This window comes from Mirounga leonina, unplaced genomic scaffold (assembly GCF_011800145.1).
Source record: "Mirounga leonina isolate KUSES-001 unplaced genomic scaffold, KU_Mleo_1.0 Mir_177, whole genome shotgun sequence".
In the NCBI taxonomy this organism is placed as follows: Eukaryota; Metazoa; Chordata; class Mammalia; order Carnivora; family Phocidae; genus Mirounga; species Mirounga leonina.
Window position 1 is genome coordinate 3,436,257 of NW_023270459.1, and position 72,089 is coordinate 3,508,345.

General features: G+C 39.5%; 1 protein-coding gene across 1 annotated transcript; it reads right to left on the reverse strand.

Moving 5' to 3' along the window:
- Positions 1 to 20,924: 20,924 nt before the first annotated feature.
- Positions 20,925 to 36,298, reverse strand: LOC118022835 (zinc finger protein 260). Its single transcript, XM_035023761.1, has 3 exons — positions 36,131 to 36,298; positions 33,250 to 33,462; positions 20,925 to 23,113 (listed from the first exon to the last, which is right to left on the reverse strand). The coding sequence occupies exon 3, from the start codon at positions 22,657 to 22,659 to the stop codon at positions 21,421 to 21,423; it is 1,239 nt and encodes a 412-aa protein (XP_034879652.1). The 5' UTR covers positions 22,660 to 23,113; positions 33,250 to 33,462; positions 36,131 to 36,298; the 3' UTR covers positions 20,925 to 21,420.
- Between the last annotated feature and the right edge of the window lie 35,791 nt (positions 36,299 to 72,089).

The following is a 72,089-nucleotide window of genomic DNA, read 5'->3' on the forward strand; positions in this document are numbered from 1 at the left end:
GTTGCAAGTTTGTACTACTAAACAATATATCTCCTGTTCTCCCAGCCCCTAGCCCTTGGTAACCACCATTTTACTCTCTTTTCTTATGAATTCAGTTTTTTTGTTTTGTTTCTGTTTGTGTGTATGTGTTTTTTAGATTTCACATGGGAGTGGTATCATATAGTATTTGTCTTTCTCTGTCAGATTTATCTCATTTAGTATAAAATCTTCAAGGTCTGTCCATGTTGTTGCAAATGGCAGGATTTCCTTCTTTCTCATGGCTGAATATTATTTGTATGTGTGTGTATATATACATGCATATGTGTATATATGTATGTATATTCACATCTTCTTTATCCATTCATTGTTGATGGTGCTTGGGTTGTTTCCATACCTTGACTTTTGTAAATAATGATGTAATAAACATGGGAGTGCATATATCTCACCAATATACTATTTTCATTACCTTTGGGTGTATAGCCCAAAGTGGGTTGTTGGGTCATATGATAGTTCCAGTTTTAATTTTTTGAGGAACCTCCATATTGTTCTCCACAGTAGCTGAACAAATTTACATTCCCATCTATACTGTACAAGGATTCCCTTTCTCCATGTCCTCACCAACTCTTGTTATCTCTTGTCTTCTTGATGATAGCCATTCTAACAGATGTGAAGTGATATGTCATTGTGGTTTTGATTGTATTTCCCTGATAGGTAATGATGTTGAGCATCTTTTCAATGTACCTGTTAGCCATTTGGATGCCCCCTTTTGAAAAATGTCTATATAGTTCCTCTGCCCATTTTGTAATTGGATCATTTGGGGGCTTTTTGTTTGTTTTGTGTGTGGTTTTTTGTTTGTTTTTGCTATTGAGTGGTATTAATTCCTTACATATTTTGGATCTTAAACCCTTATTGATATATGCTTTGCAAACATTTTCTCCCATTCTGTAGGTTGCTTTCTATTTTGCTGATTGTTTCTTTTGGTGTGCAGAAGCTTTTAAGTTCTTTGTGGTCCCACTCACTGATTTTTGCCTATTGCCTTTGCTCTTGGTGTCATATCCAAAAATATCATCGCTAAGACAAATATTGAGGAGTTTCTTTTCTATATTTTCTTCTAGGAGTCTTATGGTATGATGTCTTATGTTTAAGTGTTCCATCTGTGTCTAGTTAGTTTTTGCAAGTGATGTATGACAGGAGTCCCAGTTCATTTTCCTGCATATGGTTATCCAGTTTTCCCAACACCATTTGTTGAAGAGACTACCCATTTGGTGTCTTGGGTCTCCTTTTGAATATTAGTTCACTGTATATGCAGGTATTTAATTATGCATTCTATTTTGTCGGTCTGTTTCTCTTTTTTTTCCCCTTCTTTTCTTTTTCCTTTTTTCCTTTTTAATTTTATTTTAATTCCAGTATAGTTAACATACAGTGTTATATTAGTTTCACATGTACAATGGAGTGATTCCACAATTTCATGCATCATCCAGTGCTCTTCTTAATCCCCACCATCTATTTCCACCATCCCCTCACCCACCTCCTCTCTGGTAACCATCAATTTGTTCTCAATAGTTAAGTCTCTTTCTTGGTTTGTCTCTCTCTCTTTTTCTTTGCTCATTTGTTTTGTTTCTTAAATTCCACATATGACTGAAACCATATGGTATTTGTATTTCTCTGACTGACTTATTTCACTTAGCATTATACTGTCTAGCTCCCATCCATGTCATTGCATATGGCAAGATTTAATTCTTTTTTATGGCTGAATAATATTATGATGTATATATATATATATATATATATATATATATATATATATATATATACACAATATTAATTTTTCCAATCATGAACATGAGACATCTTTCTATTTGTATCTTGGCATATAATTGTTCATATTGACCATATGTATTTCTGTAGAATCAGTTGTAGCATCTCCTCTGTCATTATTGATTCAATTTACTTGAGCCCTGTCTCTTTTTAGTCTAGTTAAAAGTCTATTGATTTTATGTTTACAAAAACCAGCTCTTAGTTTAATTTTTCTTTCTATTGTTCTTTTTCTGGTTTGTATTTCATTTATTTCCATTCTGATCTTTATTATTTCCTTTTCCCACTAACTTTGGGCTTAATATATTCTTCTTTTTTCTGGTTCCTTGAGATGTGAACTTTGGTTGTTTGTTTAAGATTTTTCTAATTTCCTAATATGTTTATTATCATTATAAACTTCCCTCTCAGATCTGCTTTTGCAGCATCCCATCGGTTTTGGTTGTTGTATTTCCATTTTCATTTGTTTTTTGTTTTGTTTTTAATTTTATTATGTTATGTTAGTCACCATACAATACATCATTAGTTTTTGATGTGGTGATCCACGATCCATTGTTTTCATATAACACCCAGTGCTCCATGCAGTACGTGCCCTCCTTAATACCCATCACTGGGCTAACCAATCCCCCCTCCCCTCTCCCCTCTAAAACCCTGTTTGTTTCTCAGAGTCCATAGTCTCTCATGGTTCATCTCTCCCTCCAATTCCCACCCCCCTCATTTTTCCCTTCCTTCTCCTAGTGTCCTCCATGCTATTCCTTATGTTCCACAAATAAGTGAAACCATATGATAATTGACTTTCTCTGCTTGACTTATTTCACTTAGCATAATCTCCTCCAGTCCCATCCATGTTGATGTAAAAGTTGGGTATTCATCCTTTCTGATGACTGAGTAATATTCCATTGTGTATATGGACCACATCTTCTTTATCCATTCATCTGTTGAAGGGCATCTTGGCTCTTTCCACAGTTTGGCTATTGTGGACATTGCTGCTATGCACATTGGGGTGCATATGGCCCTTCTTTTCACTACATCTGTGTCTTTGGGGTAAATACCCAGTAGTGCAATTGCTGGGTCATAGGGTAGCTCTATTTTTAAAATTTTGAGGAACCTCCACACTGTTTTCCAAAGTGGCTGTACCAACTTGCATTCTCACCAACAGTGTAAGAGGGTTCCCCTTCATCCACAACCTCTACAACATTTGTTGTTTCTTTCCCTGTCCATTTTTGCCATTCTAACTGGTGTAAGGTGGTATCTCAATGTGGTTTTGATTTGGATTTCCCTGATGGCTAATGATGATGAACATGTTTTCATGTGTCTATTAGCCATTTGTACGTCTTCTTCAGAGAAATGTGTTTTCGTATCTTCTGCCCACTTTTTGACTTGATTATTTGTTTTTTGGGTGTTGAGTTTGAGAAATTCTTTATATAGGTCTTGGATACCAGCCCTTTATCTGTAGTGTCATTTGCAAATATCTTCTCCCATTCTGTGGGTTGCCTCTTTGTTTTGTTGACTGTTTCCTTTGCTGTGCAGAAGCTTTTTATCTTGATGAAGTCCCAAAAGTTCATTTTTGCTTTTGTTTCACTAGCTTTTGGAGATGTATCTTGAAAGAAGTTGCTGTGGGTGATGTCAAAGAGGTTACTGCCTATGTTCTCCTCTAGGATTTTGATGGATTCCTGTCTCACATTGAGGTCTTTCATCCACTTTGAATTTATCTTTGTGAATGGTGTTAGAGAATGGTTGAGTTTCATTCTTCTGCATGTGGCTGTCCAATTTTCCCAGCACCATTTATTGAAGAGAGAGTCTTTTTTCCATTGCATGTTTTTTCCTGCTTTGTCAAAGATTATTTGACCATAGAGTTGAGGGTCCATATCTGGGTTCTCTGTTCTGTTCCATTGGTCTATATGTCTGTTTTTGTGCCAGTACCATGCTGTCTTGGTGATCACAGCTTTGTAATATAGCTTGAAATCGGGCAATGTGATGCCCCCAGCTTTGTTTTTCTTTTTTTAACATTTCCTTGGCGATTTGGGGTCTTTTCTGATTCCATACAAATTTTAGGATTGTTTGTTCCAGCACTTTGAAAAATGTCATTGGCATTTTGATCGGGATGGCATTGAAGGTATAGATTGCTCTGGGTAGCATAGACATTTTAACAATGTTTATTCTTCCGATCCATGAGCATGTAATCTTTTTGTGTCTTCCTCAATTTCTTTCATGAGTGTTTTGTAGTTCCTAGAGTATAGATCCTTTACCTCTTTGGTTAGGTTTATTCCGAGGTATCTTATGGTTTTTGGTGCTCTTGTAAATGGAATCATTACTCTAATTTCTCTTTCTACAGTTGCGTTGTTAGTGTATAAGAAAGCAACTGATTTCTGTGCATTGATTTTGTATCCTGCCACATTACTGAATTGCTGTATGAGTTCTAGTAATTTGGGGGTGGAGTCTTTTGGGTTTTCCACATAAAGTATCATGTCGTCTGCAAAAAGAGAGAGTTTGACTTCTTCTTTGCCAATTTGAATACCTTTTATTTCTTTTTGTTGTCTGATTGCTGTTGCTAGGACTTCTAGTACTATGTTGAACAATAGTGGCGAGAGTGGGCATCCTTGACGTGTTCCTCATCTTAAGGGAAAGGCTCTCAGCTTTTCCCTATTGAGGATGATATCTGCTGTGGGTTTTTCCTAGATGGCTTTTATGAACTTGAGGAATGTTCCCTCTATCCCTATACTCTGAAGAGTTTTAATCAGGAAAGGATGTTGTATTTTGTCAAATGCTTTTTCTGCATCAATTGAGAGGACCATATGGTTCTTCTCCCTCCTCTTATTAATGTGTTCTATCACATTGATTGATTTGCGAATGTTGAACCACCCTTGCATCCCGGGGATAAATCCCACTTGGTTGTGGTGGATGATCCTTTTAATGTATTGTTGGATCCTATTAGCTAGGATTTTGTTGAGGATTTTGGAATCCATATTCATCAGGGATATCGGTCTGAAATTCTCCTTTTTGATGGGGTCTTTGCCTGGTTTGGGGATTAAGGGAATGCTGGCCTCATAGAATGAGTTTGGAAGTTTTCCTTCTGTTTCTATTTTTTGAAACAGCTTCAGTAGAATAGGTATTATTTCTTCTTTGAATGTGTGGTAGAATTCCCCAGGGAATCCATCAGGCCCTGGACTCTTGTTTTTTGGGAGGTTTTTGATCACTGCTTCAATCTCTTTACCGGTTATTGGCCTATTCGGGTTGTCAATTTCTTCCTGTTTCATTCTTGGCAGCTTATAGGTTTCCAGGAAGGCCTCCATTTCATCCAGATTGCTCAGTTTATTGGTATATAGTTGTTGATAATAATTTCTTTTTTTTTTTTAAGATTTTATTTATTTATTTGACAGAGAGAGACACAGCGAGAGAGGGAACACAAGCAGGGGGAGTGGGAGAGGGAGAAGCAGGCTTCCCGCTGAGCAGGGAGCCCGATGCGGGGCTCGATCCAAGGACCCTGGGATCATGACCTGAGCCAAAGGCAGACGCTTAACCATCTGAGCCACCCAGGTGCCCCAGTTGTTGATAATAATTTCTAATAATTGTTTCTATTTCCTTGGTGTTAGTCGTGATGTCTCCCCTTTCATAATTTTATTAATTTGGTTCCTTTCTCTTTTCTTTTGGATAAGTCTGGCCAGTGGTTTATCGATCTTGTTAATTCTTTCAAAGAACCAACTTCTAGTTTTGTTGATCTGATCTACTGTGTTTCTGGTTTCTAATTCATTGATCTCTGCTTTAATTTTAATTATCTGTCTTCTAGTGCGTGGCTTAGGCATCGTTTGTTGCTTTTTCTCTAGTTCTTTAAGGTGTAGAGTTAGTTGGTGAATTCGGGACTTTTCTATTTTTTTGAGTGAGGCTTGGGGTGGCTATGTATTTCCCCCTTAGGACCGCCTTTGCAGTATCCCATAGGTTTTGGACCGATGTGTTTTCGTTCTCATTGATTTCCATGAATTGTTTAAGTTCTTCTTTGATTTCCTGGTTGACCCAAACATTCTTGAGCAGAGTGGTCTTTAGCTTCCAAGTGTTTGAATTTCTGCCAGATTTTTTCTTGTGATTGAGTTCCAGTTTTAGAGCATTGTGGTCTGAGAATATGCAGGGAATAATCTCAATCTTTTGGTATCGGTTGAGACCTGATTTGTGACCCAGTATGTGGTCTATTCTGGAGAAAGTTCCAGGTGCGCTCGAGAAGAATGAGTATTCTGTTTTTTAGGGTGGAATGTTCTGTAACTATCTATGAGGTCCATCTGGTCCAATGTATCATTCAAAGCTCTTGTTTCCTTGTTGATTATCTGCTTAGATGATCTGTCCATTGCTGAGAGTGGAGTATTGAGGTCTCCTACAATTAACGTATTGTTATCAATATGACTCTTTATTTTGTTTAACAGTTGGCTTATGTAGATGGCTGCTCCCATGTTGGGGGCATACATATTTACAATTGTTAGATCTTCTTGTTGGATAGACCCTTTAAGAATGATATAGTGTCCTTCTGTGTCTCTAATTACAGACTTTAGTTTAGAATCTAATTTGTCTGATATAAGAATTGCTACCCCAGCTTTCTTTTGAGGTCCGCTGGCATGGAAGATGGATCTCCATCCCTTCACTTTCAGTCTGGATGTATCTTTAGGTTCAAAATGAGTCTCTTGTAGGCAGCATATGGATGGGTCCTGTCTTTTTATCCAATCTGCAACCCTGTGCCGTTTTATGGGAGCGTTTAGGCCATTCACGTTGAGAGTGATTATTGAAAGATACGAATTAGTTGTCATCATGTTGCCTGTGAAGATGTTGTTTTTATAGATTGTCCCTGTAAATTTCTGTTATATATCTCTCTTGGGGTCTTTCTCCTTTTATAGAACCCTCCTAAATATTTCTTCCAGGGCCGGCTTAGTGGTCACATATTCTTTCAAATTCTGCTGGTCGTGGAAGCTCTGCATCTCTCCATCCATTCTAAATGAAAGCCTTGCCAGATAAAGTATTCTTGGCTGCATGTTCTTCTCATTTAGTACCCTGAATATGTCTTGCCAGGCCTTTCTGGCTTGCCAGGTCTCTGTGGATAGATCTGACGTTATTCTGATGTTCCTCCCTCTGTACGTAAGGAATCTCTTCCCCCTAACTGCCCTTAAGATGGTTTCCTTGGTTCTAAGATTTGCAAGTTTTATTATTACATGCTGGGGTGTTGGCCTGTTTTCCTTGATCTTGGGAGGGGTCCTCTCTGCCTCTAGGATGCGAATGTTTGTTTCATTCCCCAGATTAGGGAAGTTCTCAGCTACGATTTGCTCAAATACATCTTCTAGTCCTCTCTCTCTCTCCACTCCCTCCGGGATTCCAATGATTCTGACATTGGAATGCTTCATGGTGTCACTTACTTCTCTGATTCTATTTTCATGGATTCTGAGTTGTTTTTCCCTGGCCTCCTCTTTTCCCTTTTTATCTATTATCTTGTCTTCCAGGTTGCTTATTCGTTCTTCTGCCTCAGTTACCCTAGCTGTTAGATTATCTATATTGGATTGGATCTCATTGATAGCATTTTTAAGTTCTGCCAATTCAGCTTTCATTTCTGCCCTTAGAGACTCTATGTTGCCATTAATTGATTTCTCCATTCTAGCCATTGTCTTCACAGTTGCTAGCCTGAATTCCATCTCTGACATCTTTTATATCTGCATCCATTTGTAAATCTGCAGCATAAATCATAATCTCTGAGTCTTTTCTATTTTGGGGGCTCCTCCTCCTAGTCATTCTGTTGATGGGTGTTTGAGGGAATGTATAGAGTCCAAATTATTGACCATAACCCAAGCAAGATGCACCTGTTTTCTTGGGACCTTAGGGTTGCTGGTCTCTTGTTTTCCCAGCCTGTCTTCTGCGGGAGGGGCCTGCCGGGCTGTTACTCAGGCAGCCCTGTTTGGGCAGCGTTGCCCTGCCCCCCTGTGGCGGAGGATGGGCTCAGCAGGAATCAGTCTTTGGGGCTTTTGTTCTCTGGCGGCTTTCTCTGGCGGCTTTCCCTGGGGGCTTTCCGTGTCTCTTCCACGAGTCAGAGCAGAAGAGACCATTTCCAACCCTCTGCCTCAGAGCAGAGAGACTGCAGTCTGTTCTTCAGTGAGCTCTCCAGGCCACACAGTCTCCGTTTCTGTCCATGCTGCTATAAACTGCAGCGTCCTGGGTTGTGCACATATCTCCCAGTCCTGCCTCCAGATTGGAGCATGTCTCTGCCCTTTGTGCTTCTAAAACCACCAGCCGCCCCCAGTTCGCAGGTGCGACCCCCGCCGCACCGGGTTGTCGCCCCAGGGGCTGCCCTAAAGTCCTTTCCCCGCCGCTACTGGTCTGCGAGTCTGTGCCCCATCCCCAGCGCGGGAGGCTGTTGCTCAGCCGCAGTGTAGGATCCCCATGGCCAGGCACCCTCCCGCTGCCGTTTATCCTCCGATATCTGCCTGTGGAATCACAGCTCCCCGCTTCGTACCTCGAAACCAACTGCCTGCGATATTCTGTTTGTAGAGATCCAGATCTTCTTATATCTCAGGCTGGTTTCGTGGGTGCTCAGAGTGGTCTGATAGATATCCAGCTCAATTCCGGGGACCAGTTGAAATAGGGTCCCCTACTCCTCCGCCATCTTTCCTCTGCTCCCATTTTCATTTGTTTTGAGATTTAAAGTATTTCTCTTTTGATTAGTTCTGTGGCCCATTGGTTGTTCAGAATTGTGTTTTTCGTTTCCATATATTTGTAGATTTCACAGCATTCTTCTTGCTGATTTCTTGTTTCATACCATTGTGGTCAGAAAAGATACTTGGTATGATTTCAGTAATCTTAAATTTGCTAACCTTGTTTTGTTGCCTATCATATGATCTATCCTGGAGAATGTTCTGTGTGCACTTGAGAAGAACATATGTTCTGCCATTGTTTGATGAATTGTTTACATATATGTGTTTTAGGTTCTTTTTGTCTAAAGTGTGGTTCAATTCCATTGTTTCCTTGTTGATTTTCTGTCTGAATGATCCATCCATTGTAGGAAGTGGGTTATTGGTCCCCTATTGTTGTTGCATTGCTATCTATTTCTTCCTTAAGGTCTGTTAATATTTGCTTTACACATTTAGCTGCTCCCATGTTGGATGCATAAATATTAAATGTTTTATCTTCTTATTGGATGGACCCTTTTATCATTATACATTGACCTTCGTTGTCTCTTACTACAGTCTTTCTCTTAACGTCTATCTTGTCTGATGTAAGTCTAGCTTCCCTCTTTCTTTTGGTTTCCATTTGCATGGAATATCTTTCACTCTGTGTCTCTTACAGGCAGCATATAGTTGGGTCTTGTTTTTTTTATTTATTTAGCTGTTCTATGCCTTTTGATTGGAGAATTTTGTCCGCTTATATTTAAAGTGATTGTTGAAAAAAATAAAGTGGTTGGGCGCCTGGGTGGCTCAGTCGTTAGGTGTCTGCCTTCGGCTCAGGTCATGATCCCAGGGTCCTGGGATCGAGTCCCACATCGGGCTCCCTGCTCTGCGGGAAGCCTGTTTCTCCCTCTCGCACTCCCCCTGCTTGTGTTCCTGCTCTCGCTATGTCTCTCTCTGTCAAATAAATAAAATCTTAAAAAAAAAAAAAGTGATTATTGATAGATTTGGACTTACTATTGCCATTTGTTAATTGTTTTCTTGCTGTTTTGTAATTTCTTTCTTCCTTCCTTTTTCTCTTGCTCTCATCTTTTCTGATTTGATGATTTTCTATAGTGGCTTGCATGAATTACTTTATCTTTTGTATCTCTACTGTAGGTTTTTGTTTTGTGGTTACCCCAAAGCTTATATAAGCCGTCTTGGAGTTATAATAGTATGTTCTAAACTGATAACAAATTATGATTGGATTTGCCTTCTAAAGCTCTACATTTTTATTCTGTCACCATGTTTCATGTTTTTGTTTTTGTTTTTAAAGATTTTATTTATTTGACAGAGACACAGCAAGAGAAGCAACACAAGCAGGGGGAGTGGGAGAGGGAGAAGCAGGCTTCCCGCATAGCAGGGAGTCCGATGTGGGGCTTGATCCCAGGGCCCTGGGATCATGACCTGAGCGGAAGGCAGATGCTTAACGACTGAGCCACCCAGGTGCCCCTTCATGTTTTTGATAACACAATTTTCATCTTTTATCCTGTATCTATTAAGTTCTTGTTATTATTCTTATTTGTACTAATTTTGTCTTTTAATCTTCATACTAGGTTTATAAGTGATTAACTCACCACCATTACAACACTATTCTGAGTTTACCTATATATTTACCTTTACCAGTGAGATTTATACTTTCATGTTTTCCTGTTATTAATTAGTGCTCTTTCTTTCATCTTATAGAAGTCCATTTAACATTCTATAACATGGTGTAATGATAATGATCTCCTTCATCATTTGCTTGTTTTCAAAACTCTACATTTCCTTCAACTCTGAAGGACAACTTTGCTGGGTAGAGTATTCTTGGTTGGTTGATTTTCTTTTTTCTTTCAGCACTTTCAGTATATTGTGCCACTCTCTTCTGGCCTGTTAAGTTTCTGCTGATAGTCTTAGGGGGAATTACTTTGTTCATAACAAGCTCTTTTTCTTTTATTGCTTTTAAGATTCTCTCCTTGCCTTTAACTTTTGACATTTTATGTATTCATTTATTTTTAAAGATTTTATTTATTTATTTGAGAGAGAGAGAGAGCATTAGAGGGTGGGGAGGGGCAGAGGGAGAGGGAGAAGCAGACTACCTGCTGAGCAGGGAGCCCGATGTGTGGCTCCATCCCAGGAGCCTGAGATCATGACCTGAGGCAAAGGCACAGGCTTAACTGACTGAGCCGCTCAGGCACCCTAACTTTTGACATTTTAATTATAAGGTATCATAGCGTGGGTCTCTTGATTTTTCTTTTTGGAAACTTCTGGGCTTGCTGGATCTGGATGTTAGTTTTTTTCACCCATGTTAGGGAAGTTTGCAGCTATTCTTTCTTTCTTTTTTTTTTTTTTTAAAGATTTTATTTATTTATTTAAGAGAGAGAATGAGATAGAGCATGAGAGGGGAGAGGGTCAGAGGGAGAAGCAGTCTCCCTGCCGAGCAGGGAGCCCGATGCGGGACTCGATCCCGGGACTCCAGGATCATGACCTGAGCCGAAGGCAGTCGCTTAACCAACTGAGCCACCCAGGCGCCCCTGCAGCTATTATTTCTTTGAACAAATTATTTGTCCCTTTCTCTCTCACTCATCTCCTCTGGACCCCTATAATGCAAATATTTTTCTACTTAATAATGCCCCTGAAATCTCTTATAAACCTTTTTCATTTTTTTTCTTTTTGCTCCTCTGAATAGATGAATTCTGTTGCCCTCTCTTTATGTTCACTGATCTATTCTTCTGTTTCATCAAGTGGGCTCTTGAATCCCTATTGAATTTTTCAGTTCTATATTTTATTCTTCTGCTCTGTCTTTTCTTTTCAATACTTTCTTATATTTCCTGTGTCCTTGTTGAAATTCTCACTTTGGGGCGCCTGGGTGGCTCAGTTGGTTAAGCGACTGCCTTCGGCTCAGGTCATGATCCTGGAGTCCCGGGATCGAGTCCCGCATCGGGCTCCCTGCTCAGCGGGGGATCTCCTTCTCCCTCTGACCCTCTTCCCTCTCGTGCTCTCTGTCTCTCATTCTCTCTCTTTCAAATAAATAAATAAAATCTTTAAAAAGAAAAAAAGAAAAAGAAATTCTCACTTTGTTCATGCATTCTTTCCTGACCTCAGTGGACATCTTTATAACAATTATTTTGAACTTTCTATCAGACAGATCACTTACGTCTTTTTCATTAAGGTCTATTTCTAGGATTTTTATCTTGCTCTTTTGTTTGGAGCATATTTTTCTGTTTCTTCATTTTCCTTCACTCTGTATTGGTTTCTGTGCATTTGATAAAACAGCTACCTTCCTCAGTCTTGAGGAGTGGCTTTGTTTAGGAGATGAGCCATGTCTTAGCTCTTGGTTGTTTCTTAAACCTTTGTGCTTGTCTAGGCTTGTTCTTAATGACTCCCAGTTGTTGAGAGTGTGCCAAGACCTATCAGTGTCCCAAAGGGAAGAATCTCAGTCAGCACCTAGATACAGGCTCATTGGAACCACACCCTCAGCAGCAGCTTTTAAAGTATACAGATATACCTCTTTCAGGGGAAGACTGGGAGATGAGTGTTTTTGTCCTTCCTCTGCACTGAGCCCTGGCAGGATAGCCAGTTAAGTTCCTTAATTTGCTACTGTCTTGTTGAACCAATGAACACAGCCCCACTGGCCACCAGAAGCAGAATATCAAGGGTTGTGTCCTCTGGACAACATCCACCATAGTTAGGGTGCCAGATGTATGCACAAGTTCCTTTCCTGGAGTCCCCATTAACCTGTGTTAGGGCAGAGGAACAGCATGAAGGTTGTGTCTGCTGGTATCCTCAGTCTCTGCAGAGAATTATATTTGGCCTCTAGATGTTTGTTAAATTAGAAGACTGCCCCTCAGCTCACAGCTCTTAGGCTTTTTCCATAGTGTGCTGAGCCTTTTGGGGATGGATGGCCAAGCCTGTTAGGTACAGTTTCTTAGTTTGCTATAGTCTTTGGGTCTCATGGATACAATCCCCATTTGCTTTCAGAGCTGGATATTTTGAGGGACTATCTCTCAGGTATAAGTCTTTTCTTTAAAAAGATTTATTTATTTATTTATTTATTTGGGAGCCAGAGAGTGAGCAGGGGGAGGGGCAGAGGAAGAGGGAGAGAGATTCCTCAAGCAGACTCCCTGCTGAGTGCAGAGCCCAACTTGGGACTCGATCCCAGGACCCTGAGACCATGCCTTGAGCCTAAATCAAGAACCAACCACTTAACTGACTGAGCCACCCAGGTGACCCTCAGGTATAAGTCTTTTTTTTTTAGGATTTTATTTATTTATTTGACAGAGAGAGACACAGCGAGAGAGGGAACACAAGCAGGGGGAGTGGGAGAGGGAGAAGCAGGCCTCCCGCGGAGCAGGGAGCCCAATGTGGGGCTTGATCCCAGGACCCCGGGATCATGACCTGAGCCGATGGCAGACACTTAACGACTGAGCCACCCAGGCACCCCATGTATAAGTCATAATAGTGGTGTTCCATACATGTGGTTCAAACCCTCCACTCATTAGGGAGAAGCTAGGATTTGAGTTCTCTCCTGATGGTTTGCCACTGTGCTGGGGTGGGGTATTTGTGAAGATTGTATGTCACCCACTCCCACCCTAGGAGTAGAGAATCTGAATCCACCTTCCAAGGGAGCTGAGTGAATGAGCAGAATGTGACAACTGGAATGGTGGTTTGAGTATAACAGGAAGTGTTCATATCAGTCTCAGTCTTCTCTCATAACAATTCCAACTCTTCCCATACTACTGATACCCAATAAAAACCACTCCCCCATGGTTTGAAACATCTTGGGTCCAATTAGTCATTGCCCCTGGTCTGGAAAGTGATTCATTTTTTTTTTTTTTAAGATTTATGTATTAGAGAGAGCATGCGTGTGTGTGCACACAAGTGGGGAGACGGGCAGATGGAGAGAATCTTTAAGCAGACTCCCTGCTAAGCACACAACCTCTGAGATCATGACCCGAGCTGAAACAAGAGCTGGACACTTAACCGACTGAGCCATCAAGATGCCCCTGGAAAGTGATTCTCATAGATCATGTTAGCAAGTCTGGATTTTTCTCCTCTCAAAAGTTATTTATGGAAATTACTAAAAGTTAAGAGCATAAAAGTATAGGGTAGTCTGAAATATTTATATATCGTGTTGTGTGCCATGCAGCCATTATGTGCTAGGGTTTCTGGAGAGACCAGATGTGCATCACCCCACCCTTTACCCATCAGTTGTTATCTAACTGAGTTTTAGGACAAATAGTTAAGATGTAGGGAGGCCAGATATTACTTTTATTATAGATAAAGGCAAATTGGAGTATGGTCACTGTAGAAGTCCAATGAGCTTTCTGTTTGGACTCCAGAAATACAGCCTGACCCAGTGAATCATGACAGTGGCAAGAATAGGCTCTCAATCTCCAAGTTCACATCTTGACCTAGAGCATCGGGGAATGCATGCTTTATGCAGATAGGCAGATTCCAAAGTGAAGAGGAAAGAAGGGCCAGGACACCTCATGCCTGGGTCTTCTTCCAAACTCTGTATTAATCTGGATCCAGTGTGAAGACAGGAAACCACACGTTAATTAAAACAGGGGAAGTTTAATATAAAGAATTAGTAAGTGGCAATAATAATGTAACTATTAAGATGGAAAGGGACTCTAAAGGGACTCCAGGGCTGAGGCAGAGTACCCAAGGAAGGACAATCTTGGAAGGGTAAGGGTTCACATTTCATCAAAGACTACTAGCTGGTAGAGAAGTTTGCTGGTTTGCTCAGGCCAGATATGATTCATATTCATTAGGCAGTTTGGTGAGCAGAGCCTAGAGATAGGCATATAGAGGGAGTTTGGGGCACCACTGTGGACACTACTGGAACCTGGAGCTGTAGAGACCTTTCTCTGCAGGAACCTAGCACACATCCATGAAGGGCTTGGGCCAGAACAGCTCCAGGTTAGCTATGTGGAAGAGGTCGGGTACTGGCTTGCATGAGGTCCCCAGTGTGCATGTGTAGGCCTATGAAGAGGGTATAGGGAGTATAGACCTAGCTGGGGTATAGACACATGTTTGAAAATCTCCTGTGATGCCTCTCACTTGGTCAAGAATGGAGAAAACATGGTGGCCAAATGCTAGAGAAAGCTGTGCTTCAGAGGCATTTTGTAATGGAGTAAACTGTGGGGCAAAGCTTTAGAGAAGAGAGCCTACTTTCAGAAACCTGGAGAGGAAGCCACACCAGAACTAAGGAGAACTCCCTCCCTCTGCAATGTCTCTCCAGTACCCTCTAATGACAAAGCTTACCATTATGCCAGCTGGTAAAAAAAAAAAAAAAAATTTAAAAAGTAAAGATCTGTTTTCACCCATCAGGCAACAAAAGGTTAATTTGGACCAGAGAGGCAACAAATTCTCTAATCAACTATTTTGCTTTACCTCTCCAGAAGAGAAATAAAAAGTAGGACAAGAAGCCAGGAGTATTTAGGGAAAAAAATCTCTCCTCTTGAAGAATAGATGAGTGGGGAAGATGCATTCTCCACTAACATTCCCAAGCTTTTTCTTCTGTTAATTCAGTGGATCTGGCTGGTTATAACCCTCTGAAATCAATAGTTTAATAGTTTATTAGTATAGTCTTGCCTGTATCTTCTTGAGATCAGTGCATCCATACTAACTCTTGCTACCTAGGACATCCTTTTTTTTGGTTTTGTCTTGTTTTTAAAGATTATTTGAGAGAGAGAGAGGGAGATAGAGCACGAGTGGGGGGTGGGGAGAGGGAGAAGTAGACTCCCCAGGATCATGACCTGAGCTAAAGGCAGACACTTAACCGACTGAGCCACCCAGGTACCCCCAGGACATACTTTTGAACTGCTAATGGGCATGCATAGTTTGTCTCCAGAAGTCTCTGAAATGGGTCATTAATAGCACATTAGTAAAATTAACCCCAAGGTCTTGTTTTACCCAAGTGCCAATTCAGTGACAAAGATTCTTTGACCAAACTTTAGACTCCTGAACCTTCTAGATCTATCTGTGCACTTATTTATAAAATCAAGATTTAGTAAGAATCCTCAGTCAAACTAGAACCCTCTACCCTTAATACATGATCACCCTTGATATCTGATCAAGTTGCTCATCCTCCACCTTCTCCCAGGTGCTGTGTGATCATGCTGGCCTGCCTTCAGCAGGAATCCTCTTTGGTTGGTTTAGCCAGAACACCCTTACCCCTGGTGTTTCCTCTTAGAATTTTTCCATCCACTGACCCTCACCCTGCTCCCTGACTATACATTTCCACTTCCCTAATCTTAACAATCAGACTTTGGATTTGTAGTCCACCTTGTAGGTTTTTTTTGTTTTTGTTTTTTTTTAAGATTTTATTTATTCATTCATGAGATCTGACAGAAGCAGAGGGAGAAGCAGGCTCCCCACGGAGCAGAGAGCCCGATGTGGGACTCGATCTCAGGACCCTAGGATCACGACCTGAGCCAAAGGCAGACACTTAACTGACTGAGCCACCCAGGCGTCCCCACCTTGTAGGTTTTATGAGCAGTTCCTGCTCCTTTTCCCACCTGCATTGAGTAATGTGAAACAGATGATGCTTGCATCATTTCTTCATGTATCCTCAAGACAGGTTAGAACAGATGTATACAATAATTTGCGAACATGGTCCATTCTGCTTCCTCCAGTTTGAGGGGGGAAACTGGGTTGCCACCTCCTCAAGACCATATCAATACCACACCTGGGAGAGTTGGGGCAAGAATAAAAATGACACAAAAGATTACTAACATTTGAAGATGGCGTTTGACTTGTTTGGGCATTTGCTTGTTTCTATAAATAGCTGTTTTCCAGAGATACTACAAAGTTGGTTCAGGAAGTTTTTGGTTTTTTTCCAGTTTCTGTAGGGAAATGATAGCTTGGGGATTCCTAGTTCAACATTTTCAAGATGTCACCCCAGGAACTGTATTTTTCACTTTTCCTGTTCCAACAATTTTTATTTTTAAATGAATATGGTGGGGGAAGTTTTATAAATTGCTAAAAATTACAGACCATATTAATAATGTAGTTGGGATTTTACTCTCCTAATGAAAAGTGCTTTTGTCTTACCACATATTAGGAGCACAGGAGAATTAAGCAGAAAAGGAATTGTCTTAGCTCAGGCATTATAACAAAATACCACAGACTGCGTGGTTTAAATAACAGACATTTATTTCTTACAGTTCTAGAGGCTGGGAAATTCCAACATCAAAGTGCTGGCAAATCCTGGTGAAGGTCCAATTCCTGGTGTAGACAACTGCTTTCTCACTGTGCTATACTCACATGACCTTTCCTCAGCGTATACACATGGAAAGAAATCCCTTCTTACAGTCTCTCTCTTCCACTTCTATATATGGGTACTGTTCCCATCATGAGTGTCCCACCCTCATGACCTAATCTAAACCTAATTACTTCCTTATAGCCCCATCTCCAAATACCATCACACTAGGGATCAGGGCTTCAAAGTATGAATTCTGAGTGGGCTACAAACGTTTAGTTCATAATAGGGATTCTCCTCATTCACTGAACAAACTTTTCAAAATATATATTAAGCAGGGATGGCATTCAAATTACTTTGTTTAGGACCCTCATGCTGAAAGACATGATTATAGTTTGAACAAATGCAAAGGCACACTATGATTTGGGTCAGAAAGACTTAAAATAAAAAATGTCATTTCTCCCAAAATAAATATATAAATTTAATGCAGTTCCAACTAGACTATCAAAGGGTTTTTGTATTTTGAGAACACAGTCTTCATTTATATAGGAAGAAAATTAACTTAGAATAACCAATAAAACTATGAAAAACAGCAAGGAGGAGCTGGTCTATTATGCAGTATCAAAATACAATACGGCTAATGTTAAATCAATTTATCAATTAATATGGTATTAGTATAGAAGTAGAAAAATAGATTAGTGAAACAAGAGAATACAGAAAATAGGTCTTGGTATAAATGAAAGTACAAGGCAGTTTCAGTTGAATGAGGAAAAAATCATGTGGTTAAAGGATTACATATCTGAGTTTCAGTTGAATAGGAAAGGATGGTATTGGTAAAGAATTAAGAATAGGCCTCTCCCCCTGACCCTTGTCTGGAAAGATGACCTTAGATTTGATTTTCTGCCAGTTTCCTTGATGAAAATAACTACTGTAGATTCTTCATGTGTATCCTGTACCTGGATGGGGATAGGGGGCACTGTGACTTGGCATGTAGACATCGATAGCCTATGTGACTAAGGCATCATAAGTCTTGGGAAACCAAGGCAGCAGCTTCCCTGTGCTTAAGTGGGTATCAGTGTTACAACTGGGTGTGCTGCATGGATGGGGGCACACCATGCAGTTGCAGTAGTGGGTTATCATAAGACGTCCTGGATGAGAATGTTAATGTTTCCCAGTGCTTAGGTGAACCACACCCATTCTGACCTCTCCCCTGAGCAGGGCAGAGGCCCTGAAAGCCGTGCTTGCTTGGGCAGTTGTAGTATTGTGAAGGCGATTTTGTTTTCGTTTGTTTGTTTTGTTTTGTTGTAGTTTGGTTTTTGTGTGTGTGTCAGGGAAGGATAATAATAAACTTTGTTAAAGCCTGTTCTGTTTTTTTTTGATTACTCGTTCAAATCTGTGATTGCTGCTGGGGGACACCACAAGTTGGTGTCAGAACTGTGTGACTGGCTGCTGAATAGATGGGTTATTTTAACAAATTGTGCTTGTATAACTGGAAACCCATCTGGAAGAAAATAACAAGGAATCCTCATTTCATATGACATTAAAAATTAAGTTCTAAATGGACTAATATTTACATATTGAAAAATGCAAACATTAACTTGCAAGAAAACCTAAGAAATCTACAATCTAGAGATTAAAGTATCTTCTTAATCAATCCATAAGCTTAGAAAAAATTAATACATATCTAGTTACACAGAAATTTAGGGTATTTTTATGGAAAAAATCATTTTTATGACAAAAATTAGACAAATTCCTAATGTCTAATACATAAAGAGGACTTCAAAATGAGCTAACAATGTGAAAATTTACAAAGAAGCTAGGAGCAAGTGGTTACACTCATCAGACAAATATGAATTTGAGTAGTACGTTACCATCTGTTGCAGGGTTAGAGGAAAGTTGTGTTTTTGAAAATGACTAATAGCACCTCTTAAAATAAAATAATAGCATACGTCCTTTGATCTAACACTCTCTTGCCTGTAACCTATCCCCTAGAAATAAAAACATCTGAAATTTAAGGTCTTATTTTAAGAGTGTTTACTGTAGTATTGTTTGTGGTGGCAAATAACTAGCAAAAAGTCGAATCAATAGGGGGATGTCAGTAAATTTGACACTATTTATAGTGAAATGTCAAAATACTGTGATAGTACTCAGATATTATTCATCTTACTCTATGTGATATCCTATTTATTGTTGTTGCACCTTGGCACTAACCAACTACAGGCACCAAAAGGTAATCCTCCTAGTTTGGTCTGAATTGAGAGTTCTTAGTTGTTCTGGTGACTTCAAAGCTGCACAAGCTCAAAGGCAAGCAAAACACTTAAGAAATGTGAGGGGAATGCTTAATGAGGAATGGAAGAAAATAGAGGATAATTTAGATTCATGTAGATACACATGTTATTTGGGTATATTACCCCAGGAAATCAATCCCTGACATTTATAATGTTATCTCAAGACTAACCTTCAAAACCATTAACAAGCAGTATAGTAGTATGGTTCTATTAGCATTTCATTATTTTGAATTTACAAGAAATTGATATATTTGAAATATGCCTAAGGTTTAAATGTTGGATACCCATTTTTATCACTATTCAAAAAGAGCACTAACAACTTTTTATATGTCAAGTTGTTGTGGAAAGGGACCGAGTAAACAAAAATCCTCAAAAAGATTTGCTTCAAATAAAAGAATATTGTTTACGTCTCAGATCTCCTTTTTAGCACCATTTTCCCCAAAGAAACAAACAGGGGGTATTGGTTGAGTATATCTGGCAGAATAGAGAAAAAAATGAGGTTAAAATTGAAGGTGAAATGCAAGAGTTGACATTTTACTCAGTGGCATATTTAAAAATTAAGGGTAACTTGGTTTCCTCATTTTAAAATACCAAATCCTTAATGCCAATACTGCCTATATGGACTTTTAAAGTTTCTGATAAATGTTCCGGTAAAAACCAATTCTAAATATCAAGTCTGTGCATGTATTATTAAATGGTATGGTATGATCCTTAAATGTATGTAATACCAACCTGTTGCACAATCAAATGCTATAACTTCTAAGTAGAGATCACACAGATTAGTGATGTCACATGCAAGAGTAAATTTAAATTAAGCTACCATCCCAATTTTATTTTATTTTATTTTATTTATTTATTTTTTTTATAATTTTTTTTTTAAGATTTTATTTATTTATTTATTTGAGAGAGAGAGCGAGAAACAGCATGAGAGGGGATAGGGTCAGAGGGAGAAGCAGGCTCCCCGCCGAGCCGGGAGCCCGATGCGGGACTCGATCCTAGGACTCCGGGATCATGACCTGAGCCGAAGGCAGTCGCTTAACCAACTGAGCTACCCAGGCGCCCCGCTACCATCCCAATTTTAAAAAATGACTTATAGTAAAGATAAGATTTTAGAAATATTTCCTATAAAATATTAGTTATCTGGGATTGTGAGTCTGTTATTACCTGTACTCCATGTACAGCTTTCCTACTCCTATCTTTATTTTTTTTTATTTTCAGAAATAGCACAAACAATAGAACACATATATTACCACAACCCAGAGGTAACTAACATTTTGTTATATTTACTTGGAATCTTTATTTCTTTTTAATGATAGGTGTTTAGATACAAAACTGAAGTATCCTTAACTACCATGCTTGGTCCCATTTCTTTTCCACTACCATTCTTTCTAGAGGCAACCACCTTTGGGAATTGAGTGTGTATCTTTCCAATCCATTCTTCAGTTTTACATAAAAATGTTTATCCATAATCAATGCTTAATACTAGTGTTTGTTAGTGTTGATTTAATATTCACAGTTATGATTATATTTATCCCTTCATTGTTTTTACTCTACATGACTTTTTGGGTCTTTCTCTGTTAATATATATATATATATATATATCACCTGTTATACTTAACTACTAGAGAATATTCTACTGTGTGCCTATATCACATTTTATTATCCATTTCACAAGCAACAGCCATTGCTAATGTAATTCATGCTTCAATGAACATAAAGATACATGACTCCCTAGGTACATGTATGTTTCTTGGGGATATGCATGTATACTCAGGAGTGAGTATCCTGGAATCTATTTTAGAAATTCCCTCCTACCCCAAGGTTTTAAAAACACTCTCCTATAAAATTCTTATATTACTAAATTTTGTTTTTTGCACTCTAGTCTTCAATACTTTTGGATTTCATAATAAATACTTTAATGTATTACTACAGCAGAGATCTAATATTTTTCCACATGAAGAGTCAGTTACCCTGAGACCATTTTTTGAATCATCCATGATTTAATTTCTCTACCAACCTGTGATACCACCTCTATCAATTAACAATTCCCCATAAAGGCATGCATGTTTCTGAATACAATATTCTGTCCCAATCTGATTTCTACAAATGAATCAAGAACAAATAATTTTGATTACATGTATAGCAAAACATTTTTTAAATGACAATTTTGTCTCTTAATGTCAAATCTTTATACCTCTTAATGCATCAGGTAGGCCTTCCAGAACCATGCTGATTAATGTTCATGACTGGATCCTTATGTCAATGAGATTGCTCCTAAAAGTATATCATTAACAATGTTTGTTGTGGGAGTTCTGGGCGTATAGGTTTTCATGATACTATGATACTTATTAAAATTGTTAGTATTTAAGTTTTGAGTTGTTGAAGTATTTTCCACATTCATGTCACTATTATAAAATGAATTTTCAGTATACCATTAAAGTGTGAGTTCTGATGAAAGTTTTCCTAAATTCAAGGCATTCATAGAGCTTTAGTGAGTATGAATTCTCTGGTGTCTAATATGATGTGACTTCTGGCTAAAAGCTTTCCCACATTCACTACACTGATAAGGTTTTTCTCCAGTATGGATTCTCATGTGTAGAGCAAGAGTTGAGAACTGAGAGAAGGCTTTCCCACATTCATTACAACCATAGGGCTTCTCACCTGTATGGCTTCTCATATGAACAGTAAGAGATGAGCTTTGACAGAAGGCCTTCCCACATATTTTACATTCATAAGGTTTATCACCCGTATGAATTCTCACATGTACAATGAGTGATGTGATTCGAGAGAAGGCTTTTCCACATTTATTACATTCATAGGGTTTCTCTCCTGTATGAATATTGTGATGTTTAATGAGGTATTGCTTCTGCCTAAAGATTGTTCCACATTCATTACATTTATAGGGTTTTTCTCCAATATGAATTTTCTCATGCTCAGTGAGATTTGATTTGCCACTGAAGGCTTTCCCACATTCTTTACATATATAGGGTTTCTCTCCTGTATGACTTCTCTGGTGTCTAATGAGGCTTGACTTCTGAATGAAAGCTTTCCCACATCCTTTGCATTCATAAGGTTTCTCTCCAGTATGTATTCTTTGATGGATAATGAGGTTTTCCTTCTGGCTAAAGGCTTTTCCACATTCATTACATTTAAAGGGTTTCTTTCCACTGTGGATATTCTGATGTTTAATGAGGTATTGCTTCTGGCTGAAGGCTCTTCCACATTGATTACATTCAAATGGTTTCTCTCCCGTATGAATTTTCTCATGCTCCGTGAGATATGTTTTGCCATTGAAGGCCTTTCCACATTCCTTACATGCATAGGGTTTGTTTCCAGTATTATTTCTCTGGTGTTTAATGAGGCCTGGCATCTGAATAGAAGCTTTCCCACATTCATAGAGTTTCTCTCCGGTATGATGTTTCTGATGAGAAAGGAAGTTTCTTTTCTGGCTGAAGGCTTTTCCACATTTATTACATTTATATGGTTTCTTTCCTGTATGACTTCTCAAATGTAGAGTAAGGGATGAAACTCGAGAGAATACTTTACCACATTCAGTACATTCATGTGATTTTTCTCCAGTATGCATTTTCTTATGCTCTATGAGGTTTTGCTTCAGGCTAAAGGTTTTTCCACATTCACTGCATTCATGAGGTTTCTCTCTACTATGAATCTGGTCATGCTGAAGGAGATCTGCTTCAGGCTGAAGGCTTTCCAACATTCTTACCATGCACAGATATTTTTTCCAACAAGAATTCCTCAGTATCTCTTGACACGTGACATAGATAAAAGCTTTTCCACATTCATGAAATTCATATGGCTTCTCTTCAATATTAATCCTCAGGTATCTAATGAAGTTGAATTAATGATGAAAGACTTTACATTGCTTATACTGAGATTAGACAATTACAGATTGGGATGAAATATAGGACATCATTGTATTCTTAATGCTTCTTTCTTAGCTTCTCTTATATTTAAGTATAAATTATGTTCTAAATTCTCTTAAACTGAGTCCCATACAGAAATATAGTCTTAATCAATGTCTGTGTTCAGAGGAAATACTTCTCTGTTACCCAGGTTTTCTGAGTTTTTTCTTAGCTGTATTTTCATGGAGAAGGAGACTTATTAACTCACATGTCTTCCATGTTGTGTCTTTATCTATTTATAAATTTCCCAGGCCTTTTCTAAAAGAGAATTAAAAAAAAAAGAACATTGAAAAGAGCTAATAACATGCCATACCTGGCATGTAGTAAAAATCCAATAAAGTAGCTGTCATCACCATCAACATCACTATACTTGTGATTTTTCCCAGTATTATTATTTTTTTTAAAGATTTTATTTATTTATTTGAGACAGTATGAGAGAGACAGAGAGCACATGAGAGGGGGGAGGGTCAGAGGGAGAAGCAGGCTCCCCGCTGAGCAGGGAGTCCGATGCGGGACTTGATCCCGGGACTCCAGGATCATGACCTGAGCCAAAGGCAGTCGCTTAACCAACTGAGCCACCCAGGCGCCCCTTCCCAGTATTATTAATAAAATATCAGAAATATGGTATTGTAAAATAGACTCTTTATTTCAAACCTAGTCTACCAGTATAAAAGAAAGCTTAAATACAAATAACATTCACAGGTACATGTAGCTTAAACTGCTTTTATTATTACTTTTTCTATGTTTTATTTATTTTTTTTAACAGCATGGGGCCCAATGTGGGGCTTGAACTCACAACCCTGGGATCAAGACCTGAGCTGAGATCAAGAGTTGGACACCTAACTGACTGAGGCACTCAGGTGCCCCTTAAACTGCTTTTAAATGTAACTTTGTACACTTTAAAAATAAGTAAAATAAAACATAAAGAACAGGTGACAAACAGGATGAAAGGACAAAAACATAAAACTGGGAGAGCCTAGGATGAAGGGGGAAAAAAAAAGTAAAATGAATCGAAGAATTATTAAAAAGGATGTGTGGTTAAGTAAGATTCTGTATCTTTCTGAAACTCCATTAAAATGACAGTAAGAGGATGAAGGGCATATACTCATAAACATTAAGAGGTTGAGGAGACCCGAGTGGATGAAAAATTTTAGGAAATTCTGAAAGGAAAGCAAATAAAGAACTATAAATTAACAGCAGAATCGAATGACTTAAATAAAAAGCCAGCAGAAGAGGATGCCACCTAGAAGCAAGGTAATTTGTGACACAGCTGTCAACACAAAGGCTCTATAACTGGAGAGACTGGGTGAGTGGAAGGTGAGATTTATAAAAATGATTATAAAAGCAGCAGCTGATGGTATAACTGGGAGGCTCCAAATTTAGTGATGATAGGCAAAGAAGATTAGAGTAACATATTAAAAAGAAGGTAGTAAGTAAAAGTTCATATGCAGATTAGGGTCCCAACCCCTTTCTACTGCTGCTTGTTAGAAATGCTGGTGGTTGGGCGCCTGGGTGGCTCAGATGGTTAAACGTTTGCCTTCGGCTCAGGTCATGATCCCAGCGTCCTGGGATCGAGTCCCGCATCGGGCTCCCTGCTCCTTGGGAGCCTGCTTCTCCCTCCACCTCTCTCTCTCTCTGTCGCTCATGAATAAATAAATAAAATCTTTAAAAAAAAAAAAAAGAAGAAATGCTGGTGGTTGCTGGTGTCAGACAATGGAAGGGTTCTTTTCTGAAAAAATGAGAAGGCCATGAGAGCGTTTATAGATATTAACATATAAAGTCATATAAAAGAAACATCTAGGTATCTGACTGAATGGTGCACAGTGAAGCCCATTATTTTACAAGCCCCAACCATGCACATAGATTATAGTAATAATTCAGGTACCTCAATGTTAAATATTAATATAACACTAAAGATCAAAAAATTTGATGAAAGCCCCGAGGTGAAAGACAGATCAAAACAAATAGGAAAAAACAAAGAAAGGAACAAAAGAACACACATATACAATACTATAATTAGTATTACAGAAAGCTAAGAGGTTGTATAGCACTGAAATATTAACAGGGTTCTATAAAGAAGTGCTTTTTACAAATAAACAATATAATGTTGACCTCAAAAATTCAATAGTTTGGGGGGGAAAATTCCAGGAAATCTCCCAGAATAAAAAAAAAGAAGAATGGAAAGAAGGAAGGGAGAAAGAAATAATGATTGGAAAATTCCTGGGTTAGTGGAGGTTCAACATTTCCTAAAGGAGTTCCAGAGAAAGTACAAAGCAAAATGAATGCAGGAAATTTTCTGGATCCCTGCATGTTACCAATCAGACTACATATATAAATGATGTATTTTAAAAGATTTTATTTCTTAGAGCAGGGGGAGAAGAGAATCTTAAGCAGACTCTACGCTGAGTGCAGAGCCCTACAGGGGGCTTGATCTCAGAACCCTGAGATCCCCACCTAAGCTGAAACCCAAGAGTTGGACATTTAACCAACTGCACCATGCAGGTGCCCATAAAAGATTTTATTTTTAAGTAATCTCTACACCCAATGTGGGGCTTGAACTTACAACCCTGAGATCAAGAGTCGCATGCTCTACCAACTAAGCCAGCCAGGTGCTCCCAAGCTGATACTGTTTCAAAATGGTTAAATCAAAAGTAGGTAAAATAGCTGTATAAAATGTGGGAATAAACATCAGTAGACTCAGTTAAATGAGTTGAAAGTAGTTGCCTATGTGCAGTAGGAACTGTGGGTGAGGAAGGATGGAGCAAGCATAACTATAATCCTATTTCATTTTTTTTTTTTAAGTATTTTATTTTTTTAAGTAATATCTACACCCCATGTGGGACTTGAATTCATAACCCTGAGATCAAGAGTTGCACACTCCTCTCACTGAGCCAGCCAGGCGCCCCCTATTTCACTTTTAAAAGCCCCTATTTGTTATACCTACAGAGATGTCCTTGACTTGAGCCTTTCAACTTGAACTGATCTATAATTGTATAGTAACTAGACTGTGCTCTTTTTATCTGGTTGCAACTGAGTTTCACATGGCTAAACAGCAAAGTACACAGATTTAATGAAAAAAGGAAAATAGGCCAGAAAATAGCCATTTTTGCTCTGAAATCTGATTTACTGCAGTGTTCTGATTACTGATACTATCATTTTTAGATACAGAAACTGTCATTGCCATCAATTTCAGTTTTCATTTGTTTTCCTTTCATTATGCCTGAAATAAGTGGCACCAAAGCTCTTCTTTTGTGAAGAGCTCTTTTCTTGTACCCCCTCTGAATTCTTTCTTTTATAATTGCTTCCTGTCCACTAACTGGAAATCTTCAATTTGATCCTGATCTGTCGTGTCTCTCTCAAAATTTTATCCTCATTTTCTTTCTTTCTTTTTTAAAGATCTTATTTTTAAGTAATCTCTGCACCCAACATGGGGCTCAAACTTACAAACCTGAGATGAAAGTCCCATGCTCTAAGACTGAGCCAGCCAGGTGCCCCTCCTGATTTTCTTATAAATCACTGCAAGAACTGACTCTAGTAATATGCTGTCACTCATATCAGTGCTATAATTTACATAATTAGAAGACAAAAGCCCTCAACCTTTACTGTATGCCATATGCAAAAACTTACTCAAACTAAATCAAAGACCTCAACATAAGTGTTAAAAACTATTAATATAAAAAGAAAAAATGGTAGACTTCATCAAAATTAAAAACTAATGCCCCTCAAAAACACACTTAACAAAAAGAAAAGCCAGACTGGCAGAAACTAATAAAGGGCTCATATCCAAAATACATAGAACTCCTAAAACTCAAAAAGATAATCTAGTTTTTTAAATGGGTAAGAGACTAGAATAGACACTTCACAAAATCAGATATATGAATGGCCAATAAGTACATTAGACGTTCATCTTAACTAGTGATCAGAAATGCATATTAAAATCCCAGTGAGGGGCGCCTGGGTGGCTCAGTTGGTTAAGCATCTGCCTTTGGCTCAGGTCATGACCTCAGGGTCCTGGGATCAAGTCCCACGTTGGGCTCCCTGCTCAGCAGGGAGTCTGCTTCTCCCTCACCCTCCGTCCTGTTCATTCTCTCTCTCTTAAATAAATAAAATCTTAAAAAACAAAAAACAAAAAACACCCAGTGAGATAGATTACACATCCACTAAAATGGCTAAGGGTAAAACAACTGCCAATCCAAGTGCGAGAATGTGAAGCAACTGTAATTCCCAATGATGGGAGTAGTAGGTGGGGATAAAAATGGTTCAACTACTTTGGAATACAATCTGAGAGTATTTTATAAAGTTAAATATACACTTAATATTCTATGCAGCAGCCCTACTCCTAGTCATTTATTTAAGAAAAATGAGTATGTATGTTCACACAAAGACTTAGTATATGAATGTTCATAATAGCATTATTCACAATGGCCCAAAATGGAAGTAATCTAAATGTCTATCAACTGGTGAATAGACAAATTATGTCCATACTTATAATAATAGTCAGCAATAAAAAGGAATGAAATATTAATCTACACATGAATTAATTTCAAAAATGTAAAACTAAGTCAAAGAAATTAAATGCTAAAGATTATGCACTACATGACCACATTTATATGAAATTCTAGAAACAGCAAGCTATAGTACATAAAGTCAATTAGTGATCACCAGGGATGGGAGAGGGGCATGGGTCAACTGCAAAGGGGCACAAAGAACTGTTGATGAATCTGTTCTGTATGTTTGTTTTGGTGTTCCTTTTATGCCTATATACAATTACCAAATTTATCAAATAATATACTTAAAGGGGGAGTGACTTTATTTTCTGTAAATTATTCCTCAGTAAAGCTGAAAATGTAAATCCACACTTGAAGCTCTATAATAATCACTAATTATTTAATAATCATTTTGCATGTGTTCAAGACTGCAGATCCAAAGGGTAAAATACTGGCTGAACTCCAATGTAGGTCTTAAACATGAAAGTGAAAAATAAAAATATAAGAGAGTATATACTTAGGATCCATGTTGCTCTGGAAGACATAATATGGTATGGGAGTAGAGAGATTAGAGAAACTGAGCTAAAAGTGATAATGAAGATACATTTTAATAAAAATGAAGCTCAAGGGTAAATAATGGACTTTGATAGATGGATTACTGCACAATCAAAGGCAAAGACAAATAATTTCATATATATGAACGGGGAGGTAAGAAGGATGCAGCTAATCCTATTTAAAACTGGAATAATAATCGCAATCACCAACTGTGTGGTAAAGAGAGGAGGGAGACTGCAAACATACTAATGTATAAAATACACATCACTACTTAGTGGGGACTAAAGAAATGAAGGATGAAGACTAAGAAAGTTATGAATATAAACGCAACCAAGAGAATACTACAAAATAATATAATAAGCTTTCCAAATTTTTAGAAGGAAAGACATATATACCCAAGACAAGGAAATCAAAGATCCTACAGTAAAGGATAAAAAAGATGAGGTCAAATTTAAAACAATGCATAATATTAAATATGAGAACCAATACTAACCATATTGTTCCTCTCAATAAATAAAACTAAAATAAAAAGAACTATTAAAAGAAAAAGACTAAAACAGACTCATACAGAAAATTCTCAGGCTCCAACACATAACTCCTGAATCAGAAAATCTGCCAGTAAGGCCCAGTAATCGGTATTTAAAAAGCCCTCCAGGGGCGCCTGGGTGGCTCAGTCGTTAAGCGTCTGCCTTCGGCTCAGGTCATGATCCCAGGGTCCTGGGATCGAGCCCCGCATCGGGCTCCCTGCTCGGCGGGAAGCCTGCTTCTCCCTCTCCCACTCCCCCTGCTTGTGTTCCCTCTCTCGCTGTGTCTCTCTCTGTCAAATAAATAAAATCTTTAAAAAAAAAAAAAAAAGCCCTCCAGATGATTTTGACACATGCTAAGGTTTAACTGATATAACAAAGGCACCTAAACTCTATACATACAAGATACACATCTAAAACAATATCAGAAATGCTGAAAATAAAGAATAAAGATAAGATAATCATGAATACATAAACCACAGAAATCCAAGACACAAAAACACATTAGTAACTGAGAAGACTACCTTTCCTCAAGCATCAAATCCATAAAAATAGGAACATTAAATAAAAACATATACTAATTTATAACACAGAGCTAATCAGTTGTGTTTTTTTAAAGATTTTTTATTTAGGGGCGCCTGGGTGGCTCAGTCGTTAAGCGTCTGCCTTCGGCTCGGGTAATGATCTCAGGGTCCTGGGATCGAGCCCCGCATCGGGCTCCCTGCTCCGCAGGAAGCCTGCTTCTCCCTCTCCCCACTGCTTGGGTTCCCTCTCTCACTGTCTCTCTCTCAAATAAATTAAAAAAAAATAAAATCTTTAAAAATATATATATATATATTTTATTTATTTATTTATTTGATAGAGAGAGACACAGCGAGAGAGGGAACCCAAGCAGGGGGAGTGGGAGAGGGAGAAGCAGGCTTCCCGCTGAGCAGGGAGCCCGATGCGGGGCTCGATCCCAGGACTCCGGGATCATGACCTGAGCAGAAGGCAGACGCTTAATGACTGAGCCACCCAGGCGCCCCAAGAGCTAATCAGTTTTAAAACCACCTTTTTAAAGGCTCACAGAACATTCTTAAAATCAGCCCATATAATGCCTATAAAACTTCAAATATTCCACAATGTGGAAAAGGACAAAATACTTGAGTAAAAACAATTGCAACAGAAAAACAAATTTTCACTTGTAAATTTCAAAAATGTACTGGCTTCAACAAACACTTTGGTCAAAGAGAAAATTAAAATAAATTGCAGAATAGTCAGAAAAAAATATATATCAGAGCCCATAGAATACATTTGAAAAAATGCCTGTATAAGTTTTAACATAAATGTTTACATTATTTTAAAAAGAAATAACAAAGTAAGCAAACTAAGGAATTACAATAAGGAAAAGTAAATATAAGAAAAACAGAAAAATTGGGTGGCTCAGTCAGTTGTCTGACTCTTGATTTCAGCTCAGGTCATGATCTCAGGGTCATGAGATTGAGCCCTGCATTGGGCTCTGCACTGAGTAAGGAGCCTGCTTGGGATTCTCTCTCCCTCTCTCTCTGCCCCTCCCACCACATGCTCTCTCACTCTCTCTCTCTAAAAAATAAATAATAAAAGAAAAACAGAAAAATTAGTAAAGATAAATTAATTATTACAAACAGAAAAACAATAATAAATTCGTAAGTTGATTCTTAGGTAAAAACTAAAGAGGAATAAAAGCAAAATTACAAAACTAAAAATTATTTGGAAATAACCATAGAAAAGGACTGTAGATTATTTGCTCAATCCCATGCAAATAAATTTGAAAACCAAATATAACCTATGAAAACTGAGACCAGAAAAGACAGAAATCCTAAACAGAAAAGTAAACATAGAAAAAAAAGAGACAATTGTTAAAGTATTTTATCACCCCAAAGCCCAAGGCATAGATGGCTCAACATGTGGATTTTACTAAAGTTTTACAAATTACAGTAATAGCATTTATTTTAAAATTTCCAATTCATTATATTTGCAAAAGAATGATGCAGAATAGATCAAGACTCAACCCACTATAGTCCTAGTAAAAGAAAACACAGGGGCACCTGGGTGGCTTAGTCAGTTGAGCGTCTCTTAGTTTCAGCTCAGGTCATGATCTCAGGGTCCTGGGATTGAGCCCTGCACGGGGCTCCGTGCTCAAGTGCAGTCTGCTTGTTCCTCTCCCTTCCCTTCTTTTCCTCACCTCACTCATGCGCTCTCTCTCTCACATAAATAAAATCTTAAAAAAGAAAAAAAAAAAGGAAAAGAAAACACAGAAATGACATCTTGGTAATTAAAACTCCTTGTATTTTTATAGGGATGACATCAACATACTTCATACATATTTATCGGAATTGAATTTTTCATACTGTAAATTTTTTTAAAGACTTATTTATTTTAGAGAACAAGACAGAGAGAGAGCTGGGGGGGGAAAAGGGAGAGAGAGAATCTCAAGCAGACTCTTCACTGAGTGTGGAGCCCGATGCAGGGCTCAAACTCACCACCACGAGATCAAGACCTGAGCCAACGTCAAGAGTCGGACACTTAACTGACTGAGCCACCCAGGTGGCCCTCATACTGTAAAATTCTGAACTGAACTAGGCAATGTCATCTGAAAATCAGGCAAAGTGGTTCTTTCAATAGCATTTAACTTGTGGTTTAAAAAATATTTTCAAAATAGAAATCAGGATAGTCTAATGCTAAACAAACTACTTTTGTGCTATAATGTCTGACTTGAGTAGTTGTAGCAGAGATCCTATGGTCTACAAAGCCTTATGTATTTACTATCTGGACCTTTACAGAAAAAGTTTATTGACTTCTTGCCCTACCGTGGTGATTTCTCCCTCCTCCACCTGGCTGGAACCAGGAATGCACTGCTGATCCAGTTTCAACCACAAGTGAATGATAAAAGAGACAACCTGGAAGAAATCTGGATCCTTAAAGGACCACAAAAACCAAAGCAACCATGCAACTCTTCACTACTTACCATGTTAACTGTTACATGACCAGGAAATCAATTCTTATATTCCTTAAAGCAGTACATTTTGGGTTTATTATAGTCACTTAGCTTTACCATCACTGATATACTTTTTAGTCCTGTCTCATGCTTTATAACATCATGTATCTGCAGATGCCTGCTCAACTCAGGCATTTGTAGCATGAAAGTAGCCACAGATAATAAGAAAATGAATGGACAAGATGCACTGTAGGTGGCCATGTTTCAGTAAAACTTCACAAAAACACGTACAGGCTGTAGTTTGCCAACCCCTACTCTAACAGGTCACCATTTCCACAGAATACAGTTAAGAGTTTGCTTGACATTTGTGCATTATGATACAGTATTTTTGAAAATATTTATTCACTAGCCTGGACCTCTTTCCCCAACTGATTCACATATCCACTTGCTACTCAAAATCTGCACTTGGATGTCTAATAATTTACCCTGCCCCAGACAAAACTCTAGTTCTCCCAAATGAACCTCCCCCAAATTCTTCTCATCTTGTTAAATAGCAACCTCATTTTCCCAGTTGCTCAAGCTTTGAACAACTGTCTCCTAGATCACACCCTATTAGATCTCCATGTCCTGTTGGCTTTATCTTCAAAATATGGTTAGCATCTGGCCATTTCTCATAATCCTCACTCACGAGGACAACCAAAGTGTAAGCCACATCATGTCTTGACTGGATTATTTAATAGGCTCCTCACTCTTCTTCCTACCTTTGCCTCTTTATAACTCCTCTCAACACAGCAACAGCTCTGTTTATTCTTGTCACAGTTAAATCATATCATTGTTCTACTTGAAAGCCTCCTTGTATACTCACAAAAATATTTAGAAGAATACACAGTTAATAGTGGCTGCTTCTGGGGAACAGAAATGGAGAAGTGAGGGCCAGGATTGAGAAGACATACCCATTATTTTACTTTTCTATTAAGTATTATGTATTGGATTTTAAAGAGAATAGTATTATTTCTTTTTAAAAGTAACAGAGAGGTGAAGTCATAGGAAGTCAGGACAAATCTCCAAGCATGCTATATTGTTAAAAAGCAAGAGGGGGAGAAATGTTGTGCTATGATAGTTGGAGGTAGGAAGAGAATAAGAAATAAGGATAAGGGGGTAAATAAAATTCAACTCTGAGATATATAACAATGGAAGTGGGGAGAAATGATAGAAAGTTAAATTTTATTTAAAAAAAATTTTTTTTGAGAGAGGGAGAGTGCAAGCAGGGGATGGGAGAGGGGGAGGGAGAGAGATAATCGCTCCCAAGCAGGCTCCATGCCCAGTGTGGAGTCCGATGCTGGCCCTATCCCATGACCCTGAGATCATGACCTGAGCCGAAATCAAGAGTCGGATGATTAATCGCCTGAGCCACCCAGGCATCCCCAGAAAGTTCAATTTTAAAGAAAAGAATCTATATGCTAAGATTTGAAAGACTAGAGATCTTATAATCCTTGGCAAGATGAATGAATGCTTAAGGGAAGGAGTCTAGACATCTAGGGGGAAATAAAAAATGGAGAATGTTAGTGAAAGGGAGAACACAACATGTAGGTCATAAAATTTATCAAATTGAGACTACAAATGAAGAGAGTGGCATCCAGAGAGAGGTTAGAGGGGCAGCCAGCCCCCCAGAATCTGAGGAAAAAAAAGCACTGATCAAGCAAGATTATCTGGGAATGTTATTTAGGTATCTAAAGAATTTCCAGCAACTGTTACTCCAAAAGACAAGGGCTGATAAGACAACTGCCTCAAAAAAATTTTCAGAGGTTGCAGGTTGAGTAACTGTAATGAGCCTTTATCCCATTGATACCTGCTGGGTTCTTTCTTACTCACCTAGATAGCACCTCCTTTACATTTCTCTCTCAGTCATCCATTGATCTTCTTGTTAAACTGGTGCCTTAAACTTCTAAACAGTGACACAGGACTTGGACGTTACTGTTGAGGGTCAAAGCAGCATCCCATAATTCAGGTTGAGGCCATAAGACTCTTGGGAGGTTTTGAAGGACAAGGCAAGTGCAGTTCTCGTGGATGCACAAGGAACCTGGCCTGTGAAAAAAACAAAGTAATGGTGACCCTTTGGCTTAGAAGTTGGTGCACACGCATACATGTGAGCACATGGATTTATACTTTGCATCCCAAGCCAAACCCATTATGCCATTTAAAGGCTCTATACAGGGGCACCTGGGTAGCTCAGTTGGTTAAGCGTCTGCCTTCAGCTCAGGTCGTGATCGGTCCTGGGACTGAGTCCCACATAGGGCTCCCTGCTCTTCGGGGAGCCTGCTTCTCCCTCTCCCTCTGCCCCTCCCCCCTGCTGTGTGTGCACACTCTCTCTCTCAAATAAGTAAAATCTTAGAAAAAAAAAAAAGGCTCCACACATTTCAGAAATGGGTTATGTCATTTTCAGGATTTAGGTGATACAGAGAAATTACAAGACTGAGTTGTTAGAGTTCTACAGAATCACAACCTGAACAGGTACATTAGAGCAGGTGTCACTTGTGGCCTTGCTCCTGATTGAACAGTCACAGTTCTGAATGTCATTTTCCCCTATAAAAACACTTTTCTCATAAATCTGAAGTCACCAACCTTAAATGATATGGATAAAATGTAAAAGATGTTATTCATGTATTCGTCACGGTCAGCGTTCCTAAAAATTTTTAGCAGCCTAATATTTTACCTAGGTTATGTTACTCTAGGAGAAATGAAATATTTTAAGTGCCCTATAATTATATGGTCATTCATTGATTCAGCAAACATACATATTTATCATTTATTATGTGTAATTAAGAAATCCCTGGGCCTCCAATTTGTAATGTGGTGTGACAGACAAGAGTCCAACTGAGAAGTTCTTCCCTTACTCAGATATAAGAGGCTTCGAATCTGGCTGGACAGTGTTATGAACTGACAAAACAGGTAATACAAAGAGGAAATGGATGGAGGCAAACCACAGGAAACAGGAGATAACAGTACTAACATTGTGGGCATAAATTTAGAGTTTGAAGTTCCTGTGCAACCTCAAGGTGGAGCTGTCCATTATGCATTTGGATATGTGAATCAGTACCTCAGGATGTGGCTCAAATAGGAATGGACATTTGTTAGTCACCTGTCAGGTGAAGCCACAGCAATGGAATTTTGTTCTTAGAGATAATATATTTATTTATATATATATAAATACATATTTTACATATATATAATCAAAGTGAGAAACTTAGGAACACTAATAGTTAAGGGGTAAACAGAAACATAAGTCACTAATGGAGCTTTTTGGTGGGGGAAGATTATTTCTTGGTTTTGACTAGAATATACAAATGAAAGTAGTATAATGGAAGTCAAGGAAACATTCAAGAATGAGGCAGTGCTAAACATCTAAAAAGTAATGGAGTGAACATAGAAATTAATTTCTCCATCCCAGTTAAAAATGGAAATCTACAAACAGGCAAGCAAAAATGTGATTCTTACCCCTGCCCTAGCTGTTACATCTCCCTCCTCATCAACCTTTTTTATTTTCTGTGTAAACTTCAAAAGTTTCTTTATGCACCTACAAATATACATTCTTATTCACACTTACTAAAAAAGTGGTATATTACGTATTACCAAACAGGCACTTAGCTTTCTTCACAAAACAAGATAACTTGTAGACTTTTAAAATCTAAGATATGATATGTATTTCCATTTGTTCAAGTCTTCTTTTGCGTCTTGTTAACTAAAGAATTTAGTGTTATATAGATTTTATACATTTCTTGTTTACCCCAAGGTGTTTTGTCTGATTTGTCGCTGTTGTAAATAAAGTACTGCCTTCATAACTATTACTGATTACTTTTTGTATATACCAAAGCTATTATTTGTGTATATGAATTTTTGTACCGTGGTACTTTTTCATTTTATTGAAAATTATGTTAAGTGTCATAGAATACTGTAAGAAAGTGTTTTAGATAGAAGACAATTTGTTTCACTACATTTACAAACGCCATTTGGTCTGGGGAAAACCTGGTCAAATTACGAGTCACTGCCACGTCGTTTAGAAACAAGGGAGTCTTAAATCAGTTACTTGATATCTCTGCACCAAAGACAGGACAATATCCTTCACAATTCTGTGCTGTCTACACTAGTGGAAACTAGCTCTTAAACTCCTCCTTAGTCAAGGGCTTCTCAAAGCTGCTCACCAAAGTTCCTCCAAAGAATTACGAAAAGTCAATACACAAGGGGAGTCTAGTAACCCAATAACAAGTTTTTCGGAAATAAACTCCACAATCAGTCTGCCTTTATATAAAAATCGCTTTAAAAATTACTTATCTCTCGTCTTAGCCATTTTCCTTTCTTTCAGAAAAACGGATACTCCAGAAAGATGCATCTTCATTATCATTATTTTAGAAACGAGAATAGTGAGGTTGAGGTTACTGCCCCATAAAGCTCACCATGCCATCCATCCTCACAAACCTGGAACCACGCAATTCTCACGCAAGTTGTACCTCTACAACCCTTTCACACCCTCCGTCACCCACCCGCGAACTCGCCCGTTTCCTCCTGTACCCCTGCCCCCATCCGCACAGGCTTTGAACACTGCACGTCACAGAAAGCGATTCCTCCCCGTCAGCCTCCCCAGCCCTGTCGCAGGCTCTAAGAATCCTCCCCTACAGCTTCCCTGACCGGATTCTGAGCCCAGAACCCCAGGTCCCACGCCCAGACCTGCGCCTTGCGAGGCCGAAACCACACTCACCCGCAGACAAAGACGACTATGGCGAGCCAGAAAGTCTGCGCCTGCGCACTCCTTGGGCCGGCTAGCACTCCCAGAGGTCTCCTGGGCTCCGCCAAGCCGGGCTCAGTGCCGTACGGAATCTGTCGGTATTGGCCGGTCCTCCACTTTTCTGACTGCGGACTACATTTCCCATAAGTTCCAGGGGTTCAAGTTCGCTTTTCGCGCTTTCTTTCCTGCGCCAGAGTTTGCGGGACTGTCTCCCTGGTTGGGGGAGGAGTGTAAGTAGTCCGAGTCTCAGGACTTAGTTTAATAATCTTTCCTGTGTTAACTCTGCCTTTGAGAGAGGGCAGTGGTGTACCTTGGGTTATGATAAACTCAGTTCAAGCATGCCGGGCTTACTCCAAGTAGGGGCCAAGGTGTAAGGCTACCTACCCCTGGAGCGCCGAAACATTTCGGGGCACAGTTCGTGCCTCAGGGTGGGCCGGGGAGAGGGGCCGAGGGGGGATCTCTGGCAGGTCTCAAGCCGGGCGCCATCTTCTCCATCGCTAGCGCGGAGCTTAACTACATTTCCCAGGAGGCATCGCGTCCGCCGCTCCTCCCCACAGCGAGGCGGGCTGCTTGGAGCTGAGCGCGCTCCGGCCACTGACACGTTTCAGAGGAGACCGAGGTTGAAAAAAGCCCAGAGCCCGGCGCCGGCACGGAAACTGACTATTAAGTCTGTTCGGGTAGAAGGGGCTGAGGAAGGGCGGTGGTGAAATTTTGTGACTGTCAAGTGACGTGTGTATGTGTGATTGTGAACGTGTGTGATACCGTGTGTGCGGGTGTGGATTAGCTTATAACACTGTGAGTACCCGTGGTATGATTGTTCATGTGTGACCGTGTGTAACACTGGGGGGGCGGGGGGGGCGGTACCTGTGACTGTGTCCCTGTAGTGGGTATGCGGTTGTGGTTGTGTGACCTGGTATTCCACTTTGTGTGCTTTGTGACTGAGCCGCCGTGGGTATTGTGACTGTGGAGCCCTGTGTGGGAAGGGTAGGGAGGGTGTGACTTTGTGTCTAGTAGTGGGTGTGACTGTGCAGCACTGTGTGGATTTGGGGAGATTGTGTTGTTGGCTGTGTCACACACAATCATATATGGGAGCACAAGACAAGACGGCTCTGCCCCTTGACGGTAAAAGCCTTGACTTTTCTCTCTGACCCTGAGACTGCTTTGGAAGCTCTGGTCTCTGATGGCGAGGGTCGCGTGTGGCAGGTGGAGCCAGTTGACTTTCTCATCGGGGCCGAAAGAATGGCCTGTTGTCTCCTTGCCCGTCTCTATACTTCTCCAAGAAAGGTCTCCGTTGGAGGAGGAAATAATTGTGACAATTAAGAGTAATGTTTAAGGGGCGCCTGGGTGGCTCAGTTGGTTAAGCAACTGCCTTCGGCTCAGGTCATGATCCTGGAGTCCCGGGATCGAGTCCCGCATCGGGCTCCCTGCTCGGCGGGGAGTCTGCTTCTCTCTCTGATCCTCCCCCTCTCATGCTCTCTGTCTCCCATTCTCTCTCTCAGATAAATAAATAAAAAAAAATCTTAAAAAAAAAAAAGAGTAATGTTTAAGGTGATAGTATTTACTCTTTGTCTCCGAAATGCTTTATTTTTTCAGACTTGATCTTTTTTCTTTCTTGGCGAACGCCTAACAAAGACCCATCAAGTAACCTGGAACCTACTGTTTCTCTTAGAAAATATCTTCCTTGCACTCCCAATTTTTTTTTATTAATATAGAAAATAGTACATTTTATTTATTGTTTATTTTAAAAGATTTATGTATTTGAGAGAGAGCGCATGCAAAGCCTAAACGGGGGCCGGGGGGGGGGGGCAGAAGGAGAGGAAGAGAATCTCAAGCCCACTCTCCACTTTGCTTGGAGCAGGAGGCGGGGTTGGATCAACGACCGTGAGATCAAGACCTGAGGGAAACCAAGAGTTGGTCGCTTAGCAGACTGAGCCACCCAGGCCCCCACAAATAGTACATTTTATATTGAGTGCTGGGTATGTTGGTTTTACTTATATACATATATAAACATGTAGATTTATATACACATATATACATATTTTCATTTAAGTGATACCGTAACTTATCACATGATTAAATTCTTAGATAATATATTTAAGTTTTTATTTTAATCACCTGAGGGTGCTTATCACAAGTGCACTCCTTAATTCCCATCACCTGTTTCACCCATTCTCCCCCCTCCCCCCTCAATCCACCTATTCTCTGGTAACCATCAGTTTGTTCTCTATACTTAATAGTCTGTTTCTTGGTTTGTCTTTGTTTTTCCCCTTTGCTCGCTTATTTTGTTTCTTAAACTCCACATATGAGTGAAATCATATGGTATTTGCCTATGACTTATTTCACTTAGCAATATACTCTCTAGCTCTATCCATGTCCTTGCAAATGGCAAGATTTCATTCTTTTTTGTGGCTGAATAATATTTCATTGTATACATATATATACACACCACACTTCTTTATCCATTCACAATTAATGGACACTTGGGCTGCTTTCATATCTTGGCTAGATACGTAGCCAAGATATGATACATTTCTACGTATCGTATCATAGAGGTGCATGTATCCCTTTGAATTAGTGTTTTTGTATTCTTTGGGTAAATACCCAGTAGTGTGATTGTGAGATCAGATAGTAGGATGGTTCTATTTTTAATTTTTTGAGGAACCTCCATACTGTTTACCACAGTGGCTGCACCAGTTTGCATTCCCACCGACAGTGCACAAGGGTTCCTTTTTCTCCACATCCTCACCAACACCTGTTGTTTTTTATGTTGTTGATTTTAGCCATTTTGTCAGGTGTGAGGTGAGATCTCATTGTAGTTTTGATTTGTATTTCCCTGATGTGGCATTGAACATCCTTTCATGTGTCTGTTGGCCATCAGTATGTCTTTGGAGAAATGTCTGTTCATGTCTTCTGCCCACTTTTTAATTAGATTATTTGTTTTTTACATGTTGAGTTTTATAAGTTCTTTATATGTTTTGGACATTAACCCTTTATTGGATATGTCATTTGTAGTTATTTTCTCCCATTCCATAGGCTGCCTTTTGGTTTTGTTAATTGTCTCCTTCACTGTGTAGAAGCTTTTTATTTTGATGTAATCCCAATAGTTTATTTTTGCTTTTGTTTCCCTTGCCTCAGGATACCTATCTAGAAAAAAGTTGCTTTGGCCAATGTTTGAGAAATTACGGCCGGTGTTCTTTTCTATGATTTTTATGGTTTCGGGTCTCACATTTAAGTCTTTAATCCATTTTGAATTTATATTTTTGTGTATGATGCAAGAAAGTGGTCCAATTTCATGTTGCTGTCCAGTTTTCCCAATACTGTTTGTTGAAGAGACTCTTTTTCCCATTGGATATTCTTTCCTGCTTTGTCAAAGATTAATTTACCATTTAGTTGTGGGTTCATTTCTGGGTTTTCTGTTCTATTCCATTGATCTATAGGTCTATTTTTGTGCCAGTACCATACTATTTTGATTACTACAGCTTTGTAATGTGAAGTCAGGAATTGTAATGCCTCCAGCTTTGCTTTTCTTTATCAAGATTGCTTTAGCTATTCAGGGTTCTTTGTGGTTCCTTATAAATTTTAGGATTGTTTGTTCTACTTCTGTGAAAAATGCTGTTGGTATTTTGATAGGGATTGCATACTTTGGGTAGTATAGACATTTTAACAATATTTGTTCTTCCAATCCATGAGCATGGAATTTCTTTCCATTTCTTTTCTTGTTTTCAATTTCTTTCACCAGTGTTTTGTAGTTTTCAGAGTTTAGGTCTTTCACCTCTTTGGTTAGGTTTATTCCTGGGAATCTTATTAATTTTGGTGCAATTGTAAACGAGATTGTTTTCTTATTTTCTCTTTTTGCTGCTTTATTATTGGTGGGTAGAAATGCAACATATTTTTGTAGGTATATTTTGTATCCTGACACTTTACTGAATTCATTTATCAGTTCTAGCAGTTTTTTGATGGCGTGTGTTGGGTTTTCTACGCATCGTATCCTGTCATCTGCAAATACTGAAAGTTGTACTTCTTCCTTACTGATTTGGATGCCTTTTATTTCTTTTCTTTTTTTTTTTTTTAAGATTTTATTTATTTATTTGACAGAGAGAGATACAGCAAGAGAGGGAACACAACAGGGGGAGTGGGAGAGGGAGAAGCAGGCTTCCTGCTGAGCAGGGAGCCTGATGTGGGGCTTGAACCCAGGACCCTGGGATCATGACCTGAGCCAAAGGCAGACGCTTAACGACTGAGACACCCAGGCGCCCCTTGATTACTTTTCATTACTGTCCTCTAAGTCATTCATTTGTTCCTCTCCTTCTTATAATCTGTTGTTCATTCCATCAAATGTGTGTCTCATTTTGTTTATGGAGCCCTTTATCTCTACTAGGTTGTTTCTTATCCCTAGGTTAATTGTTTCACTGATGTCTTCCAGTCTTTAGTCAAGACCAGTGAGTATCCTCATAATTATTGCTTTAAATTCTCTATCAGGGGGAGGCCTGGGTGGCTCAGATCCCAGGGTCCTGGAATCGAGTCCCGCATTGGGGGACTTGCTTGCTCAGCGGGGAGCCTGCTTCTCCCTCTACCTGCTGCTCCTTCTGCTTCTGTGCTCTCTCTCTCTCTCTGACAAATAAATAAATAAAATCTTAAAAAAAAAAAAATTCTCTATCAGGCATGTTACTTCTATCTGATTTGCTTAGATCTCCAGCTGTGGCCTTGTCCTGTTCTGTGGCCTTGTCCTGTTCTTTCATTTGGGACAGATTCCTCTGTCTTCTCATTTTGTGTGTCTCTGTACCTGTTTCTATGTGTTAAGAAGGTCAGCTATGTCTTCTGTTCTTGGCTGCAATGGTTTTATGAAGAAGAGGTCCTGTAGTGCTCTGCAGTATAGTGTCCCATGTTCCCCAGGGCCTGTTGCTTCTGGGAGTGTCTCCAGTGTGTGCTGCATATGCTCTGCTCTTGTGTGCTGGCTGCTATATCCTTCAGGCCAGTTGTCTGCAGAGGCTCTCTCTTTGCCTGTTATGGGCAATGTTTGGTTCCTGGCCTGAATGTGGTGCGTTTTTACTAGGTATGCTCTGGTCTGCTTGTGAAATCAGACCTGTCACTGCTGCCACTGGAACCGAGGCCTCACAAAAGTCCCAGGTCAGGAGACGTGGTGTTGGCAGGGACTAGAGCTCCTCTTCTCGAGGAGGGGGCTCGCTGTGCTGGAGCAGAGGCAAGCTGAATGGGAAGGACCAGTCTTCTGGAGTTCTGGGGCTGGGTGGAGGGTTTTGGTGTGAGCAATTTAGGTAAGAAATGTGGGCGCCACACTAGTTCCCACAGGTGACCCTCTGCTTATGCTGAGGGTGAGGGAGGGAAATGGCTTCTGCCAGTTTCTTTGTTCCCAGAGGGGTCTCTCTGTGAATGCAAAGGCTGCCTCTCTGTGACATACTTCGAAATGAGTAATCAACCTTCGCCCAATGTGCCCCAGGTGCCCTTCAGATCCAGTGTCCTCCAAGCTCTCCCAGAGCCAAGCACAATGACCTTTAAAAGCCCTGCTGGTTATTTGGAATTGAAGAATCAGTTTATGGAGCACAGATTCTGGCAGTATCCAGAAAAGTATCCCACCTGCAAGGTGAAAGGAAGGGGTTTTTATGAGAAAGGATGTGGGGGGCAATTACACGATTTGGTTAAAAGAAAAAGTTAATTGTTATTCACAGGCAGAACCAATGTGGTTACACAATGACTGTTCTCTTGATGTTGATAAATGAAATTGTTCCTCCTATGCATTAGTTAATTATTCTGTCTTCAGAAAGTCCATAGCCAGCAGTTTTATTGATCAAGATGTTCATGGCCCTCTTGATTTTACAGATAATTGCTTGTAAAACAGTTGCCGCTTCTGGGTCAGACCAAGGGTCTTTTTGCCCAGTTCAAGATTATTAGATCATTAGCCATTTGTTTTAGAAAGGAAAATGGAGCTTTTCTTTCTTTTTTTTTTTTTTTAATATTTTATATTTATTTGAGAGAGAGTGGACATGAGAGCACAAACGGTGGAGACGGAGAAGCAGGCTGTCCTCGAGCAGGGAGCCTGATGCAGGGCTCGATCCTAGGACCCTGGGATCATGACCTGAGCCAAAGACAACCACTTAACCGACTGAGCCACCCAGGCTCCCTGAAAATGGAGCTTTTCATGGGGTGCCTGGGTGGCTCAGTTGGTTAAGCATCTGCCTTCAGCTCAGGTAATGATCTCAGAGTCCTGGGATCGAGCCTCACATCCAGGCTCCCTGCTTCTCCCTCTCCCCCTGCCCCTGCTTTCTCTCAAATAAATAAATAAATAAATAAATAAATAAAGCTTTTCTTAAAAATGGAGCCTCTCATGTCCAAAGATCTTGTATGATTATACAATATTAAATGATAATAGAGAATTTTAAGTTGTACATATAGGAAAGTTATTTGGTAAAACTGTATTTCCCTTAGATGTATGAAATGTGAGTAGCATTTCTCTCCATTATAAGTATGAGGTTTATGAAAGAAGGGTTTTTTGTTTTTTTTTTTTCACTTTATCTGGGTAGGTTTTATTTTTAACTTTAGTATTTTTTATTTTATTATGTTATGTTAGACACCATACATTACATCATTAGTTTTTGATGTAGTGTTCCATGATTCATTGTTTGAGTATAACACCCAGTGCTCCATGCAATACATGCCCTCCTTAATACCCATCACCGGGCTAACCCATTCCCCCACCCCCTCCCCTCTAAAACCCTCAGTTTGTTTCTCAGAGTCCATAGTCTCTCATGGTTCGTCTCCCCCTCCAATTTCTCCCCCTTCATTTTTCCCTTCCTACTATCTTTTTTTTTTTTTAACATATAGTATATTATTTGTTTCAGAGGTATAGGTCTGTGATTCATCAGTCTTACACAATTCACAGCCCTCACCATAGCACATACCCTCCCCAATGTCCATCACCCAGCCACCCATCCCTCCCACCCCCCACCACTCCAGCAACCCTCAGGTTGTTTCCTGAGATAAGAGTCTCTTATGTTTTGTCTCCCTCTCTCGTTTCATCTTGTTTCATTTTTTCCTCCCTTCCCCTATGATCCTCTGTCTTGTTTCTCAAAGTCCTCATATCAGTGAGATCATATGATACTTGTCTTTCTCTGATTGACTTATTTCACTTAGCATAATACCCTCTAGTTCCATCCATGTTGTTGCAAATGGCAAGATTTTGGGTGGGTTTTTTTTTTTTATGGCTGCATAATATTCCATTGTATATATATACCACATCTTCTTTATCCATTCATCTGTTGATGAACATCTTGGCTCTTTCCATAGTTTGGCTATTGTGGACATTGCTGCTATAAACATTGGGGTGCACATACCACTTCAGATCACTACATTTGTATTTTGGGGGTAAATACCCAGTAGTGCAATTGATGGGTCATAGGGTAGCTCTATTCTCAACGTTTTGAGGAACCTCCATACTTTTTTTCAGAGTGGCTGCACCAGCTTGCATTCCCACCAACAGTGTAGGAGGGTTCCCCTTTTTCCGCATCCTCGCCAACATCTGTCGTTTCCTGACTTGTTAATTTTAGCCATTCTGACTGGTGTGAGGTGGTATCTCACTGAGGTTTTGATTTGTATTTCCCTGATGCCCAGTGATGTTGAAAACTTTTTCATGTGTCTGTTGGCCATTTAGATGTCTTCTTTGCAGAAATGTCTGTTCATGTCTTCTGCCTATTTCTTGATTGGATTATTTGTTCTTTGGGTGTTGCGTTTGATAAGTTCTTTATAGATTTTGGATGCTAGCCCTTTATCTGATATGTCATTTGCAAATATCTTCTCCCATTCTGTCAGTTGTCTTTTGGTTTTGTTGACTGTTTCCTTTGCTGTGCAAAAGCTTTTTATCTTGATAAAGTCCCAATAGTTCATTTTTGCCCTTGCTTCCCTTGCCTTTGACGATGTGTCTAGGAAGAAGTTGCTGAGGCTGAGGTCGAAGAGGTTGCTCCTCTTCGACCTCAGGATTTTGATGTTCTTCTCAAGGAATTTGATGGATTCCTGTCTCACATTTAGGTCTTTCATCCATTTTGAGTCTATTTTTGTGTGTGGTGTAAGGATATGGTCCAGTTTCATTCTTTTGCATGTGGCTGTCCAGTTTTCCCAACACCATTTGTTGAAGAGACTGTCTTTTTTCTATTGGACATTCTTTCCTGCTTTGTTGAAGAGTAGTTGACCATAGAGTTGAGGGTCCATTTCTGGGCTCTCTATTCTGTTCCATTGATCTATGTGTCTGTTTTTGTGCCAGTACCATACTGTCTTGATGATGACAGCCTTGTAATAGAGCTTGAAGTCCGGAATTGTGATGCCGCCAGCTTTGCTTTTCTTTTTCAACATTCCTCTGGCTATTTGGAGTCTTTTCTGGTTCCATATAAATTTTAGGATTATTTGTTCCATTTCTTTGAAAAAAGTTGATGGTCTTTTGATAGGGATTGCATTAAATGTGTAGATTGCTCTAGGTAGCATTGACATCTTCACAATATTTGTTCTTCCAATCCATGAACATGGGACGTTTTTCCATTTCTTTGTATCTTCCTCAATTTCTCTCATGAGTATTATGTAGTTTTCTGAGTACAGATTCTTTGCCTCTTTGGTTAGATTTATTCCTAGGTATCTTATGGTTTTGGGTGCAATTGTAAATGGGATTGACTCCTTAATTTCTCTTTCTCCTATCTTGTTGTTGCTGTACAGAAATGCCACTGATTTCTGTGGATTGGTTTTATATCCTGCCACTTTACTGAATTCCTGTATGAGTTCTAGCAGTTTTGGGGTGGAGTCTTTTGGGTTTTCCACATAAAGTATCATATCATCTGCAAAGAGTGAGAGTTTGACTTCTTTGCTGATTTGGATGCCTTTTATTTCTTTTTGTTGTCTGACTGCTGAGGCTAGGACTTCTAGTACTGTGTTGAATAGCAGTGGTGACAGTGGACATCCCTGCCGTGTTCCTGACCTTAGGGGAAAAGCTCTCAGTTTTTCCCCATTGAGAATGATATTCGCTGTGGGTTTTTCATAGATGGCTTTTATGATATTGAGGTATATACCCTCCATCCCTACACTTTGAAGAGTTTTAATCAAGAAAGGATGCTGTACTTTGTCAAATGCTTTTTCTGCATCTATTGAGAGGATCATATGGTTCTTGTTCTTTCTTTTATTAATGTATTGTATCACATTGATTGATTTGCGGATGTTGAACTAACCTTGCAGCCCAGGGATAAATCCCACTTGGTCGTGGTGAATAATCCTTTTAATGTACTGTTGGATCCTATTGGCTAGTATTTTGGTGAGAATTTTTGCATCCATGTTCATCAGGGATATTGGTCTGTAATTCTCCTTTTTGATGGGGTCTTTGTCTGGTTTTGGGATCAAGGTAATGCTGGCCTGTAAAATGAGTTTGGAAGTTTTCCTTCCATTTCTATTTTTTGGAACCTTTTCAGAAGAATAAGTATTAGTTCTTGAAAGAAGGGGTTTCTTGTCTGTTTAGTTAAGTCTTCATTTAACACAATGACTGGCACATGAATGGCACTCAGTAGATATTTGATGAAAGAATAGTAAGTATTTAATAAGTGATAGCAGTGATATTTACTTTCTGGTTGCACAGAAGTAACATGCACAGAATGCCTTAGGTTTGTGTTACTCTGTAAAGAGTACTCTACATGTGTTAACTCTGCCTCTAGAGGAGGGCAGTCATGTGCCAAGGAATATGTTAATCCTGTGTTCTTCAAACTGAGTATGAATTTTTTAGCGTCGACAAGACTTTTGATGTGGGTGAAAGATGTTCACTGTTAGTCATGTTTTCTTCAAGGCTTACTTTATTAAATTTCTAAATCTAATGAATAATATATCAATAACCATCTTTTCAAGAGCACTTAAACAATTACTAATTTTGTTTAGTATAAATTCCTTAAGCTGTTTAAAGTTCAATTGCAACTTTAATAGTGTGATACTATAATTTATAGTAAATATGTATTTGTTCTTCATAGCCTTTTCTGGCAGTGAGCTCCTAAAATCCTTGGAATTCACTAAGTGCAGAGAGCTATCAGGATGTCTTTTGTTATGTTAATGAGGTGACTTTGGGAAACCCTAGATGACCAAAGCCTGGGCTGCTTGCTAGTGGCCCCTACCAGGTGATTGGAGGGTTGGAACTTTCAGTCCCCCTCCAACTTTGGGGAAGGGAGAGGGGCGGGAGGTTGAATCATTTGCCAATGGCCAATGATTTAATCAATCATGGCTATTGTTAAATTTAAAAAATTCAACAGAGTACATTTTAAAGATTTAATTAGCTTTATTAAATGATTCGTGAATGTGGCAGCATCCCATTGTTGCTGAGCCCTGAAATCAGATTTGTGTGCCCATGCTTAGTAAGCCCATCCCTGAGTTAGGGAGTTTGAAGCAGAGAAAGGTTTATTGAAGGGCAACCCAAGGAGAAGACAAAGACAGGTCCCAAATCTACCTTGCCTTGTTGAGCCTAGGAACAGTTTATATATTATTATCAGAGCATGTGGGTGTTAGGGCAGGAACTGGAGGGCCTTGAAACTTCTAGAGAAGGTCTTGAAACTTCTCCCGGTTAGTAGTTGCCCTCTGCATACTGATCTGGTGCCTTCCAGCGGTCCTGTCACATGTTGCCCTTGTGTCTGCAAAAGAGATGTTATTGTTGCAGGGTCATGGAGCACAATGGTCAAGAAAGAGTTCTTGAGACCTATAGTGCAACTTAGTGTATTTAGCTGCACTTTTGCTGTGTGAAGCTGCTGGTTATATGCTTAGTACTTGAGGGGGACGGGACATGAAGGGAGTATTATAAATATCTTTAAATTTCTACTTGTAAATTTCTACTCACATGATTTCTCTGGTGCTTACCATTCAGTTCAATATTAACTATCAGTGAGATTTACAGACAGCCATGAGACCCTTTAAGAATGTAGCAACCAGCATGTATTTATTTAAACCTTATCAGAACTATTCAGGGCTAAAGGTAAACATTTTTCTGCTTCTATCCTTGATCAGTTATCAAGCAGCCTGTGTCCCCAGTTCCTATAGCTAGTACTGGGGAAAAAAGAACAAAGAACAAAGTTAACAATTCTTGCAAGGCTGTAGAGGAATATGCCTCTGTGCAGTGTGTGGAAATATGTGTCAGAGTAGTTTAGTTTACATGAATAAAGAAGTATATGCCCAGGTTCACAATCTAGCAAGTAGGGGGAATCTACAAAGAGCTACAGAAAGGGAAGTTTTTAAAAGCAGGACAAGGAAGTCCTAAAAAGACAAAAGGATTATTTCAGGTGAACTTGAGACAGAGCAGGGACTGGACTTGGGTCCCCTCACCCCTAACCAAAAAATCCAGAGTTCTTTGGCTAGGTCTATAGAGGGAAGAGCTGAACCACATGCTTCGTGAGTAACCTACCTCTCGGGATTGCAGAAGTACCCTATACACCTAAAAGGGAAGCAGGGCTGCAAAAACCAGAACAAACCGGTCTGCACCAAAATGGACCCAGCGCTGACTTTTCACCAAATTTCTCCCTTGTTGTGATGCTAAAAATCATGCCCAGCAGTGGAATTAGACATGTGCTGCATGAAGAAGTATGACCTTTAAGTGTGCAAGTGCCCCCAAAATTCCCTGCGCCTACATGCCTAGCCATCCCCCTTTTCCTGCTTAAGTCTCTTTAAAGCTCTCCTTGACGTCTCCTGGAGAGACAGCCTGAGGATCTTCCTTTTGTGCTGTCTCCCTTGTGCTTGAGCCAAAGTCCCAATAAAGCCTTCCCTGGAACTCCTGTTTGGACTTCAATATCAAGGTCACTTCCTCTGGGGGGGAAAAAGCATTTTATTAGGTGGGTTTCCTCATTTTCCTTTGGGGGTGGAGAGGGCCTATATGACAGATAACTTTATTGGTGCTGACCAGACTGGTGAAGATAGCATTTCTGGGGGAGGTTGAAAGTGCTATTAGGTTAGATATTAATTAATTACCCCTGTAATTACATTTTGGGCCAGTGGTTTTCTTTTAAAATAGTTTTTTTGCTAGCAAAATGAGTTTATTTGAAAGTAGCAGAGGAGGGGCGCCTGGGTCGCTCAGTCGTTAAGCATCTGCCTTCGGCTCAGGTCATGATGCCAGGGTACTGGCATCGAGTCCTGCATTAGGCTCTCTGCTCCGCTGGAAGCCTGCTTCTCCCTCTCCCACTCCCCCTGCTTGTGTTCCTGCTCTTGCTATCTCTCTCTCTCTCTGTCAAATAAATAAATAAAATCTTAAGAAAAAAAAAAGAAAGAAAATAGCTGAGGAATTACAATTTGGGATAAGAAAACCATGGCATGGGCACCTGGGTGGCTCAGTCGTTAAGCGTCTGCCTTCGGCTCAGGTCATGATCCTGGGGTCCTGGGATCGAGTCCCACATCGGGCTCCCTGCTCAGCAGGAAGCCTGCCTCTCCCTCTCCCACTCCCCCTGCTTGTGTTCCTGCTCTAGCTATCTCTCTCTCTGTCAAATAAATAAATAAAATCTAAAGAAAACCATGGCAAATCACAGACAAGTCTGAAGAAACAAAGGGAAAGTCAGCTTTTATTAGGCATTAGTAGGAAATTGGGGAGGGTTGTTTTGAACACAAGTTCATTAGAGAAGAAAAAGAGTTTGAGATTGTAGAGTTTTCTTATTGGCTGCAAGCGGTGGTTAGTGCATTGTTGCAGGGGCAGGGAGAGATCTTCCCTCTTTTTATTTATTTTTTAAATTTTTTTTTTAAAAGATTTTATTTATTTGACAGAGAGAGAGACAGCTAGAGAGGGAACACAAGCAGGGGGAGTGGGAGAGGGAGAAGCAGGCTCCTGGCCGAGCAGGGAGCCGGATGCGAGGCTCGATCCCAGGACCCTGGGATCATGACCTGAGCGGAAGACAGATGCTTAACGACTGAGCCACCCAGGCGCCCCTCCCTCTTTTTATTAAATGCAGGAGATAAAATTCCTACCTGAAAAGTATCCTCCCTTGGCAAAATAAGAATTATCTTCCTTCTTCCTGCTAGTTATGCAAACTGCAAGGAATGGTACATGAGATCTTCCCCTTCACGGGAGATTTAAATGAGGTTTTCTTTACTCATTTTCACTTTTATTTTTTTTAATACCGTGTTATAGTCGTTTTAGGGGTCATTTTCACACTTTTTAACACTGTAATGAAGCCTCCATAAAAATCCAAAAGGACAGAGTGCAGAGAGCTTCTGAGTTGGTGAACATGTGGAAATTTGGGGAGAGTGGCAAGCTTAGAGAGGGCATGGAAGCTCTTTGCCTTTTCCCCATACCTTGCCCTATGCATCTTTTCCATTTGAGCTTTCCTGAGTTATATCCTTTTATAATAAACTGGTAATCTGGTAAGTAAAATGGTTTTTTGAGTACATTAATCAAACACAAGGATGGGTCATTGGAGCCTCCAATCGGTAAGCTGGTTGGTCAGAAGTACAGGTGAGAACCTGGGTTTGCAACTGATGTCAGGAGGAGGTGGTATTCTCATAAGACTGAGCCCTTAAGCTGTGGAATCTAATGTTATCTCCGGGCAGATCGTGTCAGAATTGAGTTAAACTGTAGGGCATCTAGGTGGTGTTGGAGAATTGCTTGGTGGTGTGGGGAATCCTCCCCCAACATTAGAAACCTGTCAGAATAGTTTAGTAAGGTTTATTCTTTGGATACTTTATTTATTTTTAAAGATTTATTTATTTGAGAGAGAGAATGAGTGAGAGCATGAGCAGGGGCAGGGTAGAGGGAGAAGCAGGTTCTCCGCTGAGCAGGGAGCCTGATGTGGGGCTTGATTCCAGGACCCTGAGATCATGACCTGAGCTGAAGGGAAACGCTTAACCGACTGAGCCACCCAGGTGCCCCTATTCTTTTGGATACTTTAAACATGAAAACAACAGACAACATTGGAAGTAGGGAGATTTAAAAAGTGGGGAGATTTTTAAAAAGAAGGAATTGTGATATTTAAGGAAGAGATAATGGTAGCCCAAGCTATTGTGTTAATAGTGGAGATAGGAATAGAGGGATTTGAGATACAGTCAGAGGGAAAATGTTAGAATTTGCTGAAGGAGGAAGAGGAGAAGGAAGAATGAAAAATGACAGTGAAATTTCCGGTTAGATTTGACAGAAGCACAAGCCAAAGAAACATGCAAATTTTACCTGCTGGGGCCATCTTCCCCAGAAGACTGTTGGCATGGCAGAGACTGAAATAACTTGTCACCATTATTCAGTCTTGAATTTGGGCCCTTCTAATGATTATCACATGACCTGGCCTTTCATGTTAAATGTAAAAAATAAAGGTACAAAAAATTAAAGGTAACAGACTAGTAAGAATATTTTCTGAAGATAAGGACTTGGTTCTTTGAGTGTGATTAAAATCATTTGGGTGTCAAGTGAAAATCAAGATGAGAATCTTTCCCCAGTACCATTGAGTCTACAGCCTTTCCACCTTAATTTCCATGGACATGGATTGTTTTCCCAGTCCCAGTCTATGTTGAGAGGCTCTCACTTCTCTAACTTCCTTCTGACTATATTGCCTCCTGTACTGAATGCACCTTGAAATTTACTGTCACTTCAATTCGGATTATTACCCGTTCTGACTTAATAAGAGTAACTGTAGAAATGCAGTGACTATAGTAGAAAATACACAAGAAAATAAATGACAAGTTTGTGATTCTTTTTTTTTTTAAGAGATTTTTATTTATTTGAGAGCAAGAGAGAGCGTGAGAATGGGGTGAGGGGCAAAGGGAGAAGCAGACTCCCCGCTGCACAGGGAGCCTGATGCAGGACTCGATCCCAGGACTCCAGGATCATGACCTGAGCTGAAGGCAGATGCTTAACCGACTGAACCACCCAGGTGCCCAAGTTTGTTATTCTTTTTTTTTTTTTTTAAGATTTTATTTATTTGACAGAGAGCGAGCGAGAGTGAGCACACAAGCAAGGGGGAGCAGCAGAGGGAGAGAGAGAAGCAGGCTTTCCTCTGAACAGGGAGCCCGACATGAGGCTCGACCCCAGGACCCTAGGATCACGACCCAAGCCAAAGGCAGATGCCCAACCAACTGAGCCACCCAGGCGCCCCCAAGTTTGTGATTCTTAATAGGGAAATACTAGAAACATTCCTATTAAGTTAGGAAAGAGATAATATATCTATTTTTTCTACTACCAGTTAACATTTCTTTAGAGGTGCTAAGTAGAATAGTTCAACAAGAAAAAAATTAGAGGTAAAACAAAATTCTGAAAAGAAATAATATCATTAAATGCTTGATCTATAGGGAATATGAAGAGAGGAAAAATTTTTATCACCCTCTGAATCTGAAGTTGAATTAAACAGATTCACTAATCATTAATTGATGAAGGACTCTGTCAATCTTCATTCAATCTCCACCCTGTTTCCATTCTCCCACTATAGACATTCAAAATATTTTTATATTGAATATGTTCTTACAAAATCATATATTTTACAGGCCAGTGTTTTTTTTAATCTATACACATAATATGTCTTCTGTTCCTTTTTTCTTTTTCACTAACCACCATGTTATTACAATCCTTCTGTCACAATGTAAACATTGGTCAGGGCATCCACCTCTTTTTGCCTATCTGCTCTTCCAGGGGATGGACTCTTAGGTTACCTCCAATACGTGACCACCATAAAAAATTAAATGAACATCCATGTATATATCCCTTTATAGACCTGTTTGAGAATTTCGAAGGCCATTGATATCTGGGTCATAGGATATGAGTTTACTTGTCTGAGTAGTGTCAATTCATCTTTAGATTGGTTGTACAAGTCCACATTTCCACTAGGATTGCATATGAGTGTTTCTGTACCCCTAAATCTGCAATGAACACAGCACTACCTAGCTTTTTCATATTTATGAGTCTAAAGTGTCTAAAGTATTACATCTCTGTAGTATTACTTTGCTTTCCACTGATTGCCAGTGATTTTAAGTAGTTTTTTAATGCTTGTCAGCTTTTTGAGCTTCTTTATTTGTAAATTGCCTCTTTGTACCTTGTGCTCATATTTCAATTCAGATTGCTCCCTTTTTCTTGCTGATTTGCAAGAGTTTCTTAAATATTCTAGGTATTAGGGGTGCCTGGGTGGCTCAGTCATTAAGCATCTGCCTCCGGCTCAGGTCATGATCCCAGAGTCCTGTGATCGATCCCCGCATCGGGGTCCCTGCTCAGCAGGAAGCCTGCTTCTCCCTCTTCCACTCCCACTCCCCCCTGCTTGCGTTCCCTCTCTCACTCTCTCTCTCTCTGTCAAATAAAGAAATAAAAATCTTTAAAAAAAATTCTAGGTATTAATTCCCTGACAGTTTCAGATTCTGCAAATAATCCTATATGTATTCTGTTTCTGTTTCTTATTAAACAGAAAGCCTTTATTTTAATACCACAGTTGCGTACTTTCCCCCTGTGGTTTATAATATGAAATTGCTATTTGTTTTTCTGCTCTATGATCATGAAAAAATTCTCCAGTTTTGTATATTAACTTTGTAGTTTTACCTTACACATTTAGGTCTTTAACCCATTCCAGCACCCAGTTTTGTATTTTCACTTTTTTTTTAAGATTTTATTTATTTATTTGAAAGAGAGAGAGAGGGAGAACAAGCTGGGAGGAGGGGTAGAGGGAGAAGGAGAAATAGGCTCCCCGCTGATCAGGGAGCCCAGTGCGGGGCTCGATCCCAGGACCCTGGGATCATGACCTGAGCCGAAGGCAGCTGCTTAACCGACTGAACCACCCAGGCGCCCCCCAGTTTTGTATTTCCAAAAAACATATTCTCCCAGGGGTGCCTGGGTGACTCAGTCAGTTAAGCATCTGCCTTCGGCTCAGGTCGTGATCCCAAGGTCCTGGGATTGAGCCCCGCATTCGGCTCCTTGCTCAGCAGGGAGTTTGCTTCTTCTTCTCCCGCTGCTCATGCTTTCTCTCTCTCTCTTTCAAATAAATCTTTAAAAACCCCATATTCTCCCATAATTGCCTCTTTCAACCCTTCTCTGTGAGGTTATATTTTTTTCCCTACCCATGGATGAAATGTTTGACAAGTACTTTTACAGTCTTTACTATTAAAAAATCTAGTGGACCAGATAGATCACCCTCAATTTGCCAAATAAAATGCTCAGTGCATTGTATTGATTAGGGCTCTAAACTCTTTAAAATCAAAACTTCTCTCTTCCTACAGCTCAGTCTTACTTTTTTTAAAAAATTGAGTTTCCTCTATATTTATGGCAACTGTTAATTAATTATTTAATTTAATTAATAACATTCACAACTTAGTAGCACCTCAGTCTTAAAGACAAAAGAAGCCTATGGGGCTCCTGGGTGGCACAGTGGGTTAAGCATCTGATTCTTGGTTTTGGCTCAAGTCGTGATCTCAGGGTTGTGAGATTGAGCCCTGCATTGGGCACCGAGCTCAGCACAGAGTCGGCTTGAGTTTCTCTCTCCTCCCTCTGGTCCTCCCCCACATGCTTGCTCTCTCACTCTCTCTAAAATAAATAAATCTTTATATATATATAAAAAGATAGAAGCCTATGGAAGACAGAGAATATGTGCAGTTTCTCTGTTTCCCCTCCATGTTCTTCTGACCTTTTCCCAACACTAGATTGTCCCTAAAGTAGGGGCACAGGAAGGGAAGAAAGATAAGAGACAGGAAAGATCTTACTTATCTAATACTGTTGTAGTCAATTTTTGGTTTTTTCCTGTGTTGGTGCATATTCAAAGCTGACCTTTTTTCTTATTGTCTCTTGCCTTTCTGGGTTTCTGAGTAAATACCTTGCTGAAGATATCTATCTGCAGGGGAAGCCATGAGGCTGGCACCTCCCCTTCACAGAGGCCACTTAAAATCCTTACATTACCCCTAGGTCCCCAGGAATACAGTGGTCAACCTTCTCTGATGGATCAAATGGCTCCTCCAGAATTTGTCTAGGACAAGATAGATTGCCACAGGCCAGATCCCTCCATGTTGTCCACATCTAGTCACCAGGTGGTAATTAGGCTCCCATTTCTTTTTTTTCCCCCAGATGGCAGGAAAAAAGAGAAATTTCTCCTAAGAACTCCTTTACTACACTCCACTTTGGATCTTAGAAGCACTGGGACCTATAGGGTCCCCATGCTTTGTTTGAGGAGACGAGGAAAAACCCACCTTCTTTCCCCAGGGAGCTTGAGAAACACTGACAACTCTATCCTTAAATAGTCCTGCCTTACAAAAACAGTCTTTTTCCTCATCTCCAATTTCTCCAATTTCCCAAATACCTTGAAGTATGTTGAACTGAGGGTGGCAAAATTTGTTTATAGCCTGTTCTTAATTTTCAAATCTTGTATAGATATCCAGAACCTCATTATGGAATGCAGCATATGCTGCACCTCTTTTTCTTTTTCTTTTTCTTTGGTTGCTTAGGAGAAACTGATACAGAATGAATTCTAGTTCAACATTCAATTTTTTTAAGACTATTTTTTTTTTTTAAAGATTTTATTTATTTGGCAGAGAGAGAAAGAGTGCAAGTAGGCAGAGCGGCAGGCAGAAGGAGAGGGAGAAGCAGGCTCTCCGCCGAGCAGGGAGCCCAGTGTGGGACTCGATCCCAGGATCCTGGGATCATGACCTGAGCCAAAGGCAGCTGCTTAACAAACAGCCACTCAGGCACCCCTAAACATTCAATTTATAAATTGAAAGCAATTTTAAGCAATAAGAGACTTTAACTTGGTTGGGAATAAAAATAAACACACCAGAATCAATATACATTATATGTAACATGGATATATGTGAAGACTATAACGGAGGATTAATGGGGAAAAAAAAAAACTAAAGGGCGCCTGGGTGGCTCAGTTGGTTAAACGACTGCCTTCAGCTCAGGTCATGATCCCAGGGTTCTGGGATCGAGTCCCACATCGGGCTCCCTGCTCTGCGGGAAGCCTGCTTCTCCCTCTCCCACTCCCCCTGCTTGTGTTCCCTCTCTCGCTGTGTCTCTCTGTCAAATAAATAAATAAAATCTTTAAAAAAAACTAAAAACTAAAAACTAAAAAAACCCCAGGAATAGTAGACACAAAATATATGATAGTAATGAATAAAGTCATTAAGAAATGAGCATAATCTTATGAAGAGAACTTGGATAGAGAGGAAGCAATCAGGAAAAAAAAACCATAGTATACGAAGCCTCAAACAAAGATTAAAAACAATTTATAGGGGCACCTGGGTGGCTCAGTTAAGCATCCAACTCCTGGTTTCAGTTCACGTCACGATCTGAGAGTCATGAGATCGAGCCCCACATTGGGCTCTGTGCTCAGCTTGAGATTTTTTTCCCTCTCTTTCTCCCTCTTCTCCTCCCCCTGCTCCTGTGCTCTCTCTCAAATAAGTAAAAAAATAAAATCTTAAAAAACCACCCAATTTATAAAAATTTAATATGATCCCAACCTGATAATTATTTTATGAAAGACAGGTTTCTGAAGCTTATGTCAAAACACAAATATGGTAGAATAAGAAAATTCTCAAAAAGAATAATTCATGATACTTGTTCTACCATATATTTAAATATAATGTAGCAATATTAAAATACCATAGTGGCAAGGATACTGGGAAATGAGCAGATGAATCAGTGAAACTAAATAGAAAGTCCAGAAACAGGGGTGCCCGGGTGGTTCAGTTAGTTAAGCATCTGCCTTTGGCTCAGGTCATGATCCTGGAATCCTGGGATTGAGTCCTGCATCCAGCTCCTTGCTCACCGGGGAGTTTGCTTTCAGGATAGTAATTTCATTTCCTTCAATAAATACCCAGAATTGGAATTGCTGGATCATATGGTGGTTCTGTTCAGTCTTTGAGGAAACTGGTATTTTCCATAGTGGCTATACCAATTTACATTCGCACCAGCAGTACAGAAGCGTTCCTCTTTCTCCACATACTCACCAACACTTGTTATTTCTTGACTTTTTGGTAATAGCTTTTCTAGTAGATGTGGTGATATCTCATTGTGGTTTTACATTTACCTTGATTTGCATTTCCCTGATGATTAGTGGTGTTTGGTACCTTTTCATCTACCTGGAGGTCATATGTATGTCTGGAAAAATGTCTTTTGAGATCCTCTGTCAAATTTTTAATTGGATCTTTTTTTCTATTGAGTCATAGGAGTTCTTTGTATATTTTGGATATTAACCCCTTATATATTATTTGCAAATGTTTTCTCCCATTTCATAGTTTACGTTTTCATTTTGTTGACTTTTTTTTTTAAAGATTTTTATTTATTTATTGACAGAATGATAGCACGAGAGGGAGGAGGGTCAGAGGGAGAAGCAGAGGGATCGAGTCCGATGTGGGACTCGATCCTGGGACTCCAGGATCATGACCTGAGCCGAAGGCAGTCGCTCAACCAACTGAGCCACCCAGGCGCCCTCATTTTGTTGACTTTTTAGTTTGATCTAATCTCACTTGTTTAGTTTTGCTTTAGATGTCAAATCCAAAAAATCATCAGGAAGGAGGTCTAGGAGCTTAATCTCTGTGTTTTCTTTTACGAGTTTTATGGTTTCATGTCTTACATTCAATTATTTATCCATTTTTATTTGATTTTTGTGCATGGTGTTAGATAGAGTCCAGTTTCATTCTTTTGCAAGTGGCCCAATACCATTTATTGAAGAGACTGTCTTTTCCCTACTGTATATTTTTGCCTCCTTTATCATTAATTAATTGAGTATATATGCATGAGTTTTGTCTGGACTCTCTAGTCTGTTCCATTGGTGTATGAGTCTGTTTTTATGCTAGTAACCATTCTGTCTTTTGTTCTGTTTTTAAAATTAAACTCTACACCCAATGTGGGGCTTGAACTCAAGATCCTGAGATCAAGAGTCACATGCTCTACCAACCAGCCAAGTGCCCCAATAACCATTCTGTTTTGATTACTATAGCTTTGTAATACAGTTTGAGATTGGAAAGTGTAAAGCCTCCAGCATTGTTCTTTCTCAAGATGGATTTGGCTATTTTGGGATCTTCTGTGGTTCCATACAGATTTTAGGATTATTTGTTCTAGTTTTGCGAAAAATGCTGTTGGTATTTTGATAAGGATTGCATTAACCCTGTAGACTGCTTTTGGTAGTATGGACATTTTAACAATTTTTTGTTCTCCCAACCTGTGAGTATGGAATATCTTTCCATTTTTTTGTGTCAACTTTAATTTCTTTCATCAGTGTTTTATAGTTTTCAAAGTACAGGTCTTTCACCCTGGTTAAGTTTATTCCTAGGTATTTTATTATTTTTGGTGTAAGTGTAAATGGGATTGTTTTCTTTGTTTCTCTTTCTGCTACTTCGTATTAGTGTATAGAAATACAATGGATTTCTGTACATTAATTTTGTATCCTGTGTCATTACTGAATTCATTTATGAGTTCTAGTAGTTTTTTGGTGGAGGTTTTAGTGTTTTCTATATATAGTATCATGTCATCTGCAAATAGTGAAGGTTTTACTTCTTCCTTAAATGATTTGGGTGGCTTTTATTTCTTTTTGTTATCTGATTGTTGTGACTAGGACCTCCAGTATTATCTTGAATATAAAAGTGGTGACAGTGGACATCTTTATCTTATTTCTGATCTTCGGGAAAAAGCTCTCAGTTTTTCACCTTGAGTATGATGTTAGCTGTGGGTTTTTTCATATATGGCCTTTACTGTGTTGAGGTATGTTTCCCCTAAACCTACTTTGTTGAGGATTTTTATCATGAATAGATGTACTTTGCCACATGCTTTTTCTACATCTATTGAAACGATCATATGGTTTTTATCCTTTCTCTTATTGATGTGATGTATCACGTTGATTGGTTGCAAATATTGAGCCATCCTTACCGCCCAGGAATAAATCTCACTTTGTGGTGAATGATTTTTTTAATGTATGTTGGATTTGGCTTGCTAATATATTATTGCCTCTGTGTTAATCAGAGATATTGGTCTATAGTTCACTTTTTTTTGTAGTATCTTTATCTGGTTTTGGTATCAGGGTAATGCTGGCCTCATAGAATGAATTTGGAAGCTTTCCTTCCTCTTCCATTTTTTTGGAATAGTCTGAGAGAGCTAGATATTGATTCTTCTTTAAATATTCGATAGAATTCACCTATGCAGCTGTCTAGCCCTGGACTTTTGTTTGTTGGGAGTTTTTTTATTTAATTTGATTGCTGGTAATTGGTCTGTTCAAATTTTCTATTTCTTCATGATTCAGTTTTGGCAGGTTATATGTTTCTAGGAATTTATCCATTTCTTCGAGGATGTCCAGTTTGTTGGCATATAATTTTTCATAATATTCTCTTATACCCCTTTGTATTTCGCTGGTGTTGGTTATTTTTTCTCTCTTCATTTCTGATTTTGTTTGAGTCCTCTCTCTCTTTTTCTTTTGATCGGCCTGGCTAAAGGTTTATCAGTTTTTTTGATCTTTTCAAAGAACCAACTCCTGGTTTCATTGATCTGTTCTATTGGTTTTTTAGTTTTTATTTCATTTATTTCTGCTCTAATCTTTATTATTTCCTTCCTTCTACTGGCTTTTGGCTTTGTTTATTCTTCCTTTTTCTAGCTTCTAAAGGTGTACAGTTAGGTTGTTTGAGTTTTTTCTTGCTTCTTGGGATAGGCCGGTTTTGCTGTGAACTTTCCTTTGAGCACAGCTTTTGCCACATCCCAAGGATTTTGGACTGCTGTTTTTTCATTTTCTTTTGTCTTTATGTATTTTTAAAATTTTCCTTTTTTATTTTTTTGATTGACCCATTCATTGTTTATTAGCATGTTATTTAGCCTCAGTGTATTTGTGTTCTGTCCACATTTTTTCTTGTGGTTGATTTCTATTTTGATAGAGTTGTGGTCAGAAATGATGCATGATAGGACTTAAGTCTTTTTGAATTTGTTGAAACTTGTTTTGTGGTCTACCATGTACCCTATTCCAGAGAATGTTCCATGTGCCTTGAAAAGAATGTGTATTTTGCTATTTTAGGATGGTAATGTTCTGGATGTATCTGTTAGAGCCACCAGCTCCAATGTATCATTCAAATACACTGTTTCCTTGTTGATTTTCTGTTTAGATGATCTGTCCATTGATGTAAGTGGGTGAGAAAGTTCCCTACTATTATTGTATCATTATTGATTACTCATTTTGTTTGTTGTTAGCTGCTTTATGTGTTTATGTGCTCCCATGTTGGGTACATAAATATTTACAATTGTTATATCTTCTTATTGGATTGTTCCCTTTATGATTGTGTAGTATCCTTCTTTACCTGTTGTTATAGTCTTTGTTTTAGAATTTATTTTGTCCAATAAAAGTATTGCTACCCTCATTTTCTTTTCAATTCTCTTTGCATGATAAATGCTTTTTTATTGCTTCACATTCAATCTGAATGTGTCTTTAGGTCTGAAATGAGTCTCTCGTAGGCAGTGTGTAGGTGGGTCTTGTGTTTTTATTCATTTCATCACACTCTGTCTTTTGATTAGAGCATTTAGTCCACTTACAGTCAAAGTTTTAGTCCATTTACAGTCAAAGTAATTATTGAAAGGTATGTATGTATTGATATTGTTACTTGTTTTATGCTTGTTTTTGTAGTTGATGTTCCTTTCTTACTGTTTGCTGGCTTTTGTTAGGGATATACTTGGGTTCCTATGTGGGGTGGGTTTTGGGTTTTTTTTTGCATATTTATTACTAGTTTTTGATTTTGGGTTACCATTAGATTTATATAGAACATCAACTGCATATAGCAGTCTGTATGAAGTTGATAGTCACTTAAGTTTGAACCCATTCTAAAATTACTAAATTTTTACTCATCTCCACCCCCCCCCCATGTTTTAGGTATATGGTGTCATATTTTACATCATTTTATTTTGTAAATCCCTTGACTGATTTTCACAGATGTACTTAATTTTACTGCTTTTGTGCTTCCTACTTTTCTTATTCCTGTTAATGGTCTTTCCTTTCTGCTCAAAGAGTCCTCTTTAACATTTCTTGTAAAGCAGGTTTAGTGGTGATGAATTCCTTTAACGTTTGTTTGTCTGGGAAAGTTTATTTCTCCTTCTATTTTGAATGATAGCCTTGCTGAATAGAGTATTTGGGGCTGCAGGTTTTTTCTTTTAGTACTTTGAATATATCATGCCATTCCCTTCTAGCCTGCAAAGATTCTGTTGAAAATCAGCTGATTGCCTTATAGGTTTCCCTTGTATGTAACTGTTTTCTTTTCTCTTGCTACTTTTAAAATTCTCTATCCTCTTTTTTTGCATTTAAATTACATGTTTTGGTGTGGACCTCCTTGGGTTGATTTTGCTGGGGGATCTCTGTGTCTCCTGGATCTGGATTTTTGTTTCCTTTCTCAGATTCAGGAAGTTTTCAGCTATTATTTCTTCAAGTAAATTTTCTCCTTTCTCTGTCTCTTCCCCTCCTGGGATCTCTATACTGCAAATGTTACTATGCTTGATGGTGTTGCTGAGTTCCCTTAGTGTATTTTTATTTATTGTTATTTTTCTTCTTCCTGTTCAGCTTCGTTGTTTCCATTACTCCAGGTTGCTGATCCACTCTTCTGCTTCCTCTAGTCTACTATTTATTCCATGTAGTGTATTTTTAATATCAGTTATTAGGTTCTTCATCTCTGATTGGTTCTTTTTTATGTTTTCTCTCTTTGTTGAGTGTCTCACTGAGGTCCTCCATTCTTTTCTCAAGTCTAATTAGTATCTTTATGACCACCACTTTGAATTCTTAGGTATTTTACTTATCTCCATTTCATTTAGCTCTCTTACTATGGTTTTGTCATGTTCGTTCATTTAGGACATATTCCTCCGTCTCCTCATTTTGTCTAACTCTGTGTTTGTTTCTCTGTGTTAGGAAAGTCAGCTATGTCTCCTGCCCTTGAAAGTGGTAGCCTTATGAAGAAGAGCTCCTGTAGTGTCCTGCCATATAATGTCCCCTGTTCACTAGAATCTGGCACTGCAGGGAACTAAAGTTCAGGGGAATTCAGTTCAAGGGCACTTTAGTTGTGTGTGCCCTGCTCTTGTGGCTGAGCCATGTTTGCCTTCAATCTAGTCATCTGCAGTGGCTCTGTTGTGAGCAGGGTTTGGTCCCAGTGTTAATGGGCCAGTTTGGGGCTACCTTGGGCTTGACTTGGGTCAGAGCAGGCATTTGCCAGAGCTGTGGTAGCACCATATTCAGGGCACTCTCCCTGTGTTGATCCCTGAGAAGCTTTTTTGGTGGGCAAGGCCTGCAGTCAGACCAGATGTCTGCCCCCAGCCCACTGCTGGGGCTGCAGGTGAACTGATGTGTGTGGGTAGCTTCTCTCCCCAGGGCAAGAGTCACTTTGGAGTGGTCCTGGTTTCTGTTTGGGCTGCTTGCACAGTGTCAGGTTCTGGCAATGCTTTGGATGGACGCCTGCTACAGACAGGTTGGAGTGGGCGGATCCACAGGAGAGCAATCGGGGGGAAAGCACTGTTAGCATTCTAGGTGGAGAGTGTTTGCATTGGTCCCACAGGTGTCCATGTATCTAGGTTGCGGGTCAGGGATGGTAAATGGTGCCCGCCAGCTCCTTTGTTCCTGGAGAAGTGTGAGGATCCCTGCCCCTCCAGTATACATTCTGAAATTAACTAATAAATCCTTTCCAAATACCCCACGTGCCTCTCACACCACTGCTTGTATGCTGTATTTCAGTGTGGCTGTTTGTTATGTTTTTTTTTTAGGGCGGGGATTCAGTTTCTTTCAGAGCCCAGCTGTTGATTTTTAAAGTTCCCAGTGTTAAGCCCCACTCATTGTAAGAACTTCCAAAGTTATCTCCCTATGGTTTTCAAAGCTAAATGCTATGGGGATTCATCTTCCCAATGTGGGCCCCCCCATGCCTGGAGTGCCTGGTGTGGGATCTGCTCCTCTCCCCTCTCAGTGCCTGTGGTGTACCTCCCTCTCATGGACAGGTCTTCAGGTCAGCTTGGTTCCTGACCACGTCTCTGCCTTTCCTACTACTTTTGATGTGGCCTCCTCTCTACATCCATCTGTGGAGAGTCTGTTCTGCCAGTCCTCAGTTCATTTTTGGATTATTTACATTGATGTTGGTGTTATCTAGGTGTATCTGTGGGAGGAGGTGAGCTTAGGATCCTCCAACTCCACCATCTTCTCCACAATTCTATCTGAAATCTTTGTTTCTTAGGGCGCCTGGGCGGCTCAGTTGGTTAAGCATCTGCCCTCTGCTTCTCCCTCTGCCTCTCCCCCTGTTTGTGCTCCCCATCTCTCTCTGTCAAATAAATAAAATCTTTAAAAAAAATGAAATCTTTGTTTCTTAATCTAGGTGATTATTGCTATGGTCTTCCCACTTAGAATGGTGTTATAGTGCATCCCATAAGTTTTGGTGTTTTTTTTCCATTTTCATTTGTCTCAATATTTTTAAATTTTTCTCTCTCTTTTTTTAAAGATTTTATTTTTATGTAACCTCTACACGCAGTGTGGGGCTCAAATCCACAACCCCAAGATCAAGAATTGCATTCTCCATTGACTGAGCCAGGCAGGTGCCCCTTAAATTTCTCTTTTGAGTTCTTCTTTGACCCATTGTTTGGTTGTGAGTGTATTGTTTACTGTCCATGTATAAGTAAATTTTATAGTTTTCTTCTTGTGATTGATTTCTAATTTCTTGATTTCTAGTTTCATACTATTGTGGTTGGAGAATATGCTTGCTATGATTTCAGTTTTCTTAAAATTTCTTAAGACTTCTTTTGTTCCCTTTATGATTTATGTGCACTTGAGTAAAATGTATTTTACTTTTGCGTGGAGTATTTTATGACTGTTAAGTCTCTCTGGTTTAACATGTTGCTTAAGTTCAGTGTTTTACTTACTCATTTTATGTCTTGATTACCTATGCATTGATGAAAGTGGGGGTGTTGTAGTCCCCACTTGATTTTCGTCCCTTAAATCTCTTACACATCTTTATTATTATTTTTTTCCCCTTATGGTCCTCTGTGTGAATTCCACTGCCCTATGTTTAAATCTACTGATCCTTTCTTCCACTTCATTAGTCTGCTGTTGAACCTCTGTGTTATATTTTTTAGTTCTGTGGTTGTATTTTCATTTCTGTGGTTTTTTTTTTTTTTTTTAAGATTTTATTTATTTATTTGACAGAGAGAGAGAGAACACAAGCAGGGGGAGCAGGAGAGGGAGAAGCAGGCTCCTCACTGAGCAGGGAGCCTGATGTGGGGCTCGATCCCAGCACTCTGGGATCATGACCTGAGCTGAAGGCAGACACTTAAACAACTGAACCACACAGGCTCCCCTTCATTTCTGTGATTTCTGTTTCATACTTTCTTATTTGGTCTCTGTTGAAACTCTCACTCTGTTCATGCATCATCTCCTGGCCTTACTGAGCATCTTTTTTTTTTTTTTTTTTTTTTTTAAGATTTATTTATTTATTTATTTGAGAGAGAGAGAATGAGAGAGAGCAAGCACATGAGAGGGAGGAGGGTCAGAGGGAGAAGCAGACTCCCTGCCGAGCAGGGAGCCCGATGCGGGACTTGATCCACGGACTCCAGGATCATGACCTGAGCCGAAGGCAGTCGCTTAACCAACTGAGCCACCCAGGCGCCCAAGATTTTATCTATTTATTTGACAGAGAGAGACACAGCAAGAGAGGGAACACAAGCAGGGGGAGTGGGAGAGGGAGAAGCAGGCTTCCTGCAGAGCAGGGAGCCTGATGCGGGGCTCGATCCCAGGACCCTGGGATCACAATCTGAACCAAAGGCAGACGCTTAGTGACTGAACCACCCAGGTGCCCCCTTACTGAGCATCTTGATCACCATTATTTTGATCTTTTAGTCAGATAAGTCACTTATTTCTGTTACATTGAGTTCTTTTTCTGGGGTTTTATCTTTATTTTGAATCACATTCTTGTGTTTCTTCATTTTTCTTTACCTCATTAGTTTCTATGCATTAGATAAAACAGCTACCTCTCCCAGTCTTGAAGGACTGGCCTCATTGAAGAGACGAAACTTACTATTGAACCCTGCTTTAGCTCTTGGTTATCTTCCAAACCTTTTTGATTATCCATGTAGCTTTCTTGTGTTGTTGTTCATTGTGGCTCCTAGTAGTTGTGTGTGCTGAGCCCCTTACTTACAATGTGTGATTTTCTTGTCAATCTGATGTGTAAGAGTTGCTCAGCTGGTTTCTGGATTTCTTCCAGAGGTTATTGTTTCAGGAGCCTCCCATTTTGCCATCACAGACTAGAACCTCCAGAACTCTCTTTTGACTGCTGCCTTTCTGTGTCTTCACATGATCTATATTATATGCATTCATAGAGAGAGGGGAGGGGGGTTAGGTGTCTTTTACTAGTTTATATGGACAATACCCTTTTGAATTATTTAACTTTAATTATCCCTTTAAGGCTTAGTCTCCAAATACAGTTATTTTGGTGTTAGGGCTTCAACATGTGAATTTTGGTAAAACAACTTAGTCCATAAAAATGTGAAAAGATGTCCTCACTGATAAGAATAAAATGCTAATTAAACTTACAGTTTTTACCTAGCAAAAGTTTAATATCAACTAGATTTTTCAAGGTGAGGGAAAATATTTTCTTACATTACTGGTGTTGAAGTTAATTGGTATATGCTTTCTGAAGGGCAGTTCTGTAATATGTGTCAACATTAAAATGAACCCTTAATAAAAGTTTTTGAAATATAATTTACACAATATGGTTCACCCATTATAAATGTATAACAGTCATTTTTTAAAATAACAACAGGGTTTTATTTTTTTAATTTTAATTTTATTTTATTATGTTATGTTAGACACCATACATTACATCATTAGTTTTTGATATAGTGTTCCATGATTCATTGTTTGCGTATAACACCAGTGCTCCATTTAATACGTGCCCTCTTTAATACCCATCATCAGGCTAACCCATCCCCCACCCCCCTCCCTCTCGAACCCTCAGTTTGTTTCTCAGAGTCCATAGTCTCTCATGGTTCATTGCCCCCTCTGACTTCCCCCCTTTCATTTTCCCTTCCTACTATCTTCTTTTTTTTTAACATATAATGTATTTGTTTCAGAGATACAGGTCTATGATTCAACAGTCTTACACAATTCACAGCACTCACCTTAGCACATACCCTCTCCAATGTCTATCACCCAGCCACCCCATCCCTCCCACCTCCCACCACTCCAGCAACCCTCAGTTTGTTTCCTGAGATTAAGAATTCCTCATATCAGTGAGGTCATATGATACATGTCTTTCTGTGATTGACTTATTTCACTCAGCATAATACCCTCCAGTTCCATCCACGTCGTTGGAAATGGCAAGATTTCATTCTTTTTGATGGCTGCATAATATTCCATTGTGTGTGTGTGTGTGTGTGTGTGTGTGTGTGTGTGTGTGTATACCACATCTTCTTTATCCATTCATCTGTCAATAGACACCTTGGCTCTTTCCATAGTCTGGCTATTGTGGACATTGCTGCTATAAACATCGGGGTTCATGTACCCTTCGGATCACTACATTTGTATCTTTGGGGCAAATACCCAGTAGGGCAATTGCTGGGTCGTATGGTAGCTCTATTTTCAACTTTCTGAGGAGCCTCCAGACTGTTTTCCAGAGTGGCTTCACCAGCTTGCATTCCCACCAACAGTGTAGGAGGGTTCCCCTTTCTCCGCATCCCTGCCAACATCTGTCATTTCCTGACTTGTTAATTATAGACATTCTGACTGGTGTGAGGTGGTATCTCATTGAGGTTTTGATTTGGATTTCTCTGATGCCAAATGATGTTGAGCACATTTTCATTTGTCTGTTGGCCATTTGGATGTCTTCTTTGGAAAAATGTCTGTTCATGTCTTCTGCCCATTTCTTGATTGGATTATTTGTTCTTTGGGTGTTGAGTTCGATAAGTTCTTTATAGATTTTGGATACTATCCCTTTATCTGATATGTTATTTGCAAATATCTTCTCCCATTCTGTCGGTTGTCTTTTGGTTTTGTTGACTGTTTCTTTTGCTGTGCAAAAGCTTTTTATCTTGATGAAGTCCCAATAGCTCATTTTTGCCCTTGCTTCCCTTGCCTTTGACAATGTTTCTAGGAAGAAGTACCTGCAGCTAAGGTTGAAGACGTTGCTGCCTGTGTTGTCCTTTAGGATTTTGATGGACTCCTGTCTCACATTTAGGTCTTTCATCCATTTTGAGTCTATTTTTGTGTGTGGTGTAAGGAAATGGTCCAGTTTCATTCTTCTGCATGTGGCTGTCCAGTTTTCCCAACACCATTTGTTGAAGAGACTGTCTTTTTTCTATTGGACATTCTTTCCTGCTTTGTCGAAGATTAGTTGACCATAGAGTTGAGGGTCCATTTCTGGGCTCTCTATTCTGTTCCATTGATCTGTGTGTCTGTTTTTGTGCCAGTACCATACTGTCTTGATGATGGCAGCTTTGTAATAGAGCTTGAAGTCCGGAATTGTGATGCCACTAGCTTTGCTTTTCTTTTTCAACATTCCTCTGGCTATTTGGGGTCTTTTCTGGTTCCATATAAATTTTAGGATTATTTGTTCCATTTCTTTGAAAAAAGTTGATGGTCTTTTGATAGGGATTGCATTAAATGTGTAGATTGCTCTAGGTAGCATTGACATCTTCACAATATTTGTTCTTCCAATCCATGAACATGGGACGTTTTTCCATTTCTTTGTATCTTCCTCAATTTCTCTCATGAGTATTCTGTAGTTTTCTGAGTACAGATTCTTTGCCTCTTTGGTTAGATTTATTCCTAGGTATCTTATGGTTTTGGGTGCAATTGTAAATGGGATTGACTCCTTAATTTCTCTTTCTCCTATCTTGTTGTTGCTGTACAGAAATGCCACTGATTTCTGTGGATTGGTTTTATATCCTGCCACTTTACTGAATTCCTGTATGAGTTCTAGCAGTTTTGGGGTGGAGTCTTTTGGGTTTTCCACATAAAGTATCATATCATCTGCAAAGAGTGAGAGTTTGACTTCTTTCCTGATTCAGATGCCTTTTATTTCTTTTTGTTTTCTGACTGCTGTGGCTAGGACGTCTAGTACTATGTTGAATAGCAGTGGTGATAGTGGATATCCCTACCGTGTTCCTGACCTTAGGGGAAAAGCTCTCAGTTTTTCCCCATTGAGAATGATATTTGCTGTGTGTTTTTTGTAGATGGCTTTTATGATATTGAGGTATGTACCCTCTATCCCTACACTGTGAAGAGTTTTAATCAAGAAAGGATGCTGTACTTTGTCAAATGCTTTTTCTGCATCTATTGAGAGGATCATATGGTTCTTGTTCTTTCTTTTATTAATGTATTGTATCACACTGATTGATTTGTGGATGTTGAACCAACCTTGCAGCCCAGGGATAAATCCCACTTGGCCTTGGTGAATAATCCTTTTAATGTACTGTTGGATCCTATTGGCTAGTATTTTGGTGAGAATTTTTGCATCCATGTTCATCAGGGATATTGGTCTGTAATTCTCCTTTTTGATGGGGTCTTTGTTTGGTTTTGGGATCAAGGTAATGGTGGCCTCATAAAACGAGTTTGGAAGTTTTCCTTCCATTTCTATTTTTTGGAACAGTTTCAGGAGAATAGGTATTAATTCTTCTTTAAATGTTTGGTAGAATTCCCCTGGGAAGCCATCTGGTCCTGGGCTCTTGTTTGTTGGGAGATTTTTGATGACTGCTTCAATTTCCTTTGTGGTTATAGGTCTGTTCAGGTTTTCTATTTCTTCCTGGTTCAGTTTTGGTAGTTGATACATCTCTAGGAATGCTTCCATTTCTTCTAGATTATCTAATTTGCTGGCATAGAGTTGCTCATAATATGTTCTTATACTTGTTTGTATTTCTTTGGTGTTAGGTGTGATCTCTCCTCTTTCATTCAGGATTTTATTTATTTGGGTTGTTTCTCTTTTCTTTTTGATAAGTCTGGCCAGGGGTTTATCAATCTTATTAATTCTTTCAAAGAACCAGCTCCTAGTTTTGTTGATCTGTTCCACTGTTCTTTTAGTTTCTATTTCATTGATTTCTGCTCTTCTCCTGCTGGGTTTAGGCTTTATTTGCTGTTCTTTCTCCACCTCCTTTAGGTGTAGGGTTAGCTTGTGTATTGAGACCTTTCTTGTTTCTTGAGAAAGGCTTGTATTGCTATATACTTTCCTCTTAGGACTGTCTTTGCTGCATCCCAAAGATTTTGAACAGTTGTGTTTTCATTTTCATTTGTTTCCATGAATTTTTAAAATTTTTCTTTAATTTCCTGGTTGACCCATTCATTCTTTAGTGGGATGCTCTTTAGCCTCCATGTATTTGAGTTCTTTCCTACTTTCCTCTTGTGATTGAGTTCTAGTTTAAAAGCACTGTGGTCCGAAAATATGCAGGGAATGATCCCAGTCTTTTGGTACTGGTAGAGACCTGATTTGTGACCTAAGATGTGATCTATTCTGGAGAATGTTCCATGGGCACTGGAGAAGAATGTGTATTCTGTTGCTTTGGGATGGAATGTTCTGCATATGTCTGTGAAGTCCATTTGGTCCAGTGTGTCATTTAAAGTCTTTATTTCTTTGTTGATCTTTTGCTTAGACGATCTGTCCATTTCAGTGAGGGGGGTGTTAAAATCCCCTACTATTATTGTATTGTTGTCGATGTGTTTCTTTGCTTTTATTATTGATTGCCTTATATAATTGGCTGCTCCCATGTTAGGGGCATAGATATTTACAGTTGTTAGATCTTTTTGTTGGGATGACCCTTTAAGTAGGATATAGTGTCCTTCCTCATCTCTTATTACAGTCTTTGGTTTAAAATCTAATTTGTCTGATATAAAGATTGCCACCCCAGCTTTGTTTTGATGTCCATTAGCATGGTAAATGGTTTTCCACCCCCTCACTTTAAATCTGGAGGTGTCTTTGGGTCTAAAATGAGTCTCTTGCAGACAGCATATCAATGGGTCTTGTTTTTTTATCCAATCTGATACCCTGTGTCTTTTGATTGGGGCATTTAGCCCATTCACATTCAGGGTAACTATTGAAAGATACGAATTTAGTGCCATTGTATTGCCTGTAAGGTGACTGTTACTGTATATTGTCTGTGTTCCTGTCTGGTTTGTGTTACTTCTAGGCTCTCTCTTTGCTTAGAGGACCTCTTTCAATATTTCTTGTAGGGCTGGTTTCGTGTTTGCAGATTCCTTTAGTTTTTGTTTGTCCTGGAAGATTTTTATCTCTCCTTCTATTTTCAATGACAGCCTAGCTGGATATAGTATTCTTGGCTGCATATTTTTCTCATTTAGTGCTCTGAATATATCATGCCAGTCCTTTCTGGCCTGCCAGGTCTCTGTGAATAGGTCTGTTGCCAATCTAATGTTTCTACCATTGTAGGTTATAGATCTCTTGTCCTGAGCTGCTTTTAGGATTTTCTCTTTGTCTTTGAGACACGTAAGTTTTACTATTAGATGTCAGGGTGTTGACCTATTTTTATTGATTTTGAGGGGGGTTCTCTGTGCCTCCTGGATTTTGATGCCTGTTTCCTTCCCCAATTTAGGAGAGTTTTCCTCTATAATTCGCTCCAATATACCTTCTGCCCCTCTCTTTCTTCTTCTTCTGGGATCCCAATTATTCTAATATTGTTTCGTCTTATGGTATCACTTAACTCTCGAATTCTGCCCTCATGATTCAGTAGTTGTTTATCTCTCTTTTTCTCAGCTTCTTTATTTTCCATCATTTGGTCTTCTATATCACTAATACTCTCTTCTGCCTCATTTATCCTAGCCGTTAGAGCCTCCATTTTTTATTGCACCTCATTAATAGCCTTTTTGATTTCGACTTGGTTAGATTTTAGTTCTTTTATTTCTCCAGAAAGGGTTTCTTTATTATCTTACATGCCTTTTTTAAGCCCAACTAGTACCTTTATAATCGTCATTCTGAACTCTAGTTCCGACATCTTACTAATGTCTGTATTGATTAGGTCCCTGGCAGTTGGTACTGCATCTTGTTCTTTTTTTTGAGGTGATTTTTTCTGTCTTGTCATTTTGTCCAGAGCAGAATAGATGAATGAGAGAAGAAAATGGTAACAGGGTAACGGCGACCCCAGAAAAATATATGCTAAACAAATCAGAAGAGACCTGAAACCAGGGGAAAAGAAAGAGAAAGAAAAAAAAAAAAGGAAAAGATTTAAAAAAAAAAGAGAGAGAATATGATCAAATATGATCAGGCTGGTGAATAGATCAGTGCCACACACTAGATTTTGGGCATATTTTGGTCTGTCAGAGGAAACTGCCTCCCAAAATTTTAAAGAGAGAAAAGCTTATATATGTACAAAAATAAGGGTAAATATGATGAAGGACTGGAATATGACTATAAAGATGAAAATTATAAAAGATTTTATAAAAGGAATTGATAAGTTGGTTGAAAAAAGAAAGAAGAGGAATTAAAAAAAAAAAAAAGGGAGAGAATGTGATCAGGCAGGAGACTAGAACAAAGGCATACACCAGAGATTTAGGGTATATTTTGGTCTGTTAGAAGAAACTGTATCCCAAAATTTTAAAGAGAGAACAACTTATATATATATATATACCAAAAATAAGGTTAACTACTATAAAGGGATAGAATATGACTCCAGAAATGAAAAATAAAAAAGATTTTTAAAAAAGGGATTGATAAGATGTAGGTTGAAAAAGGGAGAAAGAAAAATTCAAAAAAAAAAAAGAAAACAAAAAAGGAAATTAAAAAAATTAATTTTGAAAGACTAAAGAATCAGGGAGGAAAAGGCCATGAATTCTATCTGCTGTATTCCCCTAGAGCTAGCGTTCTGCTGTTCTCATTGATCGGTAAACTTAGTCTTGGCTGGCTGTTCTTGCTGATCTTCTGGGGGAGGGGCCTGTTGCCGTGGTTCCCAAATGTCTTTGCCGGAGGCAGAATTGCTCCACCCTTGCCGGTCTGGGGTATGTAATCTGGTGGGGTTTGCTCTCAGGAGCTTTTGTTCCCTGCAAGCTTTCCGTACAGCTTTGGAGGCCGAGAGTGAAAATGGTGACCTCCCAATCTCCACCCCAGAGGAGCCGAGAACTCGGGGCCCCGCTCCTCAGTGCGCCCTCAGATAAAAGCAGTCAATCACTTCTGTCTCCCCAGTCTTCAGCAGCACTCCGTGCTCACCCGGCCTGTGACCCAGTGTTTCTATCTCTGGCACATGACCCCATTTGGAGTCTCCAAACCCAGCAGATCCCTGTGGTGTGCTCCCGTGCCACTCCCCCCAGGGGAGGAAGGGGAATCTCCCCATATCTGCCACTTGTTGAGTCCCTGCTGGAGGAGCAGTGGCCCGACAGTGCCGTGGATCACAGTTTATGGCAACCTCGAGCTGAGAGCCTGCTCCTCGGCTCCATCTCTGCAGCCGGCTTCCCCGCTCCAATACCTGGGAGCTCTGCCGCACTCAGGCACCCCCGGTCTTTCTGTGATCCCGAGGGTCCTGAGACCACACTGTCCGAGTGAGGGTTCCCCCCGCCCCGCCCCGGTTAGCCACTAGAGTGACATCCCTCAGCAGAGCCGACTTCTAAAAGTTCCAATTTTGTGCTCTGCAGCTCTATCACTTGCTGGTAGCCGGCTGATGGAGGCCCCCTCCCCTGCCATCTATCTTCCCTAATATCGCCTTGGATTCACTTCTCCAAACGTCCTACCTTCCAGAAAGTGGTCGCTTTTCTGTTCAGAGAGTCACTGCTATTCTTTTCTTCGATCTCCTGTTGAGTTCGTAGGTGTTCAGAATGGTTTGATCCCTATCTAGCTGAATTCCTAGGACCAGATGAAATTTAGGTCTCCTACTCCTTCGCCATCTTGCTCCTCCCCCCTTATTTTATTTTATTTTAAAGATCTTATTTATTTATTTGAGAGAGCAGGAGAGTGAGACAGAACACAAGGTGGGAGAGGAGGGTCAGAGGGAGAAACAGACTCCCCCAACTGATCAGGGACCCTGATGCAGGGCTTGATCCTGGGACTCCAGGATCATGACCTGAGCCAAAGGCAGATGCTT

Bases quoted from the DNA above. Each gene is read 5' to 3' on its own strand.
- LOC118022835 (XM_035023761.1), bottom strand. From the start codon at position 22,659: ATGGTAAGAATGTTGGAAAGCCTTCAGCCTGAAGCAGATCTCCTTCAG.